Source organism: Brassica napus, chromosome C4 (genome assembly GCF_020379485.1).
Source record: "Brassica napus cultivar Da-Ae chromosome C4, Da-Ae, whole genome shotgun sequence".
Lineage (NCBI taxonomy): Eukaryota > Viridiplantae > Streptophyta > Magnoliopsida > Brassicales > Brassicaceae > Brassica > Brassica napus.
In genome coordinates this window covers 21,554,931-21,627,019 of record NC_063447.1, presented here as the reverse complement: position 1 = coordinate 21,627,019, position 72,089 = coordinate 21,554,931, and the positions used below count along the sequence as shown (strand labels likewise).

Sequence of the window (72,089 nt, the reverse complement as noted above, 5' to 3'; positions counted from 1 at the left end):
CTTTCTGTTCTGGATTGTTGCGGTGATGCATGAACAAATTGCCTGCTCCATTGGCTGTCTGAAGGATATCTGCGATATCTTCTCGAGATACGTGTAGTGTGCGGCCGTCTATTGCTTTTGCGTAGCCATCAAGTTCCTTGAAAATACCAAATTCGTCTGGAGTTAGAAACTGGTTATCGAATTTATCTTTTTTCGCTTACAGTGGTGTTTGGTATTGGACGGTTGTCGATCGATGTTGCATTGTTGTTGTCGATCGATTGTTGGTGATGATTGTCGATCGATGGGAGGATTGCTCTGTCGATCGGATGGCTTGTTCGTGTTCTTCCCCAAGTAGTGCACTCGAGTCAACCGGAGTTGCTCATTCTCAGCAGGTACCCCCTCAGGCAGGACAACGTTCTAAGGATTTGTATCTCAGATCCTTTATAGACCGGAGTCGTACTTCGGACCCGAGCGGGAGTTGGCTTTTATGTGGCGGACTTGGTCTTAGCTATGCTTTCTTGGACCCTTAAATTTGCTGGAGATGACGGGGTTTGGAGTTTTGATGATCTTTTTTGGGAGGTTTTTGAGTTCGCTGGCTTGGTGCGGGGCTTCATAGAGAAGGACCTCTGGATTCCGAATACTTGCCAGGAAGGAGCATGAATTCTTTCCCTTTTCGAAAGATTTCCTCATAAATATAGGAGATTCGTTGATATCTCACGCGCCGAAGGGGGGCTATTTGAATTTCAAAATCTTCTCGAGATCTGAGTTTTCCGGAGCACGCGATCTCGGCCTTTATATGCTTCGGCTTTTTCCTATTTGCTTTTCATCTAAGACGACGACATCTCTGCTTCAGGTATTACCTCTTATCCCTCTATTTCCTTGCTACTGAGAATTCTCTAGATAGATCGAGTCATCTAGTCAGTTAGGGTTAGAGATTGACTTCCTTATGATCCTCGCGGCTTGTTGAATAGGACCGAGTCGAACTATATCCAAGCGCTCTGCTCCTTCCGACCCTTCTGCTGTTGATAAGGCTAGATCGAAGAGGAAGATGGACTCCTCTGTATGTCACTCTGACAGTTCTTCTGACCCATGCGAAGAATCTGATTTCAACCTGATGGCCCCTCTGCCACTAACTTATGCCCCGGCGGCTCCTATATTGATAGGCCCCGCTTCATCGGTCGTCGACGATGACCTGACGGAATGGCGAAGGAGATACTGTCTTCCTTCTCACGTCGTTCTCCGAGCGCCTACTTCTGAAGAAAGGGCTTCCAGCTGCATTCCGGGGGAGGTTACCGTCTACGAGGCTTTCTTTGATTCCGGCTTTAGGGGGGTAATCCCAGCGCTCATTGTTAGTCTGTGCAGCCTCTTTGACATCTCGCCTTCCTAGCTGAACCCTCCTGCCTGGAGGATCCTTATAGCCATCCAGAATCTGGGTGACTTGGAATATCTCTCTTTTGGCCTCAACGAAGTCTTATTTGCTTACCAATTTGGTTCCTCTCAAAGGAGGGGAGGGATGATTTTATCTGCGTCCTCGTAGCGGCTTGCCAATTGTGGAAGAGCTCCCAAAGAGTGACCGGAAAGGGCCGGTTTTTAACAAAAAGTGGGCGAAGAGATACGCTTTTATGGCGCTCCCCGGATTCACTTATCGGTGGAATATAATAGGTGGTCATAGGGCACTGATCGTCCTTTATCGCTTAGCCACTTTTCTGATTGTTCTCTTCTTTTTTTTGCAGCTGGAACTAATCCTGCTCCTGCGGAAGGCGAGAGTACCGTTCTTCGGGCGCGACAGCTTCCTTTAGACCGTCGTCAAGTGAACTTCCTAGTTAGTGAGACGGCATTGTTGCGCAGCAGTCTCTGGAGTAAGTATGTATCTTCGCATATTCTTTGCTTGTTCCTGGTGCCTGACGGTAGCTTTTGTACAGGGAATATGTCTGGGAGCATTGTCAACGATCCTTTCGCAGCACATCAGGAGGCGGCGAAGGTGATGTCCGCCATAAAGGGTTCCGCCAGTAGGACCACGTCTGGAGATGAGGTGGTAATTACGGGTAGTCGCCGTAAGACAATGGTGAAGGTAGAGCCATCTTTCTCGTCTCAGGGAAAGAAGTCTAAAGGTGGGGGCGTGACAACCAGATCTGCGCATTAATCGGCTGGTGCTGCCCATTCTGCATGGGGTTTATATGCGGCCTTAGCTAATCTGAATTCAAAGGTCTTCCCCCAGGATGGCGTTGTTCTTCCGGCAGGGGATCCTTTGGAAGCCATTCAGGTTCTCCAAGGTGGACTTCTCCAGGTAAGACCTTGCATTCTGCTTCTTTCTTTTCTCCCTTCGTATTTCTGGTATGGGTTATCCGTTTCGAACAGGTTACTTCTCAGCTTTATCACCTGAGAGAGTGATTATCCAACGAGAACCTGGTGATCGATCGTGAAGTGCTCGAGAGTTTGAAGCGCCAAGTGTCGGAAGAGAGAGAGCAGCGCACGGCCCGGGAGCTGGAGATTTGCGACCTCAAGGATAAAGTGAGGGAACTGGAGAAGGTGGCCGAGACATCTTCTGCTGACACACTAGCAGCGAGCCGGAAGAACCAGGAATTAGAGGAAGAAATGGAGACTCTCAAGCGAGAGATGGTGATGGCCGTGAATGGAGCGAGGATCGTTACTCGGTGGGAACTGATGAGGGAATGGCTAAATAAACAGAGCGGCCAATGGGATCTGATCAGGGCGCTTGACCATTACAAGATAGTGATCTTGGAGGAAGCTAAATACAATGGGATTCCGCCTCCTTCCTTTGAAGATGAGCCTGCTATCCCGCCAGCTTCGGAGATGGATGTGGATTCGTCCGTGAAGCCTTGAGGGCCTGATTTCTTTTGAATTTCTTTTGCTCTGAACGATGCTGTTCTCTTTTTATGTTTGCTACTCCTTGTTTTTTCGTGGCTGCCCTGTTGTGGCTCTTAATAAGGATAACTTTGGGTTTTTTCCCTTGTGTTTTTCTTTATACCCTTTGCATCCCTGCTTTTACTGTTTTGAAATCGAGTCCGTAGTGAAGGAAGGTGATCTTCTATTCGGGGACTTGGTTCCATTGAGACTCAGGGGCCTGCCTTTAGCTTCCAGGCTTGCTTTGTATTCCGAGGGCTAGAAGCTTGAATGAGAAGGGATGATTTTAGGTCCTAAAATTTAGATGCGCGTATCTCCAATGCTTATGGATGTTGGGGATCCGGAAGTCGTCCTGAATGCGCTAGCAGGGGACCCGTAAGTCTTTCAGAAGGGTCTTGGATTACTTGAGGACCTAGTCGGCCTTGGACCCTGAAGTTTATGGGTTCCCGATGCTCCTTCTGGGATCCTAGCGTTATTGGGAGACCTATGGACCTTGGGTCCGTAGTTTTATAGGTGTTGGACCTTGGGGTCTTTCAAGATTTTGAGATTTCCCGGGATTTCCCGCGAGACTGAGAGTTTGTCAGAGGGCCTGTGGCCCTGGATCCGGGATTCGTGGGAACCCGGATTTTATGGTTTCGCAGAGACCGTATTCCGCCTCCCTAGGAGAGGCTACTACCGGTACCTGTTAGGATCTCGCATTCTACTACTCGAAATCTGGTCACTATCGAGTTCCTGTGCTGCATGCTCTTTCTGCAGAAGCCACTATCAGACTTTTAAAGGTTTGCTGGTGTGGATGAAAACCCGAGTGCCCGACTTTACTGCTCTCCACGTCTGGTCAAGCAGTCATGTGCTCCTTGTATGTTACAATACTTTTGCACTTTTATCTAGCGTCCCCTGTATTGTATAGCACGTAGTGTTTTAATACATGTACTTTCGCGTATGGTTTTTGGGGACCCCGATATGCCTTAGGCTATACAGGGGTTTTAAGTAGTTTTGACAGCATACTCAGGTTTGCGCAGACCCATTCCTGCTTTATGTCTCATACCCGTATGTTTTGTGTGGACGGGCCACATATTGGTGAGGCTCAGCTGGGATCGAAGGTTTCGTGGGACCTGATTCAGCCTTATATGCCCCTTTAAGGATTGTGGTTTTCCTACTACTTTTATAGTCGGAACTATTTTATTATATAAGCTTTGTCTGGAGACTTTTAGCATACATATGAGTAGGAAAACAATGCTTAAATAGTAGGTAATAAAGTAATATAAATCAAGATCTAGGGATCATATTATAGAATAGTAAGTTGCAAGGCATTCCAATAGGTAGACTATGCTTTACCTTTGTTTTCTGGTAGCTTGTAGGTTATCTCCTCTCCTAGAACCTCGTCCCCTTGCTGGAAGGTCCCCGTTTCAGCTTGCTTATCGTGGCTCGTGGTTATGTCCAAACAGCTGGACTGGTCCCTAGGTCGAGTGGTACTCTCTTTCTGATCCGGTCCCAGGGCCGACAGCTCAGCGTTTCCTTGGGTGATGAGTCTCGGAGTTGTGATCAATGCGTAGAGGGTTCCTCTTTTCATCGTCTGGGGGGTGGTCCGTCGGGGACCGAGCACTCCATATGGTTTCTATATCGGTTTTCCTCCGGGGCTCTTCTGGTTTTCCCCTGACACACTGGTCCTCGTGTCGCTTTCAGATTGAGCTTGCCCCAGGGATTCCATGCTGGTAACAATTTTCTTCGGGACCTTGAGGAATCTAGAAATCTTCTGCCCCGGTGTCATAGGTGATTCTGCTTCGAGGCTCATGCCCCGCTTTTGGAAGGGCCAAGATGAGACCGTGAACCTGGAACTCCTTAGATGGGGTCCACAATCTTCTTCGTGTGGTTAGCTGGAGATTTCGAGGGCTTCTTGGGGCCTGATCCGTTCCGGGTGTATACAGAAGATTGGTCTCCCAAACAGTCCTCCGTGGGGGAAGCGAGGTATCTCAACTTGCTTCTCGATTCTCCCTCTTTGGCTGGAGTCTTCTAGGTGTCGAGGCACCTGGCAACGCATGGAGATAGTGCCTATAGGCCATCGTCTCATCCTAGCTGGGGGATGATGCTTCTCTGGGCCGAGCCTACTGGAGTTCGTAAATTCTGTAAGGGTCCTTGGCCTGGGATTTTCCCTCGGGTCCGAAAGAGACCATTCGAAGCGGTCGATGTTGAATCGAGGAGAAATTTTCGGCCTTCTGGTTAAGCGCGATGTATGACTATACCTCCTCTCGCTTCCGACCTGTCGCACGCCTTTCCTTTTGTTGATCTCTGGTCCCAATACGCGTGGGGTTCGGGACCCATATTGTAATTGCTATAAGACCTTGGTCTTCCCCTTCAGGGTGGTTTGATAGCAGGACCAGGAATTCTCTTGATCTCCCTGGATGTCTTTAATGCCCCAGGGGGTAGGGAACTTCACCATCTGATGGAGCGTTGAGGGGACATCTCCCATATCATGAATCTATGGCCTTCCCAAGATCATGTTGTAGTAAGATTGGCATAAACCGGGAGGACAACTTCCCCTGCGGTCTGCTTCACCTCTCCACTGAATTTAACGAGCGGGGTTATTCTTCTAGTTAGGGCGGTCTCGTCCAATCCCAGGTCCTGATAGGTGTTGGGGTCAACAAAACGGTTACGACGAAGTTAACATTCAAAACGTCCGAAGAAGAAAACGAAAAACCATATTCGACAAATACTTTTTCGAAATAGATTCTTCCTTACGAAAAGCTTTGCGGAGGAAGCACGAGACATCGGACAAGAGCTCAAAAAGGGTCGCTACGCAGCGACCGAACGCGTGTTAAGCTCGGTCGCTACGTAGCGACCGAGCGCCGTTCTGCTCGGTCGCTATGTAGCGACCGAGCTCAGGCCAAGATCGCTCGCTACGTAGCGACCGAGCGTTCGTTCCGCTCGGTCGCTACGTAGCGACCGAGCGTTCATCCCGCTCGGTCGTTACGTAGCGACCGAGTCCAAGCCGAAGCTCAGTCGCTACGTAGCGACCGAGCGTTCGTCCTGCTCGGTCGCTATGTAGCGACCGAGCATTCGTCCTGCTCGGTCGCTACGTAGCAACCGAGTCCAAGCCGAAGCTCGGTCGCTACGTAGCGACCGAGCATCCGTTCCGCTCGATCGCTACGCAGCGACCGAGCTCTTCCGAAACGTCGATACGACATTAGTCCATGCATTCTCGTCTACCCTTCGATGCTATCTCCCGAAGACCGTAGCGAACCCATTTCACGTTCGCCGCCATTCGAAGTTATCGATCAAACTTTACCGTACAAATCGCGGAAAGTTCGTTCTTTATCGAAAGAAGCCGTAATAAACGCTTCGAGTCAGAAGATGGCCCAAAGGGACCTAAGACATGACTCGAGGCCCAACTTACGATTTCTTAACCAACAGCCCGTAAGCCGCATGACAGTTTACGCTTGGTTCGCAAAGAAAGATAAAATGTCAAGTTTCCGCCGATAAATACGAAATTTTGAAGATAATTACGAAGATCGGAAAATAGGAATCTCGCCGACAGCTCTCGTAGCCCAGGCTCTTACCTTGTTGTAACGCTCAAACGCGAATTCGGAATAAGATCTACTTTGCTCTCTTTTCGATTTCTTATACTTTATCGTTGTCATTATTGTGTTCTGATTGCTTGGCGTGTGGTATTAGCAGATATCCGGGACCTCTGGGAAATTAGGGTTTTCCTAGTTTCCTTATTTAAATGGAAATCGACAGTGCGAATTTCGGTTCCCACAGTTTGGCGCTAGAAGGAGGGGGGGTACGGATCAATCTAACCCGCAAAAGCCACTCAACGATCAGTAACGATATGCAAGACTCAACGTGCGCGAACGTCATCTCGTTCGAGGGGGGGAGCAACGGTCGATCGAGCCAAATCTCGAAACGATCTCCTTGTTATCGAACTGACGATCTGAGATATCGACGTCGCTAGGGTGCTAATCGACACCGGAAGTTCGGCCGATATCATCTTCAAAGATACTCTCGAGAAAATGGGGATCGATCAATCTGAAATCGTGAAATACCCTAGCCCACTACTGGGACTTTCGGGAGAAACGACCATGGCCTACGGGTCGATTAATCTCGCAGTCAAAGCCAGAACCGTGACAAGAGTCACAGAGTTTCTAGTCGTTGACCGTCCCGCATCTTACAATGTTATCATGGGAACGCCATGGTTGAACACCATGCGTGCCATCCCATCAACGTACCATCTTTGCCTCAAGTTTCCAACCCCTAACGGAGTTTAGGTAATATGGGGAAACCCAAGAGTATCACAGGTGTGTTACGCCGCAGAACAAAAACGAAAAAGACCAGACCTCGAGACCACTCCTAGAAAAATGGAGAAAAAGGTCTCCGACCAGGATTCGCGAAGTCAAGATTCGGCTGAACTCTTCTGGCAGTCTCGTAACATCACGGCCCTAGAGGAAAAACGCGAACCAATTTGCGAACCTGTGGTCACAGTCTGTCTCGAAGAAGCATCTCTGGAACGGTGCGTCGAGATCGGAGCCAATCTCCGCGAGGCTTTGAGGACAGAGCTCATAACCTGTCTAAAAAAGAACCTCAATACTTTCGCATGGGCCGTGGAAGATATGCCAAGGATTGACATTAACATAACGTGTCACGAATTAAATATCGATCCGACCTTCAAACCCGTCAAACAAAAAAGGCGGAAGCTAGGACCTGAACGGGCTTCCGCGGTCAACGACGAGGTCGAAAAATTGCTTAAAGTCGGGTCAATAACGGAAGTGAGGTATCCAGACTGGATCGCTAACCCTGTAGTAGTCAAAAAGAAAAACGGAAAATGGCGAGTTTGCGTGGATTTTACCGACCTAAACAAGGCCTGTCCAAAAGATAGTTTCCCCCTGCCACACATCGATCGATTAGTAGAAGCAACGGCGGGAAACGAACTTCTGACTTTCATGGACGCCTTCTCAGGTTACAACCAAATTATGATGAACCCTGACGATCGCGAGAAGACTGCGTTCATTACCGATCGCGGAACCTATTGCTACAGGGTAACCTATTGCTACAGGGTAATGCCCTTCGGCCTCAAAAACGCTTGCGCAACTTACCAATGACTCGTGAACCGTATGTTCTCTAAACAACTCGGTAAAACGATGGAGGTTTATATCGACGACATGCTCGTCTAATCCCTCCAAGCAAAGGATCACGTATCACATCTCGAGGAATGTTTCGCGCAGTTAAATTCCCATAACATGAAGCTTAACCCGACAAAATGCAGGTTTGCCGTGGCATCAGGGGAATTCCTCAGCTACCTAGTCACATTCCGCGGCATCAATGCTAATCCAAAACAGATCAACGCATTGATCGAGATGGCTTCGCCGAAGAATAAGCGGGAAGTCCAAAGGCTGACCGGTAGAGTCGCGGCACTTAACCGGTTTATTTCACGATCAACAGACAAGTGCCTGCCCTTCTACGATGTCTTACGGGGAAATAAAAAATTCGAATGGTCGGAAGAATGCGAAAACGCTTTCCAACAGCTGAAGCGGTATTTAGCTTCCCCTCCAGTCCTCGCAAAACCCATGGAGGGGGAACCTTTGTTCTTGTACATCGCTGTATCGGCAACAGCTGTGAGCGGCGTGCTGATCAGGGAAGAACGCGGCAAACAGAAACCTATTTTCTATATAAGCAAAACCTTGCTGGATGCCGAATCTAGATACCCGCTAATGGAAAAATTAGCATGCGCGGTCGTAACATCGGCCCGAAAACTAAGACCATATTTCCAATCCCACACGATCGTCGTCCTCACGACTTTTCCCCTACGGACGATTCTGCATAGCCCGAGTCAATCGGGCTGGTTGGCCAAATGGGCGGTCGAATTGAGCGAGTACGATATCGAGTACCGAACGAGAACAAGCGCAAAGTCACAAGTGCTTGCGGACTTCTTGGTCGAACTACCGACAGAGACCATAACCAACGAGGAACCAAATTCCACTTGGCTCCTTCACGTCGACGGATCCTCGTCCAAGCAGGGATCAGGCATCGAAATTCGCCTCACATCTCCGACGAGCGAGATCTTAGAGCAATCATTCAGGCTGGAATTCTACGCCTCAAACAACGAAGCCGAATACGAAGCACTCGTCGCAGGGCTGCGTTTGGCCCACGGCTTGAAGATACGAAACATCCACGCTTACTGCGACTCCCAGTTAGTGGCAAGTCAGTTCAGCAGAGAGTATGAAGCCAGGGACGAACGGATGGACACGTACCTCAAACTGGTCCAAAAACTAGCTCAAAAGTTTGACTGTTTTGTCCTTACGCGAATTCCCTGTTCCGAAAACGTCCAGGCAGATGCTCTCGCGGCCTTAGCATCAAGTTCTGACCCAGGACTTAAAAGGGTAATTCCGGTCGAGTTCATCGAACATCCGAGCATCGGACCACCAATCGTCGTCAACCTCATAGAAGGTCAAGATGACGAAGAAGAAGAAGTTATGATACGACCGCAATCAGAGCAATCTGATTACGGCTGCGATACCCCATGGCTGCAGACAATTCGAGACTACATTATCAACGGACACCTGCCCACCGAGAAATGGCCAGTCCGCAAAGTCCGAACACAGGCCGCGCGCTACGTAACAGTGGACGGCAAAATTTACAAATGGAGATTCTCCGGACCACTCATGACGTGCCTGGAAGGGGAAAAAGCGAGAAAAGTGATGGAAGAAGTACATTCTGGGTCCTGCGGCAATCATTCCGGCGGAAGATCACTGGCAGTGAATATCAAGCGCCATGGATACTACTGGCCAACGATGATCGGAGATTGCGAGAAGTTCGCACGAAAATGCAAAAAATGCCAGAGGCATGCTCCAACCATCCGACAACCAGCCGAAGTTCTCTCCTCCATCACATCGCCCTATCCTTTTATGCGCTGGGCCATGGACATCGTCGGTCCCCTTCATAATTCAAAGCAAAAGCGTTTCCTTTTAGTCCTCACCGATTTCTTTTCAAAATGGGTAGAGGCAGATTCGTACGCAAGTATAAAAGATGTCCAAGTCGAAAGTTTCGTATGGAGAAACATCATCTGTAGGCATGGAGTTCCTTACGAAATCGTAACCGATAGCGAATCTCAGTTTATCTCCACCCGGTTCGAGGCGTTCTGCGAAAAATGGAAGATACGACTTAACAAATCAACGCCCAGGTATCTGCAGTGTAACGGACAAGCTGAAACGATTAATAAAACTATTCTCGACGGACTGAAGAAACGCTTAGAGGCCAAAAAAGGCAGGTGGGCCGACGAACTCGAGGGAGTCCTCTGGTCCCAGCGTACCACCCCGAGGCGAGCAACAGGAGAAACCCCTTTCGCTCTGGTGTACGGAACGGAATGCATGATTCCCACAGAAGTAGAGTTCCCCGGTGTTCGAAGAAGATTACTTCCCGAACGAGAGGAGCTCAACAACGCAATGCTCCTCGACTATCTCGATCTCATCAACGAGCGCCGAGATCGAGCGCTCATCCGAATCCAAAATTACCAACACGCAGCCGCAAAGTACTACAATTCCAACGTACGGAATCGCAGATTTAATCAGGGAGATCTGGTCCTTCGCAAAGTCTTCCAAAACACCGCTGAACGAAACGCGGGAAAACTCGGAGCAAACTGGGAAGGACCCTATTAAATCGAAAAATTCGTCCGACCGGGCTCCTACGAAATAGCCATCATGCAAGGCATAAAAATTCCAAGGACCTGGAACGCGATGCATCTCAAAAAATACTATCACTAAACAAACCGACTCACAATGACCGAACTACGAGACGGCTTGATCTCCATAAGGAGTACGTAGGCAGTTTGTCGAAAGGCAAATTCAGCCGCCCCCCCCTCATTAAAAGGGGGGGGGGGGGTGTAGAAACTCATTAAAAAAAAAAAAAAAAGAATGGTCGAGTATCTTTTAGGTGGTCTAGTCGCGGACGATCAGATTGTTTTTGTCTGAACCATGAGTCAAGTATCCCACTAGACAATGGTTAGACAATGTGGTATATTTACTCAAAGGACGTTTGAAGCATGACACTTTTGGAAGCACAACAGGAAGATCGGAAATTGCGCGAAAAACCCTAATTTCGGTATTATGGAATTTTTCGAAGAAGCCGGAAACTCGGGAAATATTTTCCATCAAGTCAGGATTCAATTGGAGTTTATTAAAAATAATCAGATCATCAGAACGGGCGTCGAAAAATATTGGGATTGATCGTGGGACGAAAAATTCACCAGAAAGGCCAAAATTGGACGAATGGACCGAGAAGCTCGAAGTGGCTCGATCTATGAGATCAGGACGTGGTGGCAACTGCCTGGCATGGTATGTGGCAAGAGAAGCATGAGGTGTTGCAGTAAAAATGATCACAGCATGCGGAGTGACACATAGAAGCACGAGGTGGAACGGCCAAGCACGAGGTGTTGCGATGCATGCGACCGGGCCATGCGGCCAGACATGTGGAGGACGTGGTGTCACCTAGCATGTGAGCAGGCCATGCATCCAGACAGGTAGAGGGAGTGGTGTCATCCTGCATGAGACTGAGACATGCAGCCAGCCATGTGGAGCACGAGGTGTCGCCGCGCATGCGTCAGTTCAAAACGTGAGAGAGAAAGCAAAGAAAGAAAGATCGAGTTTCGATAGTTTTCGAGCGATTTAGGCAGTTTTCGAGAACAGTTACTCTGCCGATTTCGAGTCAGCACCTGGAGAAGGTTCTGTTCAAGTGAAGAGAGATCAGTTCTAGTGGAGACCAGTTCAAGACCAGTCTGGACGTGGGTCTCCTTGAGAAGGTCGAGAAAGGGTTCGGATCGCAGAAGTCGGGTTTGAGGTCAAGGCCACGGTCAACCAAAAACTATGAGTTATAATCGATTGATTGCTGAATTGTTTTCATGCAGGGTCCCGTTACTTGGAAGTTGGATCATGGCAGGTGACCGGGTCTAACTGAGTAACGGTTTGAATAATTGAGGTTATGTTGATTGAGTTGATGGCATGCTTGTTATTGTTTGAGAACCGTAGTAGCATGCTAATGGTTAGGTTGATTGGTTAGTTAGCGAATGCGGAATGCTTAGATGACATAGCTAAGTTGTGGATAGTTAGGTATTCTGGAATTAGTCTTTATGCTAGATTCTGGAATATGATTGATTGTGTTAATTTGCGATTAATACTAGGAACCTTGTGTTATTTTTACCGGGTTTAGTATTAATCATATTTTTGCCATATAGCATTTGTGTAACCCACAATGCTAGGCATGTTTGAGGTGGAATGTGTTGAATGTGTGATGATTAATACTAGGAACCTTGTGTTATTTTTACCGGGTTTAGTATTAATCGTATATTGGCCGACAGCATTTGTGTAACCCACAATGCTAGGCATATTGGGGTGGGTTAGTGTTCCTTCAGACCTCGTACCCGGCGGGTTTAAGGAAACCCCTTATTCGCTGGATCGGGAAGACTCAGACGAACGGGGTCAAGTCCTATGGCTGAGTATTACACGACGGTGTAATGTGGCACTGACCCGAAGGACTGTGGGCTGTCGCGCGGTGACCCGAAGTACTGTGGGCCGCTGTGGTAGGAAGATAGGATATTGCCGATAGTGAAGGAGGAACATAATGCCACCAGGGACCGAGTTGGTTATATATATTATATCGTGTTTCGGGTTGTTAAACCCTGGTTTAAGTCGAGTTTGAGTTTGGTGATGAGCTTGTTAATTAGCATAATGCTAGTTATCTTGCTATCGTTTACCGCTGCGTATTCCTGATATTGCTTATTGTTATTGAGTTTTGTTGTTAGGTGAACCTCTCGCTTTAGATTGTTTGGGGTGGGATAGCGAGGGGATGTATTTGTTAGTTGGGGATTGTAACTCGCTGAGTAATGCTAGATTACTCACTCCTCACTCGTTGTTGTTTCAGGTGACCAGTAGCGAGCTTGTAGAGGTCGCGGGAGGCTAGGCTGGCTGGTGTAGATTTGCATCTTTTTGCTTAAGACGCTTTTAGACTATAAGTATGTATTTTTGCTTTCTTGGCATGCCACTACTTGTGTAAGTTTTTGTGTGTTGAAAACCAGATATTATATAAGATAAATAAAGCGATGTTTTGTGTAAATGCCTTGTTATTTCTGATATTAGCTTGTCCAAGCTAACACAACGTCAGATTGGGGTACGGGTTGAGAAGCCTTAGGCTTTGGTCTGACGGGACGTGTTAGCGGGCGGACTGGCCTAGTCGCGAATTGCACTTTTCGTGACCTTGGCCGGATCGGCCGTTAACCCGTCATGTAGCGCTCCCGATCCTTGGTAGACGGTCGGCCCTTCAGTCATGTTCTTGTTTGATTGTTGGCCGGTGGTTCGACCTATGCCTAGAACGGTTCGGGGGTGTTCCAGAGGTGGTATCAGAGCATGGTTTCGTCCATGCGTGATACAAGTGCTTTTTTAATGATTTTATCGAGTCAAAGGAGTCGCAAAAAGATGATTAGGAAACTAGCCGCTTCCCGTATTAAGAATATGACTTACCCTTTTGATTGTGTGCAGATGGCTAATCGCAGGACACGTGATGATGGACGAGGTCGGATATGGGGAGAGGGTATGGATTGGACAGGTGGAAGATTGGGTTACAGATCTGATCAAGAGGATGGAAATGGCATCAGTGAGATGTTTGGACACGATAGGACCCCTCTGCAGAGAACAAGATCTTTTCATGTGTACGGTAACAGGACTAGAGTGAGGGAAGACAGTTTGGTGAGTATTGGCCCAAGTCGTATTTGGCACCGGAGACATCAACATGATCAATCCGTTCAATCAAACCCAAGGCCACATCAGAACCGTGCCACTGAAGGACCACAAGATCAAGGAGCGGAAAACACCCTGAAGCTTTTACATGACGTGATGACCGAGGCAGTTGGTAACCAAGGCAGGCGTACTCAACCCCCTGAAGTTTCCAAGCTATTATCTACCATGAAGAACATTGGATCCTACAAGTTCAAAGGAGGATCCGATCCTATTGAAGCCGGCAAGTGGATTACTATGATGGAGAAGAACTTTGAGGCTATGGAGTGTCCGGAGGAGTATCAGAAGAAGATCGCGGTGTACTATTTGGAAGGCGAAGCATCAGGATGGTTGGACAGTATAGACAGGCAGCGTGGACACACCGTCACATCATGGGAATCGTTCAAGGGATAGTTTGAGAGGAAGTATTTTCCTCCAGAAGCGAAGCATCGGTTGGAGCGCCAATTCATGAACCTTGTTCAAGGAGATAGGCTAGTGAGGAGTTACGAATCTGAGTTCACAAGGTTGAGGCAACACGTTTTTGATGGGCGTGAAGATGAAGCAACTATGATCCGTAACTTTATGTATGGATTGAAGCCGGAGCTTGGAAGTCGTTTAGCTGGAAAAAGCTGTTAATGTTGAGACTGTATTGGAGGCTGAAAGGAAGACCATACCGCATTCTGGTGGACATACCAAGTTTAGCCAAGGAGGAAGACCAAATTTCAACAAGGGTCCAAGGTTTAACAAAGGCAAAGGGCAAAAATTTGGAGGCCAAACCAATTATCGCAGTAACACCGGAGTATGTTACATATGTGATCAACCGGGACACATTTCCAAGTTTTGTCCCAACAGACAGCGGAGTAACCAGCAAGGTTATTCACCGCTGAGGATGGAAGATGTCACTTGTTTCTTCTGTGGAAGGAAGGGCCATTATGCATCGTCATGTCCAAACAAGCCAATCTCCGCGACCCCTCTCGCGATCCGAGCTCCTCCTAGCCGTCCAGCTATTGAGCCAGCACCAAAGAAGCAAAACCTAGGAGGTAGAGTTTATGCCTTAGGGGTAGAAAACCCAGACAATGCAGGACCGTCAAGCGGTCCCATCACATGTATTGGGTGCTTAACCTCCTCTGTTTATTGAATGGAATTTAGTTGTTGGAACCTAGTTAGTATGCTGGTTAATTATAGATTGCTTGATCGCTAGGTTGCGCGTTTAGAAATTTTGGATTGATGATTGATGGTTGTGCGAATTTTGATTAGTTTTTGTGATTGAGATATTGTTGATTGGGTTACTGTGGCAGGAACCATACATGTTGCTGGTAAACCCACACATGTATTGTTCGACTCGGGGGCAACACATAGTTTTGTGACCCGTGAAGTAGCTGCCCGGTTTTGGGATTGTTTTGTGGTTGACAGGATAAACGTGGCCGTCTTGACCCCCGCAGACCGAACCCTTCAAGCAGATCAGTGTATCAAGAATGTTCAATTGGTCATTCAAGAGAAAGAATTTGTGGCAGATTCGTTCGTGCCTTTGGAAGGGTACGAAGTAATCCTTGGAATGGATTGGTTATCGAGCTACAGAGTTCAGATCGACTGTGGAAAAGGAAGGTTGTTGTTTGGCAGAGGTAAACGACCAGAGATGGTATACTATGGAATCAGTCCTAGTATGACCGTGTCTTTGGTAGCAGCAATGAGAGTACAAGATTTGTTTCAAGATGGGGAAGTATATTTGGTGACCTTATCGGTTAGTGGAGGAGCCACTAATGATGAAGTTAAGGTCGAAGACATAAAAGTGGTCCAAGAGTTTGAGGATATCTTTGCACCACTAAAGGAATTACCTCCACCTCGGAGTAATCCCTTTACCATTACTTTGGAGCCTGAAGCAAAACCTATAGCTAAGGCACCATATCGGATGGCACCAGCGGAGTTGGCTGAGCTAAAGAAGCAATTGGAAGATCAATTGGAAAAGGGATTCATCCGATTGAGCTCTTCACCTTGGGGAGCTCCTGTGCTATTTGTGAAGAAGAAGGACGGAAGCATGAGGTTGTGTATCGATTACGTGGTATCAACAACATCACGATAAAAGATAAGTATCCTCTTCTGAGGATAGACGAGTTGTTAGACCAACTAAAGGGAGCTAGTTGGTTTTCGAAGATTGATTTGGCATCTGGGTATCACCAAATTCCTATTTCCAAGTCAGATATTATGAAGACGGCGTTTTGGACGAGGTATGGGCAGTACGAGTTTGTCGTTATGCCCTTTGGTCTCACCAACGCACCTGCGGCTTTCATGCGTTTGATGAATGAAGTGTTTCACGACTACCTTGACAAGTTCGTGATCATTTTCATTGATGACATCCTGGTATATTCGAGAAGTAAGGAGGAGCACAAAGAGCATCTGAGACTGGTTATGGAGAGGTTACATAATCAGAAGCTATTTTCCAAGTTCAGCAAGTGCTCGTTTTGGAAGAGAGAGATAGGATTTCTGGGTCACATAGTATCAGGAGAGGGCGTGGCTGCTGATCCAGAAAAGGTCCAAGCCATACGGGAATGGCCTCGACCTACCACTGTGACGGAAGTAAGGAGTTTTCTCGGACTTGCGGGCTATTATCGGAAGTTTGTTAAGGACTTTTCCTCCATTGCAAAGCCTTTAACTAAACTTACCGGTAAAGGAGTTCCTTTCTTATGGGTGGAAGAAACCGAAACGGCTTTCAAGAAGTTGAAGGAAGCTCTCACGACCGCACCTGTGTTAGCTTTGCCCGAGCAAGGTAAACCTTACACGGTTTACACGGATGCTTCACGAGTTGGGTTAGGTTGTGTTCTTATGCAAGATGGACAAGTCATTGCATATGCTTCACGACAACTACGGAAGCATGAGGATAACTACAGTACACATGACTTGGAGTTAGCGGCCGTGGTGTTCGCTTTGCGAATTTGGAGATCGTACTTGTATGGAGAAGAAGTGGAGGTATACACGGACCACCAAAGTCTTAAATACCTCTTCACTCAGCCAGATCTCAACCTGCACCAGCGTAGGTGGATGGAGTTTGTGGCAGACTACGATATAAGGATTCGCTACCATCCTGGTAAAGCGAATGTTGTTGCGGACGCCTTAAGTCGAAGAAAGTTGGACGCAGATTTAGAGAAAGAAGTGGCGCATTTGAACCAAGTAAAATTGGTCGTTTTGGAAGGGCAAGCGAGCGAGCCATTGGGACTTCAAGCGGTGAACCAGGCCAGCTTGATTCAGAGAATTCGAGAAGAACAACTTAAGGATGAGAAGCTATTGAAGATTGCTGAGGAACTCAAAGGACAAGGTTGGCCAAATAGTGCTGGATACTACTTGGCGGAGGATGGAACCTTGCTAATTAATGGGAGGATCACGGTTCCTAAAGGACAAGGGCTGAGAGATGAGATACTAAGGATTGCTCATCATTCTTTACTTTTTATCCATCTGGAAGTTCGAAGATGTACCGAGACATGAGAAGATACTATCATTGGCCGGGAATGAAGAGATCAGTAGCGCAATGGGTCGCGTAGTGTGCAACTTGTCAACAAGTCAAGGTCGAACATCAAGTTTCAGGCGGATTATTGCAGAGTCTTCCGATACCTCAATGGAAATGGGACTCTATTTCCATGGATTTCATCACTGGATTACCCACTGCTCCAGGTAGATCGAACAACTCGATATGGGTGTTTGTGGATAAGTTAACCAAGGTTACACACTTGTTGCCTAAGCGGGACACTGATAAAGTTGAAGTGTTGGCCGAGCTGTACATCGACCAAATTGTGAAGTTACATGGTGTACCCTCAGACATCGTCTCAGATCGCGATCCAAGGTTCACGGCATCATTCTGGGAAGCACTGCAAAAAGCCTTGGGAACTAAACTATTTAGAAGTACAGCGTTCCATCCAGAAACAGATGGCCAAACGGAGAGAACCATTCGGACCATCGAGGACATGCCTCAGATGTGTATTCTCGATTGGGCAGGAACTTGGGAGAAGCATTTACCGTTGCTCGAGTTCTTGTATAACAACAGTCATCATTCGAGCATAGGGATGTCACCTTATGAAGTGTTATACGGAAGGCCATGCAAAACGCCTATTTGTTGAACGGAAGTGGGCGAAAGAAGAATGTTTGGGTCACCTATCGTTCAGGAGACCATGATTAAGCTGGAGACGATTCAGGCCAACATGAAGAAGGCTCAGGACCGCCAGAAGAAGTACGCAGACAAGTCAAGAAGAGAGGTAACTTTTGAAATAGGAGATTGGGTCTATTTGAAAGTTACTGCACAGAAAGGGAAGGACAGATTTGGCAAGGTCGGGAAACTTGCGGTCAGGTTCATTGGTCCGTACAAGATCATCGGGAAAGTTGGTGAGATAGCTTACCGTTTGGATCTGCCAGCGGATATGCATCTACATCCTGTATTTCATGTTTCCATACTTCGGAAACATATACGGGATCCAAGTACCGTTGAACCCGAGAGACTAGAGGAGTTGAGGACAAACCTTACGTATCTGGAAGGACCAATCAGATTGGGAGAACGGCGTATTCGAAAGTTGAAGAATCGTGAGATTGCTCAAGTACAAGTGTTCTGGGGAAGACAAAACATGATTCATGTTACTTGGGAAGATGAAGCGTGATTTAAAACCGATCACCAGGAGTTCTTCCGAGAGGATGTTGTGATGGAAGAAGGAGGCCCCTCAGAACCTTAGAATTCGAGGACGAATTCTGTTAAGGGGGGAGAATGTAGAAACCCATTAAAAAAAAAAAAAAAAGAATGGTCGAGTATCTTTTAGGCGGTCGAGTCGCGGACGATCAGATTTTTTTTGCCTGAACCATGAGTCAAGTATCCCACTAGACAATGGTTAGACAATGTAGTATATTTACTCAAAGGACGTTTGAAGCATAAACAAATTTGGAAGCACAACAGGAAGATCGGAAATTGGGCGAAAAACCCTAATTTCGGTATTATGAAATTTTTCGAAGAAGCCGGAAACTCGGGAAATATTTTCCATCAAGTCAGGATTCATTTGGAGTTTATTAAAAATAATCAGATCATCAGAACGGGCGTCGAAAAATATTGGGATTGATCGCGGGACGAAAAATTCACCGGAAAGGCTAAAATTGGACGAATGGACCAAGAAGCTCGAGTTGGCTCGATCTATGAGATCAGGACGTGGTGGCAACTGCCTGGCATGGTATGTGGCATGAGAAGCATGAGGTGTTGCAGTAAAAATGATCACAGCATTCGGAGTGACACATAGAAGCACGAGGTGGAACGGCCAAGCACGAGGTGTTGCGATGCATGCGACCGGGCCATGCGTCCAGACATGTGGAGGACGTGGTGTCACATTTCATATGAGCAGGCCATGCATCCAGACCAGTAGAGGGAGTGGTGTCATCCTGTATGAGACTGAGACATGCAGCCAGCCATGTGGAGCACGAGGTGTCGCCGCGCATGCGTCCGGAGCCATGCGAAGCGACACACGGGCTGCCACACGGCTTGTTCCTGATTGGTTGATGTTTCCTGTAAATAGCCCACGACCCCCTCTCATTTGAACACATTCAGAACACTTGAACGTCAGTTCAAAACGTGAGAGAGAAAGCAAAGAAAGAAAGATCCAGTTTCGATAGTTTTCGAGCGAGTTAGGCAGTTTTCGAGAACAGTTACTCTGCCGATTTCGAGTCAGCACCTGGAGAAGGTTCTGTTCAAGTGAAGAGAGATCAGTTCTATTGGAGAACAGTTCAAGACCAGTCTGGACGTGGGTCTACTTGAGAAGGTCGAGAAAGGGTTCGAATCGCAGAAGTCGGGTTTGGGGTCAAGGCCACGGTCAACCAAAAACTGTGAGTTATAATCAATTGATTGCTGAGTTGTTTTCATGCAGGGTCCCGTTACTTGGAAGTTGGATCATGGCAGGTGACCGGGTCTAACAGAGTAACGGTTTGAATAATTGAGGTTATGTTGATTGAATTGATGGCATGCTTGTTGTTGTTTGAGAACCGTAGTAGCATGCTAATGGTTAGGTTGATTGGTTAGTTAGCGAATGCGGAATGCTTAGATGATATCGCTAAGTTGTGGATAGTTAGGTATTCTAGAATTAGTCTTTATGCTAGATTCTGGAATATGATTGATTGTGTAAATTTGCGATTAATACTAGGAACCTTGTGTTATTTTTACCGGGTTTAGTATTAATCATATTTTGGCCATATAGCATTTGTGTAACCCACAATGCTAGGCATGTTTGAGGTAGAATGTGTTTATTGTGTGATGATTAATACTAGGAACCTTGTGTTATTTTTACCGGGTTTAGTATTAATCGTATATTGACCGACAGCAATTGTGTAACCCACAATGCTAGGCATATTGGGGTGAGTTAGTGTTCCTTCAGACCTCGTACCCGGCGGGTTTAAGGAAACCCCTTATTCTCTGGATCGGGAAAATTCAAACGAACGGGGTCATGTCCTATGGCTGAGTATTACACGACGGTGTAATGTGGCAGTGATCCGAAGGACTGTGGGCTGTCGCGCGGTGACCCGAAGGACTGTGGGCCGCGGTCGGTTGAAAGTTCCTTCTTCTGGCTTTTGTGGTAGGAAGATAGGATATTGCCGATAGTGAAGGAGGAACATAACGTCACCAAGGCCCGAGTTGGTTATTTATATTATATCGTGTTTCGGGTTGTTAAACCCTGGTTTAAGTCGAGTTTGAGTTTGGTGATGAGTTGTAATTAGCATAATGCTAGTTATCTTGCTATCGTTTTCCGCTGCGTATTTCTGATATTGCTTATTGTTATGGAGTTGTGTTGTTAGGTGAACCTCTCGCTTTAGATTGTTTGGGGTGGGATAGCGAGGGGTTGTATTTGTTAGTTGGAGATTGTAACTCGCTGAGTAATGCTAGATTACTCACTCCTCACTCGTTGTTGTTTCAGGTGACCAGTAGCGAGCTTGTAGAGGTCGCGGGAGGCTAGGCTGGCTGGTGTAGATTTGCATCTTTTTGCTTAAGACGCTTTTAGACTATAAGTATGTATTTTCGCTTTCTTGGCATGCCACTACTTGTGTAATATTTTGTGTGTCGAAAACCAGATATTATATAAGATAAATAAAGCGATGTTTTGTGTAAATGCCTTGTTGTTTCTGATATTAGCTTGTCCAGGCTAACACAACGTCAGATTGGGGTACGGGTTGAGAAGCCTTAGGTTTCGGTCTGACGGGACGTGTTAGCGGGCGGACTGGCCTAGTCACGAATTGCACTTTTCGTGACCTTGGCCGGATCAGCCGTTAACCCGTCATTTAGCGCTCCTGATCCTTGGTAGACGGTCGGCCCGTCGGTCATGTTCTTGTTTGATTGTTAGCCGGTGGTTCGACCTATGCCTAGAACGGTTCGGGGGTGTTACAGGGGGGGGGGGTGGATACGTATACTCGTATACTCTCAAACTCGGAAACATCCGACCACGCCTTCGATGTTTCTGACATATCTTAACCAAGCAAATTATCTTTCACCCGCAAAACATTTTCGATATGCGAAAATAAATCGGCCGTTAGGAGAAGCAGCCTTTGGCATCGCGAGACGTCGCGAGAGATGCCTCGAGGGTTACTTCTTCCGAACGACGAAAACGGACACTCCGTAAAAAAATGACGAACATTTTAACACATATCTTGCGCAAAAAAAACTCTAAACGACGGCATCTGCCGCCAAGTTCGGTGCTGATCATATCGAACTCTTGAACGTCCTAAACAGACATAGCCATCTCACGAAGATGACTCTCGTACATCCGACACAAGGATAATAGCGCTATAAAAGAAACCCGAAATTTTGGTCCAGCACTTCCGGTTGGCTTAAAAATTGTCTCCGGAGAGATGCTCGATTCATATCTAACAAGTCATATAAGCCGAGAACATACCGCAGACTTTAAATCGGTACGAATCAGGTTAAAATCGCGACAGATAAATCGATAGCCGGCTAGTCACCGCATAAAATCTTAAAACCGAAAGTAAACCTAGGTCTTGCCTTTAACCCAGCGCACTGGTCTTTGACATCTCAAGGCATGATATCCAAAAGATACGAGATCCCAAAACCATGCCTCTATGTTTATATTCGACATCTTCAGATATCCCGCGAAGTCGATATCTCGCGGAAAAACTCTCGAAACAGATCTCGAACGAAACATTTCACATCGAAGAAGAATATGAGACGATAACTCATCACCCTTCTTCCATGCCATACGTAAACTTATAAAAAATGCAACTCGATCATCTTGTCATAAAAAGAAAGCCGCAGAGCGGCAGGGATTCAAAGCCACATGCGGCCAGTCCCGAAACACGAAATGAGGCCATTTAAAGCCGAAACATCAAACATAAAAAAAAAAAAAAAAAAAACAAATCTTCCGCAAGAGGTCTAACTAAAGTCATCCTAAGAACTCACGCTCCCTCTTCACCCGTCGCTTCGTCCAAGCCTGGAGCCGCATCACCTCCGCTTTCTCCGAGCACCGGATCTTTCCCTTCTAGGCCTTCTGAAAACGTCGGAAGAAAGCACGCGGATTTCAGGTCAGCTAGGATGAGATCAAAATCTCCATCCACGACTGCCAAATCTCCCTTGCAGCCAGACAGTCGGGCCTCTTCGGCCTCTAAGGTCGGAGGAGTCTCACTCTGGAACGACTGAACCACGGCCATCCCGCCCTCAATCGTCGCCAAGGCTAAATCCCTATTCCGGATGCACTCGAGGGAGCCCAGAAAAGCGGATATCTTCGCCAAGCGAACCTGAAACTCAGAACGAAGAGCGTCCTTGGCCTCTCAAATCCCACGGCTCGCTAACCCTGCATCGCCCTCGATCTGACGCTGAAGATGACGCACCTCCGAAGATTTGGCCTTCCTGGTTTTCTTTTCCTTAAGCAATGAACTCACCGTCTTCCCGAGGTCCCTCTCGAGCTCCCCTATCGCGACCTCGAGTTTCGACGCTTTCACGGAGTGAGAATCCTTGACAGCCGTCAGCATGGCCTCAGTTTCAGACCATCTACCTTGCAGCTCCAACAACTCCCCGGCGAGACGACTAGTCTCAGAACCGCACTCACTGATCATCCCATCGATCAACTGAACTGCGAAACGAGAAGAAAGTTAGGAATCCGTTGTCTTTCAGAGAAATATGTAACAATCAAGAGAGTAAGCGAGCGACAAACCTTTCCGCGAAGCCCCGACGCTATGCTCGAGTCTCCTTGCTGCGAAGATTCCCCGTCACCGCCCTTGGTATACTTCCTCTTTCGGCCATTAGGCTTAGCAACCGGAACAACACTAGGAGCGCGCAGCGCTAGAACGATCTCTTTCCTGGCCGGAGGAGGAGGCATAGAGTCAGCGGCCCTCTCCTTATCTTCGACGAGAATCGGAGTCGTGGACGATCCAGCAGGTAAAGCCGAAGCATCCGGAATAACCGAGCCTGCGAGAGTTCCCGTATCTCGCGGAGTTACGCCCTCGGTCCCATGACTCGGAGCAATGGCCAGTGCAGAAGAGGACAGGAACTTGGCGCCGGCTCGAACCTGTTCTTTCTCGGCTTGGCGACGAACTAGCCTCCCTCGAAAGTAGAGATGGTCGGCAACGCAAGCCGGCGCTTCGACCGGAGAAGTCAGAATCGGCGCCGGAGAGGTGGCCTCGCCCATCTCCACATCGGAACTTCTCTTGTCACCATGGGAAGAAGACATGTTAAAGGCAAGAGATTTGGAGCTAGAGAGGTTTTGAAGGTTTGAAGAAGGGAAGGTGTGAAGCAAATGAATGACAAGAGCTCACTACTTATAGAAGTATGAGCTCGGAATTTTATATTTTTTAATAAACACTTTCTCGAGAATTCTCTTCCGCGGAGTTTGAAGTAAACTTCGTTCAAAATGCCTAACTTTGCCAAAATCGTCAAACCGCGTGCTAGAGTCTCGACTCTAATGAGCTGGGGGGCTAACTGTTGGGGTCAAAAACGGTTACGATGAAGTTAACATTCAAAAGGTCCGAAGAAGAAAACGAAAAACCTTCTTCGACAAATACTTTTTCGAAATTGATTCTTCCTTATGAAAAGCTTTGCGGAGGAAACAAGAGACATCGGACAAGAGCTCGAAAAGCATCGCTACGCAACGACCGAACGCGTGTTCCGCCCGGTCGCTACGTAGCGACTGAGCTCGAGCCAAAGCTCGGTCGCTACATAAAGACAGAGCGTCCGTTCCGCTCGGTCGCTACGTAGCGACCGAGCTCAAGCCAAGCTTGGTCGCTACGTAGCGACCGAGCTCAAGCCAAGCTTGGTCGCTACGTAGCGACCGAGCGTTCATTCCGCTCAGTCGCTACGTAGCAACCGAGCTCGAGCCAAAGCCGAGTCCAAGCCGAAGCTCGGTCGCTACGTAGCGACCAAGCGTTCGTTCCGTGTTATCGCTACGTAGCGACCGAGTCCAAGCCGAAGCTGCGTCCGTTCCGCTCGGTCGCTATGCAGCGACCGAGCTCTTCCGAAACGTCGATACGAAATTAGTCCATGCATTTTCGTCTACCCTTCGATGCTACCTCCCGAAGACCGTAGCGAACCCATTTCACGTTCCCCGCCATTCTAAGTTATCGATCAAACTTTACCGTACAAACTGCAGAAAGTTTGTTCTTTATCTAAAGAAGCCGTTATAAATGCTTCGAGTCAGAAGACGGCCCAAAGGGACCTAAGACATGACTCGAGGCCCAACTTACGATTTCTTAACCAACAGCCCGTAAGCCGCATGACGGTGTACGCTTGGTTCGCAAGGAAAGATAAAATGTCAAGTTTCCGCGGATAAATACGAAAATTTTGAAGATAATTACGAAGATCAGAAAAAATGGAATATCTCCATTTTTATGCTATGGTGGCTTAAGGGCAGAAGAGGAAAAGCGTAAACAGACCTAGGAGCCAGTATATAAGGAGTCCTAGGCGAGAGGCATGAGGAGAACTTTTTGAGAGCAAACTTAGCACTTAGAGCGATTTAGGCATATTTCCGGTTTTGTTATTCGAGCTGCGACTCAACTAGGTTATTGCCGTCTTAGGGTTTTAGAACTAGGAATCTCGTCGACAGCTCTCGTAGCCCAGGCTCTTACCTTGTTGTAACGCTCAAACGCGAATTCGGAATAAGATCTACTTTGCTCTCTTTTCGATTTCTTATACTTTATCGTTGTCATTATTGTGTTCTCATTGCTTGGCGTGTGGTATTAACAGATATCCGGGACCTCTGGGAAATTAGGGTTTTCCTAGTTTCCTTATTTAAACGGAAATCGACAGTGCGAATTTCGGAAGATGATGTTGCTGGAGTTTCCATTATCCACTAGGATCCTCCTTACCAGGCAATTTGCTACGGTGAGCGATACCACCAATGCGTCGTGATGGGGAGCGAGGACCTTCTCTTGCTCCTTCGCCGTGAAGCTTATTTCGTCTGTTCCCAGGAGTAGTCATTTTGGTTTGATGTCTCCAGGCCAAGCTTGGCATTACGAGTGCTCTTCTTCGAGGCCGCATGACTTATACCGCTTATCTCTGAGCCTCCAGATATGACGTGGATCACTCCATCATGTCGAGGTGGTGACGCGGGCTTGGTCTCAGTAGATTTCTTGGGTGTCTCCTTGCTTAGGAGATTTTTAGCCTTTTCTGAGAGGAATTCCCGGAGATACCCGTTCTGGAGTAGTTTATTGACTTCGATCTTCAGTGCATTGCAATCCTCTGTCTTGTGACCATGGTCGCGATGGAAATCGCACCAGAGATCGGGTTTCCGGAAGGAGTCGGGTGCCCTCATCTTCTGGGGCCACTTAACCTGTTGGCCCATCTGCCTCAAGGCGTTGATGAGTTCCGGTTTAGATATAGATAAGTGTGAGATGTCTGGCCAGGTAGACACTGACATCCCTTCTGCTCTCTCGAGTGGACAGCTCATCTACCTGCCCCGGTTCCTGCCTCCTTGGCGCGGCTTGCGACGTCTTCTTCCCATTTCACCTGGGCCCAAGCTCGGGACAGTACGTCTTCCATAGTCTTGCATTGATACTTGGTCAATTCCTTATAGAGATCCCCGTCTGGGAGCAAGCCTCTCTTGAAGGCTGAGATTGCCCTGGTGATATTGCACTCGGGGATCGACACCTTCTCCTGATTGAAGCGGGCTATGTAGTCGCGAAGGGGTTCGACCCGATGCTGGAGGATTTCGTAGAGGCTGTCCGAGGTTTTCTCCAAGTTCTGGCTGCTTGCGAACTGTTCCACGAACCTATCGCTGAGGGTTGCGAATGAAGATATAGACCAGGTGGGTAGGTTGATATACCGTGGCAGAGCGGGTCCGATCAGGGTCGAACCAAAACCCCTGCACATAGTAGCTTCCCGGGACTCCCTTGGGTGCGCCACAACGAGCATCCTCTGCTTGTATTGAGCGATGTGATCATCTGGGTCGCCGGTACCGTCGTACATCTTTATGTTGGGGAAAGAGAACTTCCTCGGCATCTCGATTAGGGCGATTTCATCCACAAAGGGGGGTGTCGGCGTAAGAGCCGGGATTGCTCATCCGAATCGGAGGCGCTACCCCTGGGAGCCTTTCTACCAGGGACTGCATAGCGTCGAGCTTTTGGGAGAACACATGTTCTAGATAGGCGGTCATAGAGGACTTCATCTCTGCGACCTCTCTAGATGATTCCTTCTCACCGGCTCAGAGTCGCTGGATATCGTTTCGTGGATTTGCGTGTCTCCAGCTTTTTCTCCTGATGCTCCGGCTTCCCTTGATGGCTGTCGAGCGGTGTCTCCTACGGAGTTAGGTGTGTCTAAGCTCGGCATGGATCGAACTTGCATACGGAAGCGGCGCTTCTTGTTGCTTGCAGTGTTGAGGGCTTGATTCTTGTCTCGGAGGGCAAGGTTTTCAGATTCGAGCTGAGTAAGCTTCTCAACACTCTGCTCCAGTTGCTTCGAGTGTTCGTCTAGCTTTTCTTTCAAGCTCTGGACTTCGGAGGAAAGCTCAGGGTTTTCGATAGCTTCCCTAGCCTTGTGTAAGTCGGTTACCTAACTTTGTAACCCGTCGAGTTTCCTTTGAAGCTCTGCTTCTCTTGGGGTAGATTCTGGTAGATTGTCTTTCTCATCCACCGCCATCATCACGTAGTTTAGATTACTCCCCTCCTTCTAGCGCCAAACTGTTAGGGGATTTTTGTGTAGGATCTTTGTGAGTATTACTGAACGGTGGATAAGATGATTTTATTAGAAGATTTATAGGTATTTCGTAAGGGTTTTAGAGTAGTAAAAGAGAAAGAGACTTGAAGAGATCTTTACTGAATAGAACAAGCAAGGACTACAAGATATTGGGTAAGAACCCTAACCCTAGCCGTCTAAGCCTAGTCTCTAAGTCTAAAAGTGGCGATCCCCTGTTCTAGGGTTTGGGTTCCCCTTATATAGTTGTCTTTAGGTCGGTTCTTGTCGGTTGGGGTAGGTGGAAGTCTTCCATATTCGGAAATATGTAAGGTTCTCCTTATCGGAAATTTGCCATTTCGTGAAGAAGGGGGTGGTCCCTGGGACCGATCCATGGGTACCCGGTAACGGGGACCTGGAGCATTCCTTAAACGGGGACCCGGAGGTCAGGGTCCTGCCTGGGGTCCGGAGGAAAATAATACCTGAGTATTTTTCTCCAACAGAAACATCCCTATTTCTTTTTCTGGCTCTGCGAAGAGGGGTGATCCGGATGTATATAAGGGCTCGCGATATCCTCTAATTGGCCTCAATCCAATTCCAGCGCTGACTTCCGGTTGAGAAAGATGAATCCCGAACTGCTTGCGTTTCCATCCTCACTCATGGGTGGCCGTCCAAGACCACTTCGTCTTTTCACCGATCCTTTCTCATCTCCTATTCCTTCTTGGGGAGATGTTCCAGAGGCTGACAGTGAGGGGGTCCCGATGGCACCCCTGAAACGGCGTCGTTCCTGTCTATGGTAGTTCCAGCTCTTTGATCTAATAAAACGACTCTTTCTACCTTATTACTTGCAAATCAATACGAAACACTAGCCTCATCCATCATTCTGTGGTACTCACAAAGATCCTACACAAAAATCCCCTAACAACCAGTATGTTCATTGGAAGGCTCGCATTAAGCAGATGATTCGAGGAATCAATGAAGATGCTTGGACAGCTGTGGAAATTGGTTGGGAGGAGCCCAACATAGTCACAGGAGATGGGAAGAATCCTAAGCAAAAGAGGAATGGTTAGAGGCAGAGCACAATGCACTAAAGTTTAATGCAAAGGCGCTTTCGGTGATCTTTGGAGCCGTTGAAGCAGAACAATTCTAGCTGATTCAGGGGAGTACTTCTGCTAAAGAGGTGTTGGAGATCCTGCTGATTTCATTTGAAGGAGATGAGAGTGTCAAGAGGACACGTCTGGATCATCTTGGGTCACAATTTGAGAATCTCAGGTGGTCTGATAGTGATTATGTGGCAAGCTTCAGCGCCAAACTCAGTGCTATGGCGCATGAAGCATGTGTACATGGAAGAAGTACAAGGAGAAGAAGATGGTAAAGAAGTTACTGCGATGTCTTCCAACAAAGTTTGGAGCTCACAAGATGGTCTTAAATATGACCACAAACACGAATTAGCTCAAGTTTGACAAACTTGTGGGTATTGTTGGGGAAAAATACCAGGTATTGAATACCTCCAGACCCCAGGCAGGCCACCGGCCTCTGGATCCCCGCTGAAAGGAACCCCGGTTCCCAGGATCTCCGCTGGAAGGAACCCCGGTTCCCCGCTATGGAGTTTTCTGGGTTCGGTCTCAGGATCGCTCCCCTTCCTCCGGGAAATGGAAAACTTCCAATAAGGAGAACCTTCCATATTTCCGAATATGGAAGAGTTTGACCTACTCCAACCGACTAAGGCCCGCCTTAGGAAGACTATATAAGGGAAACCTAAACCCTAAAGCAAGGGATCGACACTTCAAGGCTTAGAGACTAGGGCTAGACGGCTAGAATTAGGGTTCTTACTCAAATCATTGTAATTCTAGTTTGTCTACTCAATAAAACGTCTCTTCAAGTCTTTATCTCTATTGTATCTCTCAAAATCAATACGAATACCAGTCTTATTCATCGTTCTGTGGTACTCACAAAGATCCTACACAAAAATCCCCTAACAGGTATGCTGAAGGCATAAGAGATGGAGACAGACACTAGCTCGGTCTCTACGTCAGCTGGTGCATCAAGGAGTATAGCGCTTGTTACTGACAAAGATGGAGATAGATCTTTGAATCTTGAAGATGCCATGGGTATGTTGGCTAGGAATATTGGTAAGATGATGAATCCCTCTGGTGGGAGGAATCAGTATGGTCACCAGGGAGGTGATCGTGGCAATAGCAGAAGAAGAGAAGGTCTCAGGTGTTATAGTGTGAAGGTGTTGGGCATATAAGGGCTGACTGTCCTGTACCACAACGAAGAGAACTTAAGTGTTCTGAGTGTAGAGGTGTTGGACACACACGGCGTGAATGTCCAAATTCAAAAAAGGGAAAAGGAATTTCATTGCAATCGTCTGATGATTCAGAGTCAGATTATGAAGGAATGATGATAAAGAACCTTGTTGGATTTGGTGCACTCAAGGAGGAATCTAGTGAATCCTCGGATTCAGATGTTGGTACTGATGATGAGGAGTATCACGTGATGCTTAACAAGTGGTTGAAGCTCAAGGAAGAGAATATGCGATGGGAAGATGTGGCTTGGAAGAAAATCAAGATACTTGAAGAAGTGCTTGAAGAACTTGCGGCTGTAAAAAAGAGAACAATGAGTCTCTGGAGCAGAAGATTAGCAAGCTGAAAAAAGTTGCTACTAATGAACAGGAGAGAGCAATAATGCTGGAACGTGATTTAGCTGAGAATCACAAGCGGTCAGAATGCTCAATAGTGGAACCAAGGACTTAGATAAGATACTCTCGATGGGACAACCAGCCAAGGAGAATTGGGGATTGGGATACCGAGGAGCTGAGAGTACTAGCGTACATCAGAAGGGGCTATCATACTTCGTGCAGGGAAGCACATCAAAAAGTGAAGCCAAAGAAGTTCGTCAGGAGGTACGTCGGGACATACGACAAGAAGTACAGCAGGAAGTTCTACAGCGCGCAGCTGTTGAGTAACAAGCCGAAGGTAGTACATAAGTGCAACAACATGAAGGTCAGACAGGAGGTTCTGAAGCATGATTGTGTATCTGGTACAAGGAAAGAGACTGATCGGTGCATTAGCAACTGTGTCCGGCCAAACAAGAAGCAACATCAGATGTGATGTTGGTTCTGTGGGAAGATTGGACACAAGAAGGTGGAGTGTTTTTCTCGTGAGCAGAGCAGAAACATGGCCAGGAAGGTGAACAAGAAGTTCACTAAACCCAAGAGGGTGGAAGAGGTGTCCTTAGCCAAGATTTTCTTGCTGGATGAGATCAAGGATGAAACATCAGAAAATGGATGCATTTCTGTTAGGAGGGATCTTGAGGAAGATCAAGAAGCATCAAGTCTGGAGCCAGGACACAGAGTTATTTGTGGCACAAAGGGGAAGGAGATCGAAGTGCGTTTGGAAGTGATGCGAGATGATCTTCAGGAGGGTGATAGTGAAATCACTCCAAGACTATAGCAACGAGTGCAGAGTGCACTCAGTGTAGATGGGGAAGGGCTCATGGCTAAGAAGAAGACACATGAAAGAAGCCAGGTCCTCAACAGAAGATGGTCGAAGGGTAGTTCGACAGTTGCGTCAGATCGTGATGCAATACTTGTAATCTATTCTGCTGCAGCATGGGTTGTATCATGATTACGCATGGAGAAGCAGACGTGTATGTCTATAAGGCTTGACATCTAAGCATTTGTGTTTTAACTTAGTATGCAATCGAGCAGGGGGAGAATGGTGACGTTCTTGTCCAGAGAATGCATATCTCATGGGGGAGAAAAACATGTGTGGTGCACATCTCGTGGGGTAGAAAAACACATTTGGTGTGAAAGGTTCCAAGTGGGGAACATGGTTGTTGAACCAGAAGATTGTTGTGCTTGATCGGCACACAAAGCTAAAAGGGGGAGATTGAAGATGTAAGATGTCTGCCCTGAAGTAGTCGCGGACGTAGTTGCTGAAGCAGACGTCGTGTTGAGTGGTGAAGACCATGTGAAGTCAAGGTGCTGAGTTGGAGTCGTGTAGACTTGGAAAGCAAGGGTGTATCTTGGAGATAAGGAAAGATGAATAAACTTGAGGAGGAAGTTTATAATTTAAGCGAAGAGGAATAGGTGGATTCCAAGAAAAGGGAAGTTGTACATAATGTTATGGAAGATGTTCATATCCATGTTGCCTTGGAGACTAGGGTTTCAAAAACGTGGAGAATAATATAATATAATTATGGGTCGTCTGTAGAGAGAGAGACACACAGAGGCTGATCGTATAGAGAGAGAGAGAGAGAGATAGAAAAGCTCTTGGAAGTGTTTTGGGTCGTGCTGAAGTAGTGGCTGAAGTACTTGATATCACTCAAATTACCCTATAAGTTATTTGTACTCTCTCAAATAAGAGGTTCATTTGGAGTATTTAGGGATCAAATTCACAGGGAGCTAAGGCACACAGTACATCTATATAGTTATGTAGTTAAGCTAGATTGAAAGGTTTTAAAGCAGTAAATAAGAAGGGGTGAACAAGTAGTTGTTTGATTGATTGGGTTTTAAGGATTGATATGGGAGACGTTAGGATTAGGGTTTCTATTCAGTCAATCAGGATTATTGAGATATAGACTACTAAGTATATATAGATATTCTAGAACTCAAACAATTAGAACAGTCGATCAACTTCCGCATATTTAGACTACCTATCAACGGATCTAGGACCTCAGTTGTCGCTTGTTGGTCCTGAGAAAGTGTCGATCGATTCCAACAATGGGGTGTCTATCGATACACCTTTCAGCCCATCGATCGATGCAACTAGTGAGTTGTCGATCGACGTTCCTTCCAGGGAGCGTTACGAACGGGTTTGAACTTGTTCACTAGGTTAACTAAATTAGCTTCCTCTTGTTTCTAGCAATCCTAGCACAACCTAAACTATTTCAGACAAAGAACCAATCTTCTGAATGCGCCCTAATGTCTATAGGCAAGATCCTAGTTAGCTATTCTAGAACACATGCATTAAGAAAAGTCTAGTTGATTAATATCCTGACACTTAGAAATTCTATATTTTGGGCTAATCCCTCATGAATATCTGAACCCTAAATCTAACAAGATGAACTACTCAGACATGGCTAAGCAATTCATGACAATAAAATAAGTTGCATAAATAGAATAAAGTAAAGAAACTGGAGTTCCAATCACAAAGCTCTGAAGGAGTTCTTGGATCTTCTCTCCAAACCTAAGACTCTAAGTATTTTGTTGTATGAAAAGTAGAGAGTATGAAAACGTGTGATGTCTAGAACAATGGCAGAACACATAAATATTAGGTTTAAACTCGTCAGGGGTAATCTGGTAATTCTAGTGGGACTTGAGCTTTAAGTCGGCTGCAACCCAATATGGTTTATGCGCGCTTCGCTGTCGATTTATACCACAGAGTGTGTGTCGATCGACTGTTGCCTTCGCCCATCGATCAATAGTTGTGGTCGATGGCCAACTTCGGGTCTTATCATTTTATCACTAAAATGCACCAAAATTACCATTTTCCTCCAAATCACTCCAAAACCTGAAAACATACTAGAAAGACTCAAAAACAACTATAATGTATTTGAAAACACCTATATACCATGGATAAAAATGGGTAAAATCCATGGTATACCTGTACTTGACGGAAGAGAGACATAAGCAGGTAGCTTAGGAATCTTTCAGTAACAGTTGTTAGGGTGTAATGGCTGTGTAAAGCTGATTAAGCATATTTTGTAATAGAGTGTACAAGGCAATTTCTAATAAAGCATAAATGTTGCTTGTTGTTGTTTTGTCTCTTTGATTTATCTTCTGTAGTCCTATTGTGGTGTTATCTTTGCACTAACGCACTTGATTATCATTATAAGAACTTGTTAATAAAACCAATGCAGTTGCGTGAATAACTGTTGTTGTGAGCAAAAAGACATTTTTTGTGTGGCATTTCGGGTTGTGATGCAAATCAGTGATGCAGATCATAAGCTATGGCATTGGAACTTGTTACTAGAAGCAATGCGTTTGAGTGAGTGTTTGTTGTTGTGATTGTGACAGGAAGTGTTGAAGAGCACAACCGTTAAAATGGCAGAGGAGAGTAAAGTACTTAACACACCTGGTGCTGACAAACAGACTGAACAAAAACTCTTTGATGCTCTTCGCCAAGAACTCGAGTTATATTCTTCTCATTTGTCTTACTTCGACATTACATTCTTAGCTAGTTTTAGATCTGATGAAATAACATAGGTCAAGTTAACAGTTCCTTATGGATCTTGCTCGTCAGGTTTACACTTGTTGTCATATTATTCAAAGAAAGTGACAATAAAGGTATTTGACATGTTTCTTCTTGGTCCAATGCTAGAAAGGCATAAAAATCAGTTTGGGAACTGGTTCTTGAGGAGGACGGGTTGGGTAAAGAGATAAATGAAACAGTAGAACACGTCTTTTGTCGTCTATGTGGGCTAGAACCACCCTTGTTTTCATCATCAAACATGGAAAACAAAATGGAGAAAGAGACAGAGACTATTTAACTCAAATACGAAAGCCAAGAAAAGAAGTCGTGAGGTGAGTTCCTCTGAAGTTAATGATGAAGTTTCTAGGACAAAGAAGAGGCAACCTCAACTGATCATGTAACTTGAGCCTGATTGTGAGACATTTCAGCTGTTCTGAGTCTTCTCATCTAATTTTTTTGTTTTATTGATGACCTCTCTCTTTCCAACGATCTCTCATAAGTATGAATTATATTTACTTAAAACATTGATTAGTACTCAACAATTAAAAGTTCACCTGGATAAATACAAGGGAAGTTTTCTCAAATGACACAAATTAATTGTGTTATTACTATAATAACTCATTTTTTTTAAAATAATTAGAATGTTTTTTTTTAAATAATTAGAATGTTTTTCTGGTAAAAAATTTCTTTATCCATAGTTATAACAAAAAATAACATTACTAAAATATCCATAATATTTGATCGATAGCATATTTATTTTCAAAAAAATAAATCTGTCGAATTATAAGTTTGTTTATAAAATCTGTATAAAAAAAAATCTACCGCTAAAGTGGTATCAGACTTTCTTAGAAATGTCAGATTTTTTTCCACGGCTGAGTTAATTGTCTAATTTGAATAGAAAACAAATTTTCTAAAATATGTCTGTCGAATGAAGTAGCAGATTTGTTATAAATGGTAGATTTTTGTGATCAACTTATTTTTTTAATGTACTGATTTATTTTATTATGTTCGACTTATTTTCTTACGACAGATTTATATAGCCGACTTAAAATATTTTGGTAGATTTTTTGTTTATGTGATGGTAGACTATTTAATTTATGTTGTGGCAGATTTATTGACGGAAATCTTGGTTTATGTTTATTGACGGAAATCTTGGTTTATGTAAACCGAAAATCTTGGTTTATGTAAACCAAACTTAATTTAATGTTTAAATTCGACCCGATTTACATTAATTTCCAATCTGGTTTATTTTTAGGTTAATTAAGATTAGAATTATGTAAATTTTGGTAGTTGTCATCGCCTCTTTCATTCCTTTTTTCTTCCTTATCACGTAGTCCTTTTATATGGTGGTTTAATCACTAGTTGCAATCCTTAATGCTCGGAGACACATGATCACAATGATGTATCAAAGAAACAATGTTGAGCTTGAGCTAAGGTAAGAGTCAGTACTCAAACTGAGTTATAAGGTTTCATGCCTCACCAATATATGACTGTAGCGAGTGAAATTCTCGGATTATGCTTCAATGAATTCAAGTCGATATTTTCATATAGCATACTAGCGGCTGCTAAGCTTAGCATTGCACATAAGTTGTAAAAGAAGGTTTTGCTTATTTATTCAGGGTATATTATAAAGAACAATAACAAGGGAACAAGATATATACACTATAATGCTAATGATTTTAGCTTATGTTGCAGAGCTTCTTTACAAAGTATTGATGTACTAAATGATGCTACAACTTAAAAAAACAATGTACTAAATACATATATATGTAATTGACAAAAAAAAAACATATATATGTAAGAAATATTGGGGACCATATCTTTTAATGGCTCTGTTGGGGTCAAATACGGTTACGATGAAGTTAATATCCAAATCCCCGCAAAATACGAGTATGTCTTTCCGCAACAAATCATACTCGGTCAAGAGAACGTCGCAACGTATGTTCCCGAGATAAAGCTTCGTTCGAATTCTATTTAGATCAAACATAAGCCATCGGAAACATACCCAGACCAGTTACGGATAGGTCCGAGTATGACGATCGGAACACGGACGAACCAAGCTCGGTCATTACGCAACTACCGCACATGCACTCTGTCCGGTCGCTACGTAGCGACCGAGCATTTGTTCTGCTCGGTCGCTACGTAGCGACCGAGCTCGAGTCAAAGCTCGGTCGCTACGTAGCGACCGAGCTCTTCCGAAATGTCGATACGACATTAGTCCATGCATTCTCGTCTACCCTTCGATGCTATCTCCCGAAGACCGTAGCGAACCCATTTCATGTTTCCCGCCATTCTAAGTCATCGATCAAACTTTACCATAAAAACCGCGGAAAATTGATTCTTTATCGAAAGAAGCCGTAATAAACGCTTCGAGTCAGAAGACGGCCCAAAGGGACCTAAGACATGACTTGAGGCCCAACTTACGATTTCTTAACCAACAGCCCGTAAGCCGCATGACGGTTTACGCTTGGTTCGCAAGGAAAGATAAATGTCAAGTTTCCGCGGATAAATACGAAATTTTGAAGATAATTACGAAGATCGGAAAAAATGGAATATCTCCATTTTTACGCTATGACGGCTTAAGGGCAGAAGAGGAAAAGCGCAAACCGACCTAGGAGCCAGTATATAAGGAGTCCTAGGCGAGAAGCATGGGAGAGACTTTCTCAAAGAAAACTTAGCACTTAGAGCAATTAGGCAACTTTCCGTTTTTGTTATTTCGAGCTGCGACTCAATTAGGTATAGCCGTCTTAGGGTTGCTAGAACTAGGAATCTCGCCGACAGCTCTCGACCCCAGGCTTATATCTTGTTGTAAACGCTCATACGCAAACTCGGAATAAGACTTCTCTTTGCTTTCTTTTTACAATTTTTATACTTTGTCGTTGTTATCTCGTGTTCTGATTGCTTAGCGTGTGGTATTAACAGATCTCCGGGACCTCTGGGAAATTAAGGTTTTCCTAGTTTCCTAATTTAAACGGAAATCAACAGTGCGAATTTCGTTTCCACAGTTTGGCGCTAGAAGGAGGGGGATACGGATCAATCTAACTCTCAACCTCATCACGCTCAACCAGACATGTCAACTGACGACGCGGATAACGTGCAGACTCCTCTTAACGGAAGCAGTGGCACTGATCTCCACACTCCCGCAGCGGACGTATCCGCGGCCAATGCACCAGCCAACGCCATGGCGCTCGAGGAGTTTAAAAAGATGTTCGCCACCTACGAAAAAAGGTCGGAAGAACAGGATAAGCTCGTGAGCACCTTGACCAAACAAGTTGAAACTTTAACGACAAGAATTCGAGCAATCCGTCCCCGCGGAATCACTAAAGTCCACGGGAAAAGACTCGACTTCGCAACCCCACTCGACAGGCCTGGAGCCGCGCGGGAACGACCTTCGGGTCAAAACCCTAGCGAGAAATCTCCCATCGAAAAATGAAACCCTGAAAGTCCTCCACCTCCCACGAAGGATTCTGAGGATAACGAAATCGAGCACGTTGACCTGGATCCTAGCGATGTCTCTAACGATACTGATGAGGACGTTGACAGACATCCAAGGAGGACCAGAAGCCGATTCGCTCGGGAATGCTCTCCGTTCGACAAACCAATGACAGAAGAGGAGGAAATCCTCTATTGGAACGAACAAGAAGAGCTGGCTGAAAAGCAAATCGAGCTCACTCGTAGTAAACGCCGACAGGCTCAAAAATCTGCTGGCGAGACGTTGGATATCCGCGATCTTCGTGACTATATCACCAAGACTGCGGCAGAAGTAAGAGCCGTAAAATCCCAAATCCATCAAGCTACCAGCGCGGCCCCCGAGATCGACAGGCTGCTGGAAGGGGCTCGGAAGACCCCCTTCACCACTCGCATCTCAGATATGAGGGTATCCGATCCAGGAAAAATCAAAGTACCGAAGTATGATGGTACGACCGATCCGAAGGCGCACCTTCAGGCTTTCCACATCACGATGGGAAGAGCGAGACTGAAGGACGGCGAAAAAGACGCCGGCTACTGCCGCTTGTTCGTCGAGAATCTGGAAGGGGCAGCCCTCGAATGGTTCACACGCCTTAAGCGAAACTCTATCAGAAGTTTCCGACAGCTCGTATCGGAATTTCTCAAGCAATACTTTATGTTCATAGATAGAGAAACTTCCGATGTCGATCTCTGGAGTCTGTCCCAGAGGGAAGACGAACCCCTCCGCGAGTTCATCAGCCGATTCAAGTTGGTAATGTCCATGGTCAGCGGGATAAGCGACAAGGTGGCCAATTATGCGCTCAGAAAGATGCTCTGGTACAAGTCGAAATTCAGAAAATGGATAACCCTCGACAAACCGCGGACGATCCAGGACGCCCTCCACAAGGCGACGGACAACATCATAATCGAGGAAGAAACGAAAGTCTTATCGCAAAAACATAAGTCGGCAAGACCATCCTCGAAAGATGTAGATCCAAAAACGAAGAAGAAGAACCCTCGTAACGACAAGTATGTCCATCACGAGGGGAAAGATCTCCAAGGAGCGCACAATTACGCGATCAACTCGGACCAAGGCTGAACCACGGGTAATACGCGGACTCACAATCAAGGATATGATGAAAACACCTTCTGCGAGTTCCACCAGTCCCGAGGACACTCCACGACTAACTACAAAGTCTTGGGAGCAAGGCTAGCCGCGAAGCTTCTAGCTGGAGAGCTCTCGGAAGTGACCAGCGTGAAAGATCTCATCCTCAAGACCGATCGCCCCCCGAAGGTGGACAGAAATTCTCCCGAGGAGAAATCTCCTCAAAGAAACCAATCTGAGGATAAACGCGGCAGTAGGCCGGACGACAAGGGGAACGATAACAATCATCGCAGAGTCAACATGATCATTGGAGGATCGCAATTCTCCAATGATATGGTTTCGGCCATCAAGGCTTACCAGCGGAAGGTGGAGCCAAGCGCAAACTGGCCTACATGGTCTCCTACCCGAGATGATCTAAATTGCTCAATCACCTTCATGAAGGAGGAAGCCGGCGGGATCGATCAACCTCACTGCGATCCGCTCGTCATAGATCTCGTCATACGAGATCTGGAAGTCGGAAGAGTACTCATTGACACGGGAAGCACAGTCAATGTAATCTTCCGCGACACTCTCAATCGGATGAGCATCAAACTCGGAGAAGTAACTCCAACGCTGAAACCGCTCACAGGTTTTTCAGGCGAAGTATCGATGACCCTCGTGTCGATTCAGCTACCAGTCATGGCCAAGGAGATCACAAAAATCGTCGAATTCGCGGTAGTCGATCATCCTGCCATCTACAACGTGATCATGGGAACCCTGTCGCTCAACGCCATGCAAGTCGTTCCATCGATGTACCACCTGGGTGTCAAATTCCTGACCCCAAACGGAGTCGCACCTATCTGGGGATGTCAGAAACAGTCGCGACTATGCTTCCTCGCGGAGCACAAGTTAAGGCAAATGATGACTTCTGCAACGGCAAATCGCAATCGCACGAAGATAGGTCAATCTTCGGCCAAAAACGTTTCAAGAAAAGACGATTTAACATCGTCTGCTGACGCAAACGCTTCGGGCGTCGAAACTCAACACGAGTCCGAAGCCGACACTACAACTCCACCGGAACATCCGGAAGAGAACGCTGACCCGGCCACGGTCATCACGATCAAGGCGGTCAGCACGGCGACAACCGCCGAGTAAAAACGCTCGCGGCGTAAAATAGAACTACGAGATGGCTTGATCCTCGAAAGAGGTACGTAGGCAGCTCGTCGAAAGACGAGTTCAGCTATCCCCCTCTCTAAAAAGGGAGGGGGAGTGGGTGCGTATACTCGTATACTCCCACATAGGAAAAGATGTGTTATTGTAATCGAGTTTTTTAGAGATTTTGAAAATTTTTACTACAATATGCGTCGCTCCTTTTTATTAAAACACTTGCGCTTCAATTAACGCAAAAGTCTCGGAACACGCTTAGAAAATCTACAAACGTTAGGACTCTTGTCAGCAGCCTCATACGGCCCAAAATCGCAAAACAATCTCTCTTCAGCACCAAAAATATACGTATACTCTTCGAAATAACTGCGAGACGTCGCCAAGTTAAAAGTTGAGACGATGCGAACAAATTGTCCGAACGCGACCACAAAAACCTTACACCCCGTTCGTCAATTGGCCTCGACGAACACATCAGCCGTCTTAAACAAACGCAACTTGATCACTCTTTTGATCTTTGAACGTCCAACACAAGGACGAAAGCGCGCTACAAAAAAAAATCTGAAATTTTGGTCTAGCACTTCCAGTTGGCTTAAAAATTGTCTCTGGAAAGATGCTTGATTCATACCATACAAGTCATATAAGCCGAGAACCTATCGCGAACTTTAAATCGGTACGAATCGGGTAGAAATCGCAACAAGAAAATCGATAGCCGGCTAGTCACCGCACAAACCTTAAAACAGAGAGTAAACCTAGGTCTTGCCCTAAACCCATCGCATTGGTCTCAGACGTCTCAAGACATGATATCTAAACGATACGAGATCCTAACACATGTCTCTCCGTTCATATCTTAACGTTCCCGAAAGTTCGAAGAATAAATAATTTTTACGAAAACTCACGTCTCGAACAAACCAACAGATTGAACGCCTCAAATATGAGAAGACAACTCATGTTTATTTAAAACCCACTCGAAACAAAGTAACTCAAACAAACATCTATTATATATATATAAACCGCATAGCGGTAGGGATTCAAAGCCACACTCGGCCGCAAAAGACTAGATAAGGGAAAAACTTCTTCCCGTCAAACACTCACCTCTCACAGATCTCAGTTAAAATTCCCGGACAAGGAAGCTCCGAATGCATCCGCGAGATAGTTCACTTCCTCATCGTCACCGGCAAACTCGGTCATGGTCTCTACAGTATCAGGAGAAACCGGGATGGGATCCCAAAATCCCTGGATCCTCCCGTCAATCCGAGGAATGAGCGCCTCAGCGCGAGCATGATCCTTCATGCCACCCTTCATTAACTCCATCTCCTTCTCGAAAAAGAAATCGTCCGCCCGCGTCTTCCAAAGGCTCCCGACTGAACCGCAACACTCACGGAAATCGCCTAGCGAGTTGAAAGCATCCATGAGGTTCCCGTACTCGACCTGGAATTGAGAGGCGGGAGTCTTCATCACCTCGACAATCTCCCTCTTGCCCTTCTGTTCTGCCTTGCGAACAGCCCTCGCATGACCACGAGCAAGTTGCGCATCTCGCTCCAACATCTCGCCTTGCATGCGAGCAAGATCCCTTTCCGCTTTCTCCGCTTTAAAGCGATAGATCATGGCTTCTCTATGGCTCGCCTCAATGGTCGATCCAAGCCCTGCAAAACCGATTAACACGTTATAAAAAAAAATATACTTGAAACGATCGTCAAAATTCTTAAAGCCTATACCCCGTTGATGATACGAGATCCTTACGCGATGACTTTCGGCCTCCCCGACTCGTTCGTAGCCGGAGGAGCATCGAAGCCCGAGGGAAGACCAGCAAAGAAATCATCGAAGTCCGGAATAGGGACCTCGCTCGTACCACTTCCATCGCCGAAAGCAAGGTCTGGATCCCATCCGGGAAGCATAGAATCGCCCACCGAAAACTCTATGTCACCAAGGTCGATATCTTTCCCCTTCGAAGAGTTCAGCCCCGTCGCAACCGTGGGATCAGCGTCGGGACCTTGGTCATCAGGCTCGGAATCACTCCATTTTTCCCCGCCCAAAGCAGGACTAGGATGCACAAACCTCAACGCCTTTCGAACTCTCTTCGGCGTAAAGGAAGTCCAGAAAAAAGGACCGTTCCTGAGCAGATCCCTCACCGCGATAAAGTCCTCAGGAAACGGAGCAAGAGGATTGATGAAGGGACGATCGTTCGGCATCCTCTGGAACAATGGGATACAACTCTTTTCAACAGACGCAGCGTCTACACGAACGAAGAAGAAAAATTTCTTCCACGAGTTGAAGTTAGAAATAAACCCCTTAACCACTGACATAAAGTCCTGAGGGACCAGCCTATACTTGTCCGTATCCTTGATAATCTGTAACCTAAGAAGCGCTTCAAAGTGATCGACGGTAAGGGAGAGACCATGCTCGTAGCTCAGGATCAGGTCTCCAATGAGGTGCTGGATGCCAAGGGGATTCAGTTGGCTTATCGCCACCTCGAAACGATCCAACACACGGACGATAATTTTGGGAATCGGGAACCACAAGCGACAGCGCACTACGAATGCTTCGTAGCAAATAAAGTAACCCTCCGAGGGACTACTAGCGCGCTCTCCTTGACAAGGAACCCGGAACTCCCCCGCATCCGAAATCTGATAGAACGACCGCATGATCTCGAGGAATTCGCTAGTACTCCTACTTGGTGCACCTTCCTCGACCGGGCGACGGTTCATGACCGAGAACGACTTCTCTTTGGGAGGCGTGATCGAACCATAACACGCCACCCACCATGCCTCGTTCTCGGCCGGGTCTACCGAATGAGGAACGAATTCTATCTTTGGCACAAGGAGCTCTTCGGAAACGTTCGCGGGCAAGGAACCCTTTCTTCGAACTCCTTTTCTTATTCGACATTTCGTGTTTTCTTTTTAAGAATCAAGAAGGAAATGATAGAGAGAAAGAAAAAAGAAGAAGGAATTTTTCAAGAAACCTCTCTATGAAAATGAGTAAGTGTAAAGGTTGTGAAGAAGTTACCTCCCTTCTTATAGGCATGAGAAATTACTATTTACTTTCGGATTTTCGGACACAAACTTCGCCCAAATACACCAATCTCGTCCGAACTCGCCATACCGCACGTTGGAATCTCACTAGAAATCCACGATCCTAACGAGCTGGGGGGCTAACTGTTGGGGTCAAAAACGGTTACGACGAAGTTAATATCCAAATCTTCGCAAAATACGAGTATGTCTTTCCGCAACAAATCATGCTCGGTCAAGAGAACATCGCAACGTATGTTCCCGAGATAAAGCTTCATTCGAATTCAATTTAGATCAAACATAAGCCATTGGAAACATGCCCAGACCAGTTACGGATAGGTCCGAGTATGACGATCGGAACACGGATGAACCAAGCTCGGTCATTACGCAACTACCGCACATGCACGCTGTCCGGTCGCTACGTAGCGACCGAGCATTCGTTCCGCTCGGTCGGTACGTAGCGACCGAGCTCGAGCCAAAGCTTGGTCGGTACGTAGCGACCGAGCGTCTATTCCGCTCGGTCGCTACGTCCGTTCCGCTCGGTCGCTACGTAGCGACCAAGCTCGAGCCAGAGCTCGGTCGCTACGTAGCGACCAAGCGTCCGTTCCGCTACATAGCGACCGAGCTCGAGCCAACGCTTGGTCGCTACGTAGCGACCGAGCTCTTCCGAAACGTCGATACGACATTAGTCCATGCATTCTCGTCTACCTTTCGATGCTATCTCCCGAAGATCGTAGCGAACCCATTTCATGTTTCCCGCCATTCTAAGTCATCGATCAAACTTTACCGTAAAAACCACGGAAAGTTCGTTCTTTATCGAAAGAAGCCGTAATAAACGCTTCGAGTCAGAAGACGGCCCAAAGGGACCTAAAACATGACTCGAGGTCCAACTTACGATTTCTTAACTAACAGCCCGTAAGCCGCATGACGGTTTACGCTTGGTTCGCAAGGAAAGATAAATGTCAAGTTTCCGCGGATAAATACGAAATTTTGAATATAATTACGAAGATCGGAAAAAATGGAATATCTCCATTTTTACGCTATGACGGCTTAAGGGCAGAAGAGGAAAAGCGCAAACCGACCTAGGAGCCAGTATATAAGGAGTCCTAGGCGAGAAGCATGGGAGGGACTTTCTCAGAGAAAACTTAGCACTTAGAGCAATTAGGCAACTTTCCGTTTTTGTTATTTCGAGCTCCGACTCAATTAGGTTTAGCCGTCTTAGGGTTGCTAGAACTAGGAATCTCGCCGACAGCTTTCGAGCCCAGGCTTATATCTTGTTGTAAACGCTCATACGCAAACTCGTAATAAGACTTCTCTTTGCTCTCTTTTTACGATTTTTATACTTTGTCGTTGTTATCTCGTGTTCTGATTGCTTAGCGTGTGGTATTAACAGATCTCCGGGACCTCTGGGAAATTAGGGTTTTCCTAGTTTCCTAATTTAAACGGAAATCGACAGTGCGAATTTCGGTTCCTACAGGCTCCATATCCATTGAAAAGTACTCCACTTGCATCACGCACATCTTAATGATGAGGCTTCATCTTCTATGGTGTGTGTTAACCAACAACTGTGACTTCTCGGAGCCTGCTACAGCTCTAGTTGAATCCTCATTTTCTTTTCCCCAATGACACTGCACACAACACATATATGGTGATATTTTATATAACCATTTATACAGATGCATATGAGGAACTATTGAGGCTAAGTATGAATTGTTATGGATTAGATTACAACTAAGTGTATCCTCAAGTACATGTAAAAAAATTGATATCTGATCACACTCTGAGGATGCTAAAATTGAACTTACATCAAAATTCCATGACGGAGTTTCGTTTCTCTCAAACATTTCTATTGTATCCTCAAGCTTAGGAAAAGGTCTTGAATGATCTCCATGTTGAATATGGTTTACCTACTACTATTTACATAAAGCTTTCCATAAAACAAATCGTAAAACGGAAATCGCTATTTTTAATTGCTTCTTACATTCCCCTTTAAGCTGCAGTAGCATAAATGCCATCTTTTAAATGCCATCAGAAAATAAGGCCTGAGTTAAAATCTGCACAAAATACTCAGCCACAGAGTTACAGAAGTTAAAAAAACATCAAGACTATAAATTCGCTCACATTTTTGAAAAACACAAAACCGATCTTGTGTATTGAAACTCAAAAATTATAGTTAATTAATTCAAACAGTGAAAAACACAATATGACTCATAAACAAACTCACTACTAGAAAACATCAATTTAGAGACTCCAATTGCAACTATCATTAGTGGTTGCAAAATTTTGCAACTAATTTCAAACTATTTTGCCACTCTTTTGAAATTACCATAAATATGTCATAAATTAGTTGCAAATTTGTGACTCATATCAGTGATTGCAAGTTAGTTGCTGTTTTCAGACCCACTTGGAACGTTTTTGCAACTGGTTAGGTTGGTTGCTAACACATTAACAATATTATAACTATCTTGCGACTATTAACGTAATTGCAAAGTTGTAGTTACAAATAAGTTGCAAAATATAATAAAAATTGTAATTGCAAAGTTGTAGTTACAAATAAGTTGCAAAATATAACAAAAATTGTAATTGCAAATTGTTGCAAGAATTTTGCAACCCAATTATCACTACCATCGTGACATTTTCTATGGATAAATTCTAAAACACTTACAAATAAAATTTCGAATTATATATTTAATGTGTATAAAAGACCATTTCTAAAATGATTATAAGTAACCTAGAAATTTAGGGTTAAGTTGACACAACCAACATATTTTGTATTGATTTCATGGGTATTCATTTTCAATTTGTATTGTAGATTACAAGCATAACAAAATTTTAATGTCTTGCGTGTTTTAGTATATATTTGGTATTTAAAGAAGTTACTTCCAGTCTATACCGTTATAAAATGGTTCTAAGTTACTTTAGGGTTTAAGGTTAAGTTACTACTATTAAGTCACCAACAATTTCAATTTCAGTATAAGGTATCGTTAGACACTAAATCCACAGTTTGACAGGAAAAGACACTAAATCCACTATTACATTATCAGAGTTGCAAATTAGTTATATATTTATAAATAAGTTGTAACGGATTGGCAACTACATACTCGATCTAGTTGGTCTTTAGTCGCAAAATTTGGCACCAAAAAGTTTTGGAAAGACATGCTTTATGTTTTCAGAATTATAGTTTAAGCACCCTAATACAACTACGTTTGCACATATAATATTAAAACCCCCTTCTTTTAATCGAAACTCTTTCTCTTCTCCAAAAACATATATAGTCATTTAGTTTTTTTTTTTAAATCAATTCAGTTGTTTTACATTAACGGTTTCTAATAAGTATTTAATATACAATCATATATCTTCTTTTACATATATTTTTTGAAAATGAAAATGATATATAGAGTTTAGAGTATCATTAGCTACTAATTTGAAACTGTAAAACATAATAAAGTCTTTAAAAAAAAAAACATAATAAAGTTGCAAATTAGTTAGAAGTAATAGCAATTGTTGCAAGTGTTGTTACTGGATCGCCACTGTAATCAAATTTGTTTTAATAACTAGCCAAATATATTATTATCTAAATTATATTACTATGAATCATTAGTAAATAACAGAAGAAACCTAAATGGTTATATCTTGTATACATAGAATAATTGATATATTGGTGTTAAAAAAATAAGAATAATTGATATAATTTGGATATATGCACATATTGACAAGACATATGTTATCCAAATGTGACTTTCATGTGTAAAGATTTGGATTTGGGTTGGGTTTTTTTCTATTGGATTGTTTTACATTAATGATTTTATGCTCTCTTTACTTAATATATATAATCATATGTATTCTTCCCATATATTAGTTTTTAAGAGCAATGAAATGATATTTGAGTTTTAGGGTATTGTTAGCCACTATTTTGTAACAGTTTGCTTTAAGATAGTTGCACTTTAGTAGCATAATTTGGTTTATAAAAAAAATTATTTAAAATTAGAAAGCTTGATTCCTATTGGTCAGTTCACAAAGGGAAGGATTGGTTTTTGTAGTTCATCCACCGTAGATATTAATAACTCTAACGGCCGTGATTTAATCAGAATTTTTTCCTCTTCTCTGTTTTCTCTTTTGTCAGTTTCACACAAAAGTTTTTGTTCCAGATCTATGAAAAAGGAGCAGCTATAACCCGGGAAGAAGAAGTGGTGGTCTGACAGAGCAGACACGCCGGTGGTGAGGTGGTCAACGAATTGGAGGAACGGTGGAGGCTATATGTGTCAACAAAACTTTTGAATCATATCTATTTAGTAAAAATCATATATTGATCTTTCTGTTTCTCTCCTTCACATCGTAGATTTGGGTATCTATTTAGTTTCATATACTTCTTTACTTTTTAGTGATAAACTGTGTCGTTTCTTGATTTTGTGGAACTCAATTGTAATTTTGTTTGTGGATTTGAACTTGGAGTCATGGAATTTGGGTTTGTGCTATAATTTTCATTGTGGTTTGAACAAAACCAAGCCATTATTGTGCCAGGACAATCGCACTTGGTATTGATCTCTGTTTTCTCTTTTCTTCTCTGACTTGTTCTGTTTTGTTATTTTATGTTTCAGTTGCAGGATCTAAAGGACGAAAGCGCATATTTTAGGTTTGATTAATTCACATCTCTAACAACTTCGTCCTACTATGACAACGGCACAACGGTTTTATTTATTTTGCAGGTTGGATCGTAATGGAGGGTAGTCTTTCTCCCAGTTATGGAGAAGAAAAGAGAAAAAACGAAGGCCCGAGTAGTTCACCTTCTTCAGCATTTGAGAAACTGCAAGACAGTGACATGCTGATCAACACAAGATTGAAGAGCAAGCACCGTGATGCTTATCCCCCCCCCCCATTTATTAGTTTTTAAGAGCAATGAAATGATATTTGAGTTTTAGGGTATTGTTAGCCACTATTTTGTAACAGTTTGCTTTAAGATAGTTGCACTTTAGTAGCATAATTTGGTTTATAAAAAAAATTATTTAAAATTAGAAAGCTTGATTCCTATTGGTCAGTTCACAAAGGGAAGGATTGGTTTTTGTAGTTCATCCACCGTAGATATTAATAACTCTAACGGCCGTGATTTAATCAGAATTTTTTCCTCTTCTCTGTTTTCTCTTTTGTCAGTTTCACACAAAAGTTTTTGTTCCAGATCTATGAAAAAGGAGCAGCTATAACCCGGGAAGAAGAAGTGGTGGTCTGACAGAGCAGACACGCCGGTGGTGAGGTGGTCAACGAATTGGAGGAACGGTGGAGGCTATATGTGTCAACAAAACTTTTGAATCATATCTATTTAGTAAAAATCATATATTGATCTTTCTGTTTCTCTCCTTCACATCGTAGATTTGGGTATCTATTTAGTTTCATATACTTCTTTACTTTTTAGTGATAAACTGTGTCGTTTCTTGATTTTGTGGAACTCAATTGTAATTTTGTTTGTGGATTTGAACTTGGAGTCATGGAATTTGGGTTTGTGCTATAATTTTCATTGTGGTTTGAACAAAACCAAGCCATTATTGTGCCAGGACAATCGCACTTGGTATTGATCTCTGTTTTCTCTTTTCTTCTCTGACTTGTTCTGTTTTGTTATTTTATGTTTCAGTTGCAGGATCTAAAGGACGAAAGCGCATATTTTAGGTTTGATTAATTCACATCTCTAACAACTTCGTCCTACTATGACAACGGCACAACGGTTTTATTTATTTTGCAGGTTGGATCGTAATGGAGGGTAGTCTTTCTCCGAGTTATGGAGAAGAAAAGAGAAAAAACGAAGGCCCGAGTAGTTCACCTTCTTCAGCATTTGAGAAACTGCAAGACAGTGACATGCTGATCAACACAAGATTGAAGAGCAAGCACCGTGATGCTTATCCCCCCCCCCTTTTTGCTGCAAATCTTCGAACCTGGTAGCCAATTTGGAGATGCTCTTCAACTCTCTTTCAACAACGGATCTACGGTTCCCCGTTTATGCATCAAATTGTCTACTACGACCTCTGAGGCGATTATCAGATCACGAACATTAGGATAGATGAGTAGAATTTTGTATGTAACATTCTTTTGTAATTTTAATTATCAAATTTCAAATTCTAAAATATTTAAATTTCAAATATTCTAAATGAAATTTATAATTTGGAAATTTATATTTACATTTAAAATTTTAATAATTATATATTATGTAAAAATAAAAACAAATGTGTAGTCTCTCAATAGTTACTAATATTTGGGACTAATTTGTCACTATCGACTTTAAAAAAAATAATATCAGATCAAAAATATTTGTTTCAAATCAGTGGCAAATAAAAATATCTTTTCGTCACAAAAGTTTGCAACTATAGTATGACTATATTTTGGGATTATATTTTGAGTTGCAAATTAGACACAAAACTATAACTAAAGTCATGGTTACATATTAGTCGCTATTCTCTAACTATTTTGCAACTATAATATTTTGCGACGAGCTTTTCCTAATTCCGAAGCTTAGTTGCAAATTAGTTGTAAATACTTGTTTTGTGACTAATTTGTCACGTATCATGTAGTTTCAAAAATGATGTTTTCTTGTAGTGACTCTAAGAACTAGAGAAACACGATATCAAAATAGAACGGATGAGAAAATTGGGATTTAGGGTTTTCGAAATCTAACATTCAATCAAACAATAAATGATAACAACATGAACTGACAACTTAGAATTGCATTGTTGTCGGACTTACATGTTCAATTTTCTTCGATTGAAAGGAGTATTTGATAAAGTGAAATCGGATTTAGGGTTCTTCTTGTATGACAGAGACGACGGCTAATTAGGGTGGGGATGACTAAACGAAAGGAGGCTGTAACGGAGTAGAAGTCACCGGGGACGCAAGTGAAGAGAATCCAACTTCCTTATCGGCGTCACCATAGAAGAAGAAATGTATCGAGAGAAAAAGAGACTTTTTTGGGAAAATAAAACATTAATCTTTTTTTTTTGTCATCTGTAGATTATATTAAACACAAAAACAACAATTCTTACAAACCAGAACCGGCAAGGAATACATTCCTTCCAGAGCCATAAGCCGGCGAGGTAACATGTACCACCCGGAGCCAAAAGATGGATACAACACAAACCCATAAAAAACTAACAAAGACACGAAGTTGAGAGGCAGAAGAGTAAAATAGAACTTCAGAAGAGGAGTGCTCCACCTTGCGTTGAAAGACGAACTTACCGAAATAGAACTCATCGACAATTAACACAAAATGAGAGGAGCAGCGAGATAGACTAGACGCACACGAACATCACCAAACATATAAACTGAATCGGGAGAGGTTAGAATCCTTAACCGTCGCTGTAAACACCCTTCAATCCCAACTAAGTCTCTCCATTGGACCTTGAGTGTGCTCTCCACGCGCCTCATACGCACCATCACCCCACAGCGAAGCCTAAAAAAGTTTCCTGGAAACGTCTTATTCACACAGCCGGTAACTGGATAATAACCACTCCAAATCCATGACAATCACGAGCAAGACGGCGCCAATCGACCGACAATGAATCAATCGCTCCGATATACATCTATCTCCTTCCGATCCTCTCAAAACTACGGTTGAACTGTGAACATACTGCAAGCAAGAATCAAAACGGATTCCAATACAATTTCAAAGCTGAGGATTCCATAGGATATGAATCAAGCCCGTAACCCAGCAGCATCATCACCTAAAGGCGCATACCAACTTCGATTCATGCCACCTCTCCTCCACCATTCTCACCGTCACGTAAGGAGGTGATTCCGAGCTAGAGGAGTCGTCAATCTCGCTTCACGCGCCATCGCCGGGGAGGATAAACCCTAGATCTGAAAAGGAAAATTAGATCTGATACCCTTCAATCCTAAAAGCCGACCCACCGTTTCCCAGCCTAGCCGTAGACTCGCCGCCACTCCAAACGAAGAGCATCGTCTCCCGCCACAACACGAGCTCCGGCTGAAACGACCACGTCAGAATTGCATGCATATCGTCTTGATTTTGGACTGGGGAAAGGAAAGCAAAGAAAAATAAGGAAGGGGAAAAGGGGAGTCACCTCCGGCACAGCCAAACCTGCTGGCCGGAGCAGTTAAATCTCGTCTCTGGTTCTCCGCTTCTTTGAAATGGGGGGATCGTAAAAAAGAAATTTGTGATAAAAAAAAATTAATAACTTATTTTATAGCGCACTTGTGAATATGAAAGGGAAGGTGGGTTTTTGGTACTTTCATTAGTCTCATGAGTTAGTCTAGTAATTACAAAAGTTTATGAGTTATTCTAGTATTTTCATGTATAATGTGAGTTATTATAGGTAACTAGGGGTATAGCCCCCGCGATGTGTTGTGTAGTTTTGTATACAGGATTTTGTTGTTTGTTTATTTTTGTATGACAATTGTTTTTCCGACTATCTATAATGGTGATGAACGGAACATTGGAAGTCACACAGTTTGATTAAGTTGATATAAGAATGACTCGTGAATTCATATGTGTTTATATTTTCATATCTTATCTTTGTTATGATTTGATCGACCATTAGCATTATTAGCGCTTACATGTTCAAAAGCTGAGGTTTATGGGATTGGTTAGTGTTTACTTTGGTAGTTGTTAGTACGTAAATCAAACAGTATAAGGAAAGAGATATAAAATTCGAATTTTAAAATTTAACAATTTATAAGAAGAATAAATTTAATTCTTTTTAAACCAAAACTAATTTCAAGAATATATAATTGTAATAAACAGTTTTTGGAAAAAAAATTCTTGAAATTCTTACAATTTTATAGTTAATTTGTTTTTAGAGTTTTTAGTGGACTTTGTTAAAAATGAGTTGTGGTGGAAAAAAAAAAGTGAACCATGTAGGTCAAAAAATAGAATTTGGTGTAGTTGTATAGCCCAATAAAGTAATTAAGTTAAAATTTTGTTTCAAAATGTTTGAGGTCCAAAAGAAGTGGGCCATGAAATGTAGTTTTGTCAACTCCTTTCCTCATCTCCTTGGACTAACAAAGTCAAAAATTTGCTACTCAGAACACTTTTTTATCTTAAGAAAATTTGAAAATCACATCCATACTAGACATTGAGAGTATCCTAACGGATTCAACCTCACCGGATCACTAAACTCCTTCAAAACCGTCTTCTTCTCAATCTTCAATGATAACTAAAACAGTTCCAAGAAGCTTACTCTCGTCATCAATACTTTCCTTAGAAACCAACGTATTCGTTACTTTCATCAACTTTTCTTCAATGATAACTAATAGTCGACAGAATTTTCTCTGGTTCCTGTCGGTATTTAGAGTTTTTAGTTTGTGCGATTGAAAAACGATAATTGTTTTCAAAGCGTGATTGATGAGAGATTTGCTTACATCAGCTACGTCTGCCTACGGTGTTATTGATCTTCGGCGGTTTCGTCGGTGTCGAATGATAGACCTGCAAGAAAGAAGGTTTGAATTTGTTAATTTGGATGTTTTGTTTTATTATTAGTCTCGGTTATTATATGTCAACTGAAACCGTGACTTCTGATTTATGATTTGATGTTGTATTTGTTAATTTGCTTGGTTTCTTTGTTTAAACTTTATTTTTCAGAGTTATGATTTGTTTGCAGTTAGGTGGTTTGAGCCGGGCTTCGCAGGTTTCTGATTTCTCATAAAGTACAAAACCACAAGAATTTCACCATTCTCTTAGCTGGAGTTAGTAGAGAACAAACCGATTGATTGGGGGAGGCCATTGTAGGCCTCTCTGTACACGATGTTAGCTATCGTTCTACTCATCTCCTTATTTCTGCTCATGTCTAAAATCTTTAGGCCCTTAGGTGTAGTGCATCTTGACAGTGTTGTGCCATGTATAGCTGACCATGGCTGAAGACTGGTTTAGGCAAGTATAGAGTAACGTTTAACAAAGTCTGTCTTTAGCTTTTATTTACTGTCATTACATAACAAACCTGGATTGAAACTGGAGTCGTTCCAAGGTGAATGGATGGTTGGATTCTGGTGGTGATAGTATGATCTGTGGTAGCAGGATAGAATCCGTCTGGTTGATAATGCGTTCCAATTTAACGGGTCTTCTTGGTTGTTGTTGACTAAATGAAACACTGCACCATCCAATTCTATGCCTTTTTTCCGGGTTATGTCCGGGTTTTCTTTTTATATTATAATTTAAAAAAAAAATTATTATAACTTTTATTTGAATAATATTTTATATACTTTGATTGATTTGAAAATATAAATCATTAATCAATTTTAAGTTTTTGTATTGAGAAAGTTATAAATATACATGGATATTCAGGAAAACTCTAATATTCATTTAAATTAAATAAAGAATAATATAAACTGTTTCTGATTATTCTTTTTTTTTTTGGAACAGTTTCTGAATATTCTATAGGTTGTAAATATGTGTTTAATTCGATTCTATTAAAATAAAAATATTTATCATCAAAAAGTACACAAAATTAGAAATTTAATGGTTTGAATTATTGGCAGCCACAACCCTCTATTTGGAGCTCTTTGGCATTACTTAGTTCATTCGCTGTAGCTAATATACGTTCGATTTCTTTTAAATGAGGTGCACACTACCTATAAACGGATTATATATGGATTAATTATCCTTCGGGACCTTTCAATAAGTCCACATATTAAGGACACTCAGTGTTGCATACGCGAATCTGTTGCTACTTCTCTCCAATGCATATGTCAGTCTTCTCGAGATCTTCCTAGGTTGACATAGAGAAGTAACCGTTTTTGTATATGTCACCTTTTTACATATAACTGGACAGCGGCAATTTCAAACATAACATCAGAAAATCCCAATAAAGGAGGACTGTTATGAGAATTTCATACATTGGAATATTTACAAAAGAAAAAGAACCATAATTTTAGTTTGTAAAACAAAATAAATAAAATGTAGATACTGTTGGGGAAAAAAATACTCAGGTATTGAATTCCTCCAGACCCCAGGCAAGACACCGGCTTCTGGGTCCCCGCTAGGAGACGCCCCAGGTCCCCGCTAGGAGACGCCCCGGGTCCCCGCTAGAAAGTACTCCCGGTCCGGTCCCAGGGACCACCCCCTTCCTCCGGGAAAAAAGAAAACTTCCGATAGAGTGAACCTTCCATATTTCCGAATATGTAAGAGTTTAACCTACTTAAACCAACTAAGGCCGACCTCAAAACAACTATATAAGGAGAGCCTAAACCCTAAAGCAGGGGATCGACACTTGGAGACTTAGACTATCTTCAATGGGGGTTCTCTCCATTGGGATTCTTAATATACATATTATGTATATATATATATATATGTATATATTATATATGTGTAAATAATTGTGGGATCCACAATTATTGTGGAACCCGATAAATAAGGGTTCTTAAGGATTCTTAAAACCCTCTTTTAAGAACCCTTACCTATGGGGTTCCACAAACATTGTGGACCCCACAATTACTTATACATATATAATATAGGATTCTTAAAACCCTCTTTTAAGAACCCTTACCTATGGGGTTCCACAAACATTGTGGACCCCACAATTACTTATACATATATAATATATACATACAAATATATATACATAACACATATATTAAGAACCCCAATGGGAAGAACCCCCATTAGAGGTGCTCTTAGAGATTAGAGCTAGGCGGCTAGAACTAGGGTTCATACACCAATCTATTGTAGTTCCAGCTCTTTGATCTAATAAAACGTTTCTTTCTACCTTATTACTTGCAAATCAATACGAAACACTAGCCTCATCCATCCTTTCGTGGTACTCACAAAGATCCTACACAAAAAATCTCCTAACAGTTTGGTGCTAGAAGGAGGGGAGTAATCTACATTACGTGATAATGGCGGTGGATGAGCAGAACTAGCTACCAGAAGCTACACCGAGAGAAGCCGAGCTCCAAAGGAAACTCGACGGTATACAAAGTCAAGTAACCGAGCTAAACTGAGCTCGAATAGAGGTTGCGGAGAACCCCGAGCTCTCCTCAGAAGTCCAGAGCTTGAAGGAGAAGCTCGACGAGCACTCCAAGCAACTGGAGCAGAGACCCGAGAAGCTCAACCAGCTTGAATCGTAGAATCTAACCCTCCGAGACGAGAACCAAGACCCTCAATACGGCAAGTAACAAAAAGGGTCAATTTCGGGATCAGATCCGGCCCATGCCGACTCTGGAGAAGCCTAACTCTGGAACGGGCGGGAATCTCCCGTCTATGACGTCGCAAGGAGACGCAGAAACGAGCAAAAAGACTAATGGTGCTTAGACCTACGACGTAGAAGACAGCGAATCTGAGCCGGAACCCGACAAGGAAGCACCTGAGGGAGCGGCAAAGACGGAGTTTCCCATGGTTGCTTACCTGGAGCAAATGTTCTCCAAGAGGCTCGACGCCATGCAGTCCATGGTTGAAAGGCTTCCAGGGTAGCTCGCCCTATCCGGAAGAGCAACCCCGACTCCTACGCCGATACTCCTTTCACAGATGAGATCACCCTGATCGAGATCCCCAGCAAGTTCTCCTTTCCCAGCATAAAGGCATATAAGGGCACTAGCGATCCAGACGACCATGTCGCCCAATACAGGCAAATGATGCTCTCTGTAGCGCTCCCAAAGGAGTCGCGCGAAGCTACCATTTGCAAGGGGTTCGGCTCAACCCTGACCGGACCCGCCTTGCAATGGTACATCAACCTACCCTCCAGGTCCGTAGCCTCCTTCGCTATTATCAGCGACAAGTTCGTGGAAAAATTCACCATCCGCAGAGACCTGGAGAAAGCCTCTGCTGGTTTATACGAAATCCTCCAGCACCGGGCAGAACCCATGCAAAGCTACATAGCCCGCTTCAATCAAGAGAAGATGGTCATTCCCGAATGCAGCATCCCCACTTCCATCTCTGCCTTTAAGAGAGGCTTTCTCCCCGACGGGGACCTCTATAAGGAGCTGACTAAGTAACAGTGCAAGACCATGGAAGACGCCCTGTCCCGAGCCTGGGCACATGTAAAATGGGAAGAAGATGTCGCCAGTCGCGCTAAGGCGCAGCTAAAGCAAGACCCCAAGGCGGTCATACCTGACCAAACCGAACGAGACGAGAAACCCTCTCCAAGACCAGCCAGGGATTCTGGAAACCGAAGTCGGGGTAGATATCAGAACCAGCCGATCGAGAAGGCATAAGGGATGGCAGTGTCCACGTGGCCAGACATCTCTCACCTCTCCGTCTCAAGGCCGGAAATGGTCAACGTTCTGAGGAAGATGGGCCAACAGGTCTAGTGGCCTGAGAAGATAAGAGCACCCGATTCTTTCCGGAACCCTGGTCTCTGGTGCGACTTCCACTGTGACCACGGTCAAAAAACGGAGGACTGCGTCGCAATGAAGATCGAGGTCAACGAGTTGCCTAAGAAAGGACACCTCAGGGAGTTCCTTTCTGAAAATGCCAAGAGCCATCTAAGCAAAGAGGCAATGGGGAAGCCCATTGAAGCTGCTCCCGTCTCGCCACCTCGACAGGACCGAGTGATCCATGTCATATCAGGCGGTTCGGAAATCAGCGGTATAAGCCACACAGCAGCGAAGAAGAGCACTTGGAATGCCAAGCATAGCCTATAGGCAGCCAAGCCGAAACGCCTGCTCCTGGGTACAGACGAAATAATCTTCACGGCCAAGGCACAGTAAAGGGTTCTCACCCCACATCATCACGCCCTGGTCATATCGCTCACTGTAGCGAATTGCCTGGTAAAAAGGATACTGGTAGATAATGAAAGCTCCGACAGCATCATCTTCCACGCCGCATACAAGGATCTAGGGGTGGAGGAAAGCGCTCTAACTCGGAGGATAACCCCACTCATAGGATCCAGCGGGGAAGTCAAGCAGACTGTCGGAGAGGTGACCCTCCCGGTATACGCTGAAGGGATCAACATGTCAACCAAGTTCCTTGTCGTTGAGTGCGATTCATCCTACAACATGATCCTGGGAACGGCCTTGGAGAACGACATGGGAGCCGTCCCTTCGACTCTTCTCCAGATGGTGAAATTCCCTACACCCTGGGGCATAAGAGCAATCAGAGGGGATCAGGAGTATTCCCGCTCTTGCTACCAGACTACTTTGAAGGGAAAGACCAAGGTCTTATAGCAATTACAGAGCAAACCTCCGGCTCATCTCAGCGAGGACCGGAGGTCGAAGAAATGGACGACGTGCCATTGATCGAAGGGGACCAGACCCGACATCTCAAGGTCGGCTCCAAGCTAACCGAAGGACTAAAGAGGAGGTTAATAGATTTCCTCAGGTCTAACTCCGACTGCTTTGCTTAGTCCAACACATACATGCCCAAGATCGATCCGGAGATCATCATGCACAAGCTGCAGGTGGATCCCCTACATCAACCCGTCAGACAAAAGAGGAGGAAGTCTGCCCCCGAAATGGACGCAATCATCAATGACGACGTCAAAAGCCTGCTCGGCGCATGGTTCATTCGCGAGGTACAGTACCCAGAATGGCTAGCCAACATGGTCGTAGTCAAAAAGAAGAACAGGAAGTGGAGAGTCTGCATAGACTTCACATACCTCAATATGTCCTGCCCGAAGGACCCCTTTCCTTTGCCTCACATCGACAAGCTGGTTGATGCCACAGCCGGGCATCAGCTGATGAGCTTCATGGACGCGTTCTCCGGCTATAATCAGATACTCATGCATTCGGAGGACCAGGAGAAGACACCCTTCATGACATCCAGAGGGATCTATTGCTACAAAGTTATGCCCTTTGGCTTAAAGAACGCTTGATCAACCTACCAACGGCTGGTGAACATGATGTTTGCAGACCAGATAGGGCGAACCAAGGAGGTCTACATCGACAACAAGCTGATCAAATCTCTAGAGGCGGAAGACCTTATATCTCACCTGCAACAAGCCTTCTCCTGTCACACCCCCAATCCTGGATAGGATTGTCGGGACGGCCATGGTTCGAGGAAACGTACCAGCTAGTCTTAGGACATTAAGGCAAGCGTTCCATTGTCAAGAAAGAAGGTTAAGAACATAAGGACACTTAGACTTAACCTTATACGAGTTATGAATCAGCTAGGACGAGTAAGACGGTGTCTTTTAAGACAGGCTATGTCTGATCCTTATGGATCAGTCTATGACTTGTTAAGTTAAGACAAGTACACGGTTTGTCTAAACCAGGTTATGAGTCGCAAGGTCTGACCGGTTGCTAAAGCCTTCCGGATTGAGCTTGAGACTTACTCGGCCGATTGTATCCAGGCCCAAGGCCGGATCAGGTAAGGAAGTCCGTTGGGCCATTGAGCTGGACTTCATGGGCCGGTCGAACCTAGATTCTATCCGGTTAGACGGATTGGTCTTTGGGACGATCCGGATCTGTTCGTGTGTTATGTTTATCTATTATCTATCTGATTCTAAGTCAAGGGGTGGTTGGTTGAATGACTTAGGATACAGTAGATAGGTTCATATCTTTTATGTTTATGTTGACTGAGGTTTATCTAAGTTCTAGGAACCAAGCCAAGGATTGTAGAATCGATCCGTTCTATTCTCGGTTATGATTAATGCTTATCTGGTTGTGGTTTCAGGAACTAAGGATGGTTATGGTCAAGCCAAGGAGCCGTGAAGGCTCGGTCAGTGAGAGGCTATGTAACGTGTGGTTAGATGATGATAGGGATGAACTAGTGATTGTCTACGAAACTGTTAAGAAGTTGTGTATCGGATCTCATGTTTCTAAGTAATACAAAGTTAACACATTTATATTTCGCTGTGCAATCTGTTCGTTTGTTTATGAACCTCATATTCGAATATGACTTAGTAAATAAAAGGCTTAAAATGAATCAAACAAGTAAAGAAATTAATAAGAAAGCAGTTGTATCCAGTTGGGTCGAGAGACCAGGATCGAGTCTTACAAGTTGGAATCAGAGCATGCTTGATTCTATGATAGTTGGGTTATGTAGTCCACATACATGCAGCCAGCTGATTAGGTCTCACGGTGAGGTTTGATTGCTTAGTCTAGGGATTGTTTTGTTTCGTCTATGTTGAGTATGTTTCGTACTAACAATGTCTGAAATCCTTAGGCTGGAAAAAGTAAATCGGGAAAGGTCCGAAAGAGTAAGAGAACGGCCGGTCAGTCTAGTCAAGGGGCCGCGGACGGAGCTAATCTGTCTGGGTTACCAAACGACCCGGTTGCGACTAACACCGGAGATGTGTTTCCGACTGATCAGGCTAACCTTACGGGGACGCAACAAGATGGTCAGCAACATGAGGAGTGTGAGGAGGAAGTGGAATCCTCGAATGCTAACCGTGATGGTGACCAGCGTGAGAAAGTGGCCGATGGAACGGCTAACGTGCATACAACACTGTCCAGAGAGGACCTGTTAGAGGCCATGAAGGTGATGGGTAACCAGGTGGCGGTTATTACTCAGCTGTTCACTCCTTTAGTGAATTCATCAGTTGGTCAAGCTACCCCCGTAGCTACGGCTACACCTATCGCTAAAGGTCCAGCTGTGGACACGGTCGAGGTGATCGAGATCGATCTACCGGAAAAGACCGTAAGAATGGTTGACTATCTGAGTCTGCTCCAACACATATCCAGGTTGGGTACGAAGCATTTCTCAGGTAGCACCGATCCCATTGTGGCGGACGAGTGGAGGAGTAGGCTAGTCCGAAACTTCAGTTCTACTCGCTGTCCAAAGGATTACAAGCGAGACATTGCGGTTCACTTCCTGGAAGGGGACACACATAATTGGTGGCTGGCTGTGGACAAGCGCACCAATGGAAGTCTCCAGAGTTTTGCGGAATTTGAAGATGAATTTAACCGAAAATACTTTCCTACAGAGGCTTGGGACTGTCTGGAAGGTATATTCCTATAACTTACCCAAGGCCTCAGGGCCGTACGAGAGTACAAGGAAGAGTTCAACCGACTCAGACGGTTTATTGGAACGGAACTCGAGGACGAGACAGTCCAGGTTCGTCGGTTCATTTGAGGCCTAAGGCCGGGGCTCCCACTGCTCGATCCGCACCTTCAGCACCGTTGGAGAGCTTGTTGAATGAGTAGCTCTTTTGGAGTCTAACTTGGCCGAGGAAGCCAATCTTAAGACAAAGTCGCAGTCTGTCCCGACGGGTAAGACTAACGACCGAAAGAGGAAATGGGACCAGGTTGACGGAGGCAAAGCCTCTAGTGGACAACCTGAATGTTCCAAGTGTGGTAAGAATCATTCAGGTGAATGCTGGAAAGCCATGGGGGCTTGCGTGCATTGTGGCAGCATGGATCATTCGATCCGGGACTGCACTCGACCAAGCCGGATTCAGGGCCAATCAAGTGGAAGCGGCTCTCGGACTTGTTTCCATTGCGGCCAAAGTGGACATTTCCAAAGTGACTGTCCCAGCGGCAAGGAGGACAAGGGAAGGGTCGTGGAGACACGGGAAAGTCGACCCAGAGGAGGCCGACCACAACACCAAGGGTGTATGAGCTGTCTCGAGACGACGACGCTTCTGGATCGTTTGATTCGATCTCTGATAATTTCAAAATTTATCTGTTTACATTCAATGGAATGCTTGGTCTGGAACCTAGAGTGGCTAGGGGATTCTGATGTGGGTCTCTTATAGGGACCCTCATGAATGGTGGTGTTGAAACCCACGTACCTTTCGACACGGGGGCTACACATAGTTTTCTGAGTCTGGAACTGGTCGGAAAGGGTCTGTTCTGCCTCTGTTATGGGGATAATTCGAGACTAGTGAGAGCGGCCGGTGGGCAAATCATGCACTCACTAGGGCTCAAGACTAATATTCCGGTGATGATCCAGGGGAAAAATCTGCCTGTAGATCTGATCGTATTGAGCCTACAGAATCACGATGTGATCCTAAGCATGGATTACTTGAGAAAGTATCGGGCCACTCTCGACTGCCCTAGAGGATGTGTACGGTTGGAGACTGGACCTCACCCGATCCAGTACCAAAATCTGAATCTGAGCCTGGCTCTAGATAGAATAGTGGTGTTAGAAGTCCGAGCAGAACAGATGCTTAGACGGGGTTGTGAAGCATATTTGACCACAATTACCACTATGGAGCGCGGCAAGTCTGTTGATCTAAAAGATCTATCTGAGGACCCGTTGGTGTCTGAGTTCCCAGATGTGTTATGTTCGCTACAGGGTGCCCCCCCCCCTGATAGTTCAGATCCATTTACGATTGAACTAGAACCAGGGATAGCTCCACTGTCCAAGAGTTCGTTTCAAATGGCTCTGGCCGAGATGGCCGAGCTAAAGAAGCAATTAGAAGAATTTATGGACAAAGGGTTCATACGACCAAGTAGCTCCCCTTGGAGTGCACCAGTCCTCTTTGTGAAAAAGAAGGATGGTAGCATGCGTCTGTGTATTGACTATCGAGGGTTGAACAGGGTTACTGTGAAGAACAAGTACCCGTTGCCCAGAATAGATGAGTTGTTGGATCAACTCAAAGGAGCCAAATGGTTTTCTAAGATTGACTTGGCCTCGGGGTATCATCAGATCCCTATAGAGCCAAATGATATTTGAAAGACAGCATTTAGGACCAGGTACGGCCACTACGAGTTTGTGGTTATATTATTCGGTCTGACCAATGCGCCTCCTGCATTCATGAAAATGATGAACAGTGTGTTCTGTGATTTCTTGGATGAATCAGTGATCATCTTCATAGATGATATCCTAATTTACTCCAAGGATGAGGAATCTCATCGGAAACACCTGAGGGCCGTGCTGGAACAATTACGAGAACACAACCTCTATGCTAAACTCAGCAAATACAGTTTTTGGGAGAAGAGCATTGGGTTTCTCGGCCACATTGTATCCGGCCAGGGCGTCTCAGTGGATCCAGAGAAGATCAGGGCAATCAAGGATAGGCCCCGACCACGCAGTGCCACGGAAGTCAGCAGCTTCCTAGGGGTGGCCGGTTACTATATAAAGTTTGTAAAAGGATTCACAAGCTTGGCTCGGCCTATGACACGGTTGATCGGGAAGGACGTTAAGTTCACATGGTCTGAGGAGTGTGGGAAATGTTTCTCCGCACTAATGGACATGTTGACTAGCGCACCCATTCTGGTTCTACCGGAGGCCGACCAACCATATGTGGTTTATACAGATGCGTCCATCACCGGACTAGGTTACGTATTAACCCAGCATGGGAATGTCATCGCCTATGCATCAAGGCAGTTGAGAAAACATGAGGGAAACTACCCCACCCATGACCTCGAAATGGCTGCGGTAGTATTCGCCTTAAAGATTTGGCGATCATACTTGTATGGTGCCAAGGTGATAGACTATGGATTTGACCCATTTTCATCCATAGTTTATAGGTGTTTTTACTAATAATTATTATATTAGAGTCTATTTATTATATTTATAAGATCAGGAGTGTTTTGGAGATAATTGATGATTTTGCAGCATTTTGGAGATATTTGGAGCAAGCACCCGAGATGACCATCGAGCTCGACCATCGGTCGATATTGGAGAGGAATAATCGATCGATACTCACATCTGTGTATCGATCGATAGCGAAGCACGCAGAAAGCCCGTTTAGTCACAGCCGTCTTGAAGCCCAAGTCTTCCACATTTTACAAGATTGCCCCTGACGAGTTTTACTCTAATTATATATGCTTTGCCGCCATGTTAGAGGCAGAGTGTGATTTTCTAGTTTTATTATTTTCACAGCAAAGGTTTTTAGGATTTTGATAGATTGGAGAGAAGATCCAAAGTTATAATTTGTGATTGTATTGTAACTCCATTAATATCTATTTACTATTCTAATGAAGTTTTCATATTTAATTGCTGTTATGAATTGCTTAGCCATGTCTGAGTTGTTCCATTGTTAGATTTTAGGGTTTAAATAGGTTAGGAGGGATTAGCCCCAACTATAGATTGCTGAGATGTGATAATCATCTTTAGGATTGTTCATTAATGTCTGTGTCTAGATTAGCTACCTGGAACCTGCCCTTGATTGATTGATAAAAACGGGAGCTTTATTCTCATCCTGAAAACATTCTAATAGAACTATGTTTCTTGCTATGAGCAAGGCGAGAGCTGATCTAGTGAGCTTAGTAAGCTATTATTCAACCCGTGATACCACTCAAGTTACCCTAAGGAGTGATTTATACTCTCTCATATAAGAGGTCGAGTTGTAGTACTTAGGGATCGAATTCACAGGGAGGTAGGGAACCTAGGAAATCTAATATGATTTGTTAAGCAAGATGGCTTTAGAGTTTTTAAATTTAAATAGCTGTTTTTATATTGAATAGGTATTTATTCAATAGCTGGTTTGAGGTTTTGGTGCTTAAAAAGGAAATAGTTAGACTTAGAGTTTTTATTCAGGAAACTTGGGATTATAATCCTACAGATGTCTAACGAGTTGCATGCATGATAATGTAAAGCTCAACTACTTAGTCTACAAGTCCATCAGCGTTCGCAATGTTTGGACTTATCTATTAACTAGATCTATTGATCTCAACTGTCGTATTTTGATCAATAGAAAGTGTCGATCGATAATCCTATAGGGATATCGATCGATACACCTTTTCCTCCATCGATCGATTATTCAAGTGTGATATAGATCGACGCGCTCTAGTCAAGCTTTATGTGCGGGTTTAATAACAGTTTACTAAGCTCACTAGATCAGCTCTCGCCTTGCTCATAGCAAGAAACATAGTCCTATTAGAATGTTTTCAGGATGAGAATAAAGCTCTCGCTTTTATCAATCTATCCAAGGGCAGGTTCTAGGTAGCTAATTTAGACACAGGCATTAATGAACAATCCTAAAGATGATTATCACAACTCAGAAATCTATAGTTGGGGCTAATCCCTCCTAACCTATTTAAACTCTAAAATCTAACAATGGAACTACTCAGACATGGCTAAGCAATTCATAACGGCAGTTAAGTATAAAAACTTCATTAGAATACTAAATAGATATCAATGGAGTTCCAATCACAAATTATAACTTTGGATCTTCTCTCCAATCTATCAAAATCCTAAAAAACTTTGCTGTGAAAATAATAAAACTAGAAAAGAACACTTTACCTCTAACATGGCGGCAAAGCTTATATAAATAGGGTAAAACTCGTCAGGGGTAATCTTGTAAAAAGGTGAAGACTTGGGCTTCAAGTCGGTTGTGACCAAACGGGCTTTCTGCGCGCTTCACTGTCGATCGATACACAGATGTGAGTATCAATCGATTATTCCTCTCCAATATCGACCGATGGTCGAGCTCGATGGTCGAGCTCGATGGTCATCTCGGGTGCTTGCTCCAAATATCTCCAAAATGCTCCAAAATCATCACTTATCTCCAAAACACTTCTGATCTTATAAATATAATAAATAGACTCTATAATATAATAGTTATTAGTAAAAACACCTATAAGCTAGGGATGAAAACGGGTCAAATCCATAGTCTATCAACCCGCGCATAAAGCTTGACTAGAGCGCGTCGATCGATATCACACTTGAATAATCGATCGACGGAGCAAAAGGTGTATCGATCGATATCCCTGTAGGATTATCGGTCGACACTTTCTATTGATCAAAATACGACAGTTGAGATCAATAGATCTAGTTAATAGACAAGTCAATACATACGAGAGCTGATTGACTTGTTAATCAAGTAGTTGAGCTTTACATTATCATGCATGCAACTCATTAGACATCTGTAGGATTATAATCCCAATTTTCCTAAAAAAAACCCTAAGTCTAACTATTTCCTTTTAAGCACCAAAACCTCAAACCAACTATTGAACAAATACTTGTTCAATATAAAACTGCAATTTATATTTACAAACTCTAAAACCATCTTGCTTAACAAATCATATTAGATTTCTTAGGTTCCCTAGCTCCCTGTGAATTCGATCCCTAAGTACTACAACTCGACCTCTTATTTGAGAGAGTATAAATCACTCCTTAGGGTAATTTGAGTGGTATCAAATTTAGCGCCGTTGCCGGGGAGCTTTGATCGCCTATTTATCTATTTTTTGTTAAGTTTCTGACATAATTTTTTTCTTGGATTTTCAGGTACATGCCCAACAGTACCAGAAGCAATAAGGAAACTCAACTCTTATTCTCACCAGATCCGGCAAGTTTGGAACGTTCGATCCGCAAGGAAGCGCGCTCCTCATCGACCGACATCAACACGTGTGTGTCGATCGATTCTGCTCAACCACCGTCGACCCATACACTAGTTCTGTCGACCGATACTCGCTCACCACTGTCGACCGACAACACTCACCTTCCGTCGACCAACATCCTTCATCCGACATTGATCGATACTCCATACCAGACATTGATCGATACTGAGCCGCGAGAGATGGTTGCGCTTTTGATACTTGTAAGAGATAACAATGGAGACCTGCATGATCAGGAGGGTCATGTGCGTAATGCAGCAGGTCAGAGGATAGATGCTCAGGGGGCTGAAATCCCTGAGCCTGATGCTAATGCTACAGGTACTACTTTACCTGTGGATGAGGCTGCGCAACCCAGAATGTTGGCTGACTACAACCGTCCAGATCGATACTACAGCAACAGATCAGCCATTCGGCCTCCCACTATCGAGAGAGATTTTGAGTTGAAAGCGCAGTACTATACGCTTGTGGGACAGCTATCCTACCATTGATTATCCCACGAGCATCCTATGGACCATCTGGAGAGGTTCGAGGATCTGATCTCTGCTATTAGAGTCGAGAGAGTCTCTGAGGACTACCTGTTATGCAAGCTCTTCAGGTACTCACTTGCTGGAGAAGCTCTGCATTGGCTCAAGCAGTTACAACTAGGATCTCTTAAATCCTTGAGCGACATCAAGAATGCATTCTTATGCAATTTCTTTGATGAAGCGCGTACTGAAGACTTGAGGAGCAAGATTGCTACATTCACTCAAGAGCCTGCAAAATCATTCAGGGGCTCTTGGATCAGATTCAAGTCTTATCAGAGAGACTGTTCACACAATGGATTCAATGAAGTACAACTGCTCAGTACTTTCTACAGAGGCATCGCGGTGCAGTACCAGATGGCTCTTGATGCTTCCAGCAATGGAAACTTCTACACCAGGAATCCAGAGGAGGCAGTCAAGGTTATTGAAAACCTAACATCCAGCAACAGCACCAAGAACACTTATTTTGAGAGGCAAAGATCTGCCACCATCCTTGGGAATGATCAGATGGATGAGGTGCAGGCAAAGCTTGGTAGTGTTCACAAGCTTCTCAGGAAGCAGGTTAGCTTTATTGAGTAGAGGGTAGAGCAGATGAAGAAGAGGTGAACTACATTGGTGGAACTGGATTCCAAGGTTCTGGAAACCAGGGTGGAAACAGAAACTCCTATGGAAATAAGAGTAACTTCAACCAAAATTCACAGTACCAGAAAACTCTACAACAACTACAACAACAACAAGAATTATGGAAGTTCCTACTACCAGAAGCCACCACCGCCTACTCAAGAGAGCAAGATTGAAGAGATGCTTGATAGAGTTCTTGAGGCACAACAGCGAATGACAGTGGACTTCAATGGGAAAATAGATTCAGTCTACACCAACCTGAACACAAGGTTTGAGACTTTGAGCAATCATGTGAAGAAGCTGGAGATGCAAGTTGTGCAGACAGGAGATGCTGTTAAGAGGCAGGAAGCCTCCACAAGAGGGGTAGGGGATGATGTGATGAAACACCACGTGAATGCCATCATTGAGGATGATTTTTGGCAAGTGGTGAAGGAAGAGAAGCTGCAAGAAGGAGATTTCGAGGTAGAAAGTTTGATGAGTTTCGGCGGATCACACTGGTGTCGATCGACGCTAGACCTCGAATATCGATCGACATACACCCGTCCAAATCGATCGACAGGAACTCCAGAGCATCGATCGACGACGCCTACGTAGTCAACCGCGTCTTGCAATGCCGAGAAGATTCTAACTCACGAGGAGTTCGCAGCAAAACACCCACATCCGCCCAGCCCTATTAACGTACGAGTCGATCGACATGCCAACAACAACATCGATCGGCACTCAGAGGCCGCCATCGATCGACAACCTCCAGCGCCTATCGATCAACGAGCACCTATTACCTACCGAGTGCATATGCCAAAGATAGATGTCGCACGTATTAATGCACTCAGGCCCAAACCCAAACCTTCAGAATACCCACCAAAGCCCGTCAGGACACCTTCAGATGATGGAGAAGATCCTATGGAAGAGGATAGGGTTCCTACTAGAAGAACTCTAAGGAGAAGAAAGAAAAAAGTGGCGAAACATCTGAACAGGGGGGCCAATGATAAGGAAAAGGAAAGTTTCCGGAAGAATCTTCAGGATTCCTATAGATAAGCCATTTGAGGATGCTTATTATACCCACAGATTGTGGATGTTCTTCAGAGAAACTTGAGAGAAAGAAGAAAACATCAGGAGAATGTTCTGTGAAGCTAGAGAAAAGACGAGGATGAGGATTACATTGAAGAAGAAGAGTGATCCTGGGCAATTTGCAATACCATGCATGGTGAAGGGTATTGAGTTCCCACATGCCTTGTGCGACACAGGAGCTTTAGTCAGCATCCTACCATGGGTTATGGTAGACCATCTGGGTCTGCAGGTGGAGCCTTCGCAGGAATTGTTCACTTTTGTGGATTGTTCCCAGAGGAACTCAGGAGGAATTGTGAGAGACCTAGAGGTGCAGATTGGTAATGCCCTAGTTCCAGTTGATTTCCATGTCTTGGACATCCAGTTAATCTGGAACTCTTCTTTACTACTTGGGAGAGCTTTCTTGTCAACAGTGGGAGCAGTGTGAAACTTGCAAACCAACCAGTTGTGTCTAACACTCATCGATCCTAATGCCCACTATGACCCTATCCCAGTCAAGACGCCACAGACGATCTCCAGAAGAATCAATGATCCAGGAATCATTGCAGCTTGCCACTGTGGAGTGGAATACGAGACAGATTACTCGGCGTCGATCGAAACTCACACTGCAACATCGATCGACGGTGGCCATCAGAAATCGACCGACACACGACATGAAGAATCGGTCGACAGCAGTCCAGTTGATTGGGAGAATGACTACTACAACCCAATTATGGTAGTAAACGATGCATCAGCAGAAACCCCCGATGATTTGTATGATGAGAAACGACTTAACATGCAAATACACAATGAAACACGTCAAGGAGACGCTACTTGGGGAAGAACACGAACCAGCCATCCGATCGACAGAGCAAGACGTGCATCGATCGACATCAAACCCTCAGCATCGATCGACGATGCTCATACAATATCGCTCGACATCCGCTATAAACCAAAAACCACTGTAAGCGAAAAAGATAAACTTGACGACGAGTATCTAATTCCAGACCAATTTGGTATTTTCAGGGACCCTGATGGCTGCGCAAAAGCAATAGACGGCCGCATACTACACGTATCTCGAGAAGATAATACAAATATCCTTCAGACGGCCAATGGAGCAGACAATCTGTTCATGCATCAACGCAGCAATCCAGAACAAAAGACTACAAAGGAGTTCTATGACACAGCTGGTGGCATAGACAACGGCTTCAAACAAAAATCTCGCCATCCAACTCAAACATCGATCGACGTTGCCATCCCAACATCGGTCGACAGACAGCCAGAATTCGGCAGAAGAGCTTATGATCTCTATGGTAACAGGAAATTTTACTGGGAAGAGAAAGGTGAGAATGGAGTCTACAGAGATGATCGGAGACACGCCAGAGATCTAGATGGAAACACCATTCGTCTACGCAACACGGATATCAGAAGAGTTCTGGAAAGAGCTTCGAGAGATGAGCCAAGCTACATATGTCTTCCTGAACATGCTAACCTATTCACACAGACAAAGCTGGTACCAAAGATCTACACCAAGGACGAGATCAATGAGATGTTCTATGGAGTTTGTGGAGAACACGAGAAGAACAAAGAAGCTTTCCAGATGAAGCTTGATGGTGTCTACTATCCATTGAATGATAGTATCAGTTGGCTAACTACTTGCATGGAAGAGACGAAGCAAGACATAGCCAGAATTCAGCACACGACCGACGTTGCTCGACCTCCATCGATCGACAGAAGACGACCACCATCGATAGAAAGAAGACAACCTCCATCGATCGACAGGCATCATCACACATCGATCGGCAACCGCATGCCAGCATCGAACGACGACAGTCCACCACGACCACATACGATGAAGTCTTAAAATGACTTTCACACCATGGAAGAGATAGATCAGTTGGTAGAAGGGATCGATAGAGCTCTGGAAACTACAAAAGAGAGGCTCGATGGGAGATGTGATGACATCTATATCCCAATGGATCTTAGCATCACTGCTTTGACATCCAAGATTGAAGCTATACAAGGGGAATTTGTGGAGATTCAGAGTTACACTGCCCGTTGACCAGAAGCACCGTTATCGATCGACAGACGCAACAACATATCGACTAACATTCACCATCGAACATCGGTCGACGAAACTACAAACCAAGGCCGGCTAGTACCAAAGATGACATCAGACATGTCCGACACACATTACCATGGAGAGGAGATCTCAGCTGACACTTACGCCACACTTAGGAGACATCAGTTCAACCTAGAGAGTCTTGAAGAAAAATTGCAGAGGATGGAAAACACAACTGCAACAATGAAAGAAAAATGGCGTAGAGGGGATGAAGCTATGAGAGACTTCACTGGTACATGGTTCAACAAGCGCAAAGAAGAGATGGATACTTGTTTTCCAACAAGTCCCAGTTCTCAACATTACTAACCAAATCACCTCTAAAGTGAAGCTAAATGACTATAACAAAACGCTGAGTGGGAGGCAGCCCACTATTAGGTAATATTCATTAAGTTTTTATTAATATACTATTTATGTTGGTTTTTAATTATTGCAAGTCATAAAAAAAAATTTAAAAAAGAGAACCGAGTAGACGATTGCCATCAGTATCGACCGATGCGAAACTGTCGACATCAATCGACATGGCCTTACCTGCATCGACCGACATCAGCATCATTACATCGGTCGACATTCATTCAGGTCTGGTATATCGTTCTTACTTGTTACATTGAGTCCTTATGATTTATTTCTCACCATAACTCCGACTGAGTTTACACTGGGGACAGTGTAGTTTAAGTCTGGGGGGGAGGTTTACTGATATTTATTTACTTATTAGTCTTATAAAAATGTTTTCAAAATTAAGTTATTATTGAGTCAAGAAAGGGATTATGAACTTTTAGTTTTTGCTAGATATCTAACCACTCTTCAGCACCATTCTAGACTTACTAATTACAGATAGTACTAAAGATACTAAAGTGGATCAACCTGTCAACTATCCACTCTTGCTGAGATTGTTTTGAAGAAACCAAAGCTGACCTCCAATACTAAACTTGACACAACTGCTTGTCTTGGGGCTTGGTATGCATGAGATCAGATTCTTCAAACAAGTCTGGAATGTAAAGCCTTGTGTATATAAATTTATCACCCTTTCTCTCTCTATTTTCGAAATTAAAAAAAAAATTATTATTATAATTTATATATATATATATAGAAATTTATTAGGAAGGAATTCGAACATGACTTGGTGGCTACAACCATTAAGGCTTGCTTCACAAATAATCCTAGGATATATGTCAAAAAGAAGTCAACAGGACTTAGTGGCAACCACCATTAAGGCTTGATTCATGGAAGCCTGTTCAATCTTGGTCAATGATCTTGCTAATATAAGCACACTTTGACTGGGAGAGAAAATTAGTAGAGGGAGAGGATAGGAACTAATGTTTACCTGCAGGTCCAGATACTTGTTTGAAAATCCTTGCATCCTGTGATCGATACCCCCAAGGTAAAGCCTGCACTTTTATTTATGCTAAGAAACGAGGTTGGTGTGGGAACCGAAATTTGCACTGTCGATTTACGTTTAAATTAGGAAACTAGGAAAACCCTAATTTCCCAAAGGTCCCGGATCTCTGCGAGAGCCAACGGCAAGTGACCAAATATATGCGAAAATCATGAAAAGATAACGAACGAATTTAGAGAAAACAATAGATCTTATTTCGAGTCCGCGTGAGAGCGTTGTGATCATTACAAGAGATCATAAAAGCTTTGGCCGCAAAGGCTGTCAGCAAGTTACCTAGTTCTAGCAGCCTAAAAGCTCAAACCTAGTTGACTCGCAGCTCGATAACAAAAGACGAAGAAAATACAGAAAAGGTTTTTGATTGATTACGGACTGAACCTTATGAAAGGCTGCCTACGTACCCCTTTCGAGGATCAAGCCTAACGTAGTTCAAGAGTGAACCAAGAGATATAACTGCTTGTGCACGTTCGTCTGGTAATCGGGTGCCAGTCATGGAAACAGAGCATGTCGAGAATAATGCCTCAGAGTTTCTAAGTGCCGAGAGTTCTGAGTCTAAAGAGTTCTCGCTCATGCCTCTCGCCTAGGACTCCTTATATACTCGCTCCTAGGCCGGTTTACGCTTTTTCCGATCTTCGTAATTATCTTCAAAATTTCGTATTTATCTGCAGAAACTTGACATTTATCTTTCCTTGCGGACCACGGTTTACGGGCTGCTGGTTAAGAAATCATAAGGTGGGCTTCGAGTCATGCCTTAGGTCCCTTTGGGCCGTCTTTCAACTTGAAGCGTTTATTACGACTTCTTTCGATCAAAACGAACTTTCCGCGGTTTTTATCGTAAAGTTTGATTAATGACTTCGAATGGCGGAAAACATGAAATGGGTGCGCTACAGTCTTCGGGAGACAACATCGAAGGGTAGACGATAATGCATGGATTCGTGTCGTATCGACGTTTCGGAAGAGCTTGGTCGCTACGTAGCGACCGAGCGGGACGTGTGCTCGGTCGCTACGTGGCGACCGAGCTTGGCTCAAGCTCGGTCGCTACGTAGCGACCGTGCGACCTTTTTCGGGCTTTTCTCCGATGTCTCGTGTTTCTTCCGCAGGGCTCTTCGTAAGAATAAATCTTTTCCGAAGATTTATTTTTCGTAAAAACGTTCATGCCGATTTTTACGGACTTTCAGACATTGATTCCGTCGTGACCGATTTTGACCCCAACATTTAGCCCCCCAGCTTGTTAGAACCATGAGCTTCTAGCGTGAGGTTCTAGCGAGTGGCTTGGCAAGTTTGGCAAGTTAGGTGAGTTAGGCGAAATTTATGGTCTAAAAGGTCTGTGGTAAGTGGTCTTCTCGCTCTTCTAAAAGTAGAACGCGATAAGATTGGGGCTGCGCCTAATGACGGCTGCCTACGTACCCGTGTTGAAAGGATCAAGCCTTTCGTAGTTCGTCTTGGAGTTAAGGTTTGTATGACTAGTTTTCCAGCGAGACCTTTACGGTCTGGTTTTTATGTAGAGGTTATCAGGCGTGTTTCTGCTGATGGCATTTTATATGGGTGTAGAAGGAAGACTACGAGTTGTCATCTCGTAATCTAACTCTGTGTGAACTGCTATATCTGTGATCTGTTTCGAGAGTTTTCCGCAGTGTGTAAACTTGCGGGATTTCTGAAGACGCTCGAATATTGGCAAAGAGATAAATTTTGGGATCTCGTATCAAGGTTTTTGATACTATGCCTAGAGATGTTAGAGACCAGTGCGCTGGGTTTAAGGCAAGACCTAGGTTTACTCCCGGTTTTAGAGGGTGCGATGACTAATTCGACTTACGTATCCCGTTTCAGTTTCATCCTGATTCCATACCGAGTTAAAGTCCGCGATAGGTCTCGGCTTATACGACTTGTATGGTTGGAACCGAGCATCTCTCCAAGGACAATTTTTAAGCCTCCTGGAAGTGCTGACCAAAAATTTTGGGTTTCTTTTATAGCGCTATTATCCTTGTGTCGGATGTACGAGAGTCATCTCTACGAGATGGCTAAGTCTGTTTAGGACGTTAAGAGTTTGTTGTGATCAGCAACAAACTTAATGGTTAAAATTACCGTTTCGAGTCTTCGCGAAGGATATGTTTTGAGAAGAAGTTAGTGCGTCTGACTGTCTGGTCTTCCAAGAAAGTGTTTTTATCGAGGAAGGAAATTTCGTCGAAGAACGAATCTTTAGGCGTCTGCGACGTCTCGCGATGCTGAAGATTTGTTATTCTTTCGTATGCCGCATTTCGTGCTTGAAATGTTCGCGGGCTTGAAGATGTTTCGCGATGTTGCAAGGGATTAGTCTTAGCCCTGCGTTTGGGAAACATTCTGGTTTGACTACAGATATTTACAGTCAGAATTGTTGTTCCTGTTTGGATTTGATTTGCGATCGAGGAGTTAGGACCAAGGGGTCGCGTAAAACTGCGGATATAGCAGTTCACAAGTTTACACACTGCAGAAAACTCTCGAAACAGATCATGGATATAGCAGTTCACACAGAGTTAGATTACGAGATGACAACTCGTAGTCTTCCTTCTACACCCATATAAAATGTCATCGGCAGCAACACGCCTGATAACCTCTACATAAAAACAAGACCGTAACGGTCTCGCTGGAAAACCAGTCATACAAACCTTAAATTTGTCCCCGGAAAGAGGCATCCTCCTATACCGTGCTTTGTGTGG

General features: G+C 44.3%; 2 long non-coding RNA genes across 3 annotated transcripts; one reads left to right on the top strand and one right to left on the bottom strand.

Moving 5' to 3' along the window:
* Positions 1-42,959: 42,959 nt before the first annotated feature.
* LOC106395102 lies at positions 42,960-49,776 on the bottom strand. Of its 2 annotated transcripts, XR_001279120.3 has the most exons (3): positions 48,333-49,744; positions 43,412-43,660; positions 42,960-43,234 (listed from the first exon to the last, which is right to left on the bottom strand). It is a non-coding gene; the product is annotated as an uncharacterized LOC106395102 (long non-coding RNA). The 2 variants fall into 2 exon arrangements; XR_002658269.2 differs by lacking the exon at positions 42,960-43,234 and having other exon boundaries at positions 43,307-43,660; positions 48,333-49,776.
* LOC125585389 lies at positions 45,443-47,760 on the top strand. The gene is made up of 3 exons (XR_007322314.1): positions 45,443-46,239; positions 46,313-47,264; positions 47,338-47,760. It is a non-coding gene; the product is annotated as an uncharacterized LOC125585389 (long non-coding RNA).
* Positions 49,777-72,089: the final 22,313 nt, after the last annotated feature.